This window comes from Lepus europaeus, chromosome 22 (genome assembly GCF_033115175.1).
Source record: "Lepus europaeus isolate LE1 chromosome 22, mLepTim1.pri, whole genome shotgun sequence".
Taxonomy (NCBI): Eukaryota; Metazoa; Chordata; class Mammalia; order Lagomorpha; family Leporidae; genus Lepus; species Lepus europaeus.
In genome coordinates, this window is record NC_084848.1 from 30,890,743 (window position 1) to 30,962,831 (window position 72,089).

Consider the following 72,089-nt stretch of genomic DNA (forward strand, 5'->3'; position numbering starts at 1 on the left):
GACATAATTTGCTTTGATTGTCTTGAGGAATGTTCCTTATATACTCAATTTGCTTAAGGTTTTCATCATGAAATGATGTTGTATTTTATCAAATGTTTTCTCTGCATCTATTGAGATAACCGTATAGTTTTTGTTCTTGAGTTTGTTAATGTGATGTATCATGTTTATAGATTTGCAAATGTTGAACCATCCCTGCATACCAGGGAGTTGTTGTATAAAGAAATTTTGGGATATGTACACCATAGAATATTACACAGTGGTTAAAAAAACAAAAAATGAAATCTGGTCATTTGCAACAAAATGGATAAAACCTAAAAACATTATACTTAGAGAAATAAGCCAGTCCAGGTTAACAATCTTTCTGACATGCTGTTGTATTTGCTTAGCTAATATTTTTTTTGAGGATTTTTGCATATATGTCCATTAAGGATATTGGTCCATAGTTCTCATTCTCTGTTGTATCTTTTTTGGGCTTAGGAATTAAGGTGATTCTTGTTCATAGAAGAAGTTTGGGAGGATTCTCTCCCTATCAGTTGTTTTGAATAGCTTGAGAAGAATTATAATTATTTATTCTCTAATATCTGGTAGAATTTAGCAGTTAAGCTATCTGATCCTGGGCCTTTATTTGTTGAGAGGGTCTTTATTACTGATTCAACTTCTGTCTTGCTTATTGGTCTGTTTAGGTTTTCTTGTCTTCCTGGCTCCATTTTGATATGTTGTATGTATCCAACAATCTATCCATTTCTTTTAGGGGAGTTATATTCAAAACAGCCTGGTACTGGCACAAAAACAGATGGATAGATCAATGGAACAAAATAGAAACTCCAGGAATCATCCACACATGTACAACCAATTTATTTTGAAAAAGGAGCTAAAATCCATTCCTGGAACAAGGAAGGTCTCTTCAGCAAATGGTCCTGGGGAACTGCAGAAGTTTGAAACAAGACCTCTTCCTAACACCTTACAGAAAAACCTATTCAAAGTGAATCAAGAACCTAAATCTATGACCCAATACCATCAAATTACTAGAGAGGATTAGGGAAACATTGAAAGATTTGGCATAGACAAAGACTTTCTGGAAAAGACCCCAGAAGCACAAACAATCAAAAGCAAAATTGACAAATGGGATTACATCAAGCTGAGAAGCTGTGCTCTGCTAAACAAAGACTCTGCAAAGTAATGAGGCAACTAACAAAATGGAAGAAAATTTTTGCAAACTATGCAACTGAAAAAGGATTAATATCCAAAATATCTAAAAAGCTCAAGAAATTCAACAACAGAACAAACAATCAAGTTAAGAAATGAACAAATGAGTAAAACATGCATTTTTGAAGAGAGGAAATTCAAATGGCCAACAGACACATGACAAACTTCTCAGGATCACTAACCATCAGGGAAGTGCAAATCAAAATCACAGTGAAGATTCACCTCACCTTAGTTAGAATGGCTTTCATAAAGAAATCAACAAACAACAAATGCTGGTGAGGATGTGAGGATACAGGTACCCTAATCCACTGTTGGTGGGAATGTGAACTAGTGCAGCCACTGTACAAGACAGTATGAGATACCTCAGAAATTTGAATAAAGACATACAATATTACCTAGCCATGCCACTCCTGGGATTTTATGCAAGGGAAATGAAATCAGTATATGAAAGAGTTATCTGCACCCCCATGTTTATTGCAGCTCAATTCACAATAGCTAGGAAATGGAATCAATTCAGATGTTGGCACTTCTCTTGTACACATTTTTGAATTTTTTCTTTATTTTTTACTGTGGAGAGTTTGACCATTATGTGTTGTGGTGAAGATCTTTTCTGGTCATATCTATTAGGAGTTCTATGTACTTCTTGTACTTCGATGTCCCTTTCTTTCCTCAAATTAGGGAAATTTTCTGTTATTTCACTCAAAAGGCCTTCTAACCTTTTTCTCTTTCCACACCTTTGGGAACTGCTAAGACCCATATGTTGGTTCATTTGATAGTATCCTGTAGATTCCCAACAGTGTTTTCTATATTTCTAATTTCTTCTTGTTTTTGGTCGACTATAAAATTTCCCACAGTTTGTCTTCTAAGTCAGATATTCTTTCTTCTGCGTCACCAATTCTGTTGTTAAGGCTTTCCACTGAATTATTATTTGTTCTTTTGCATTCTTTGTTCCCAAGATTTCATTTTGATTTCTCTTTAAGATCTCACTTTCATGGGAGAAATTTTCTTTCATGTCATGTACATATTTCATTAGTTCATGGATTTGCTTCTGATTGCTTCTAAGTAATCCTATGATCAATTTTTTTGAATTCCATTTCTGGCATTTCTTCAATCTTTTTGTCTTCACATTCTAGTATTGAAGTGTGTTCTTTAGGGGGTGTCATGTTGTGTTCTTTTTTCTTGTTTCTTGAATTGCTGCATGTATTATTTGTCATTTGAAGAGATACTTATTGGTTTCTTTGTTTTTTCTCTGTGATGGTTTTCATTTTTGGACTATTCCTCTGTGGATTAGTGGAGGGTCCACTTTTTCAGTGAATACCTAGAGGCATGTGGTAGCTGTGGCCAGGGGCTCTGTTCAGCGTTCTGGTAAAGTGTGTGTCCAAGGTGACACCCAGATTGGGTATGGTAAATCTCTCTCTTTTTTTTAATCAAGGGGGAGATTTGTTCTGTTCTGTTGGCGTAGCTCAGCTCACCTACTCTCCTCAAATGGGCGCTATCCCCTGTGAGTACAATATTCATCTGCACTGCCACGAGAACCACACAAAGCATCTGTGCAGTCCTCGGTGTAAGCACAGATTCTGCAGCAATGGCCCTCACCACCAGGGAATCAGGGAGCCTTGAGCATGTGGAGCCTTCCACAGTGACTGTCCAAAGTCCTAGCCACACCCTGAGCCCTCCCACACAGCCACAATGTTTTCACAGTCGTGGTCCACAGCCTTCCACAGTCATGAGACCCAGCTTCCTGTCAGTTCTCCCCGTCAGACTAGGTGTCTCCAACTGGCTGGTTGCTGGGTGTATGGACATGAGCTGATGCAGCTGTTATGTATGTTCAAAATGGCACTCACCCTCTATCAGCATGTTACAGGATGCCAGATGCAGAGTGGTCGGGGAGAGAGAAACGAGTCCCTCCTCCCCTATCCTCCTCTCATTTGGCAGGCACACTGTCCCCCACAGGGAGCCAAGCTAGATTTTTAAGTTCCTGTAGATTTATCACCAGTGGATTTGGCTACTTCAGACTGGTCTCGCCCCACTCCAGATGTGATACTGAAGTTCTCGGCTACTGGGGTCCTGAGTTGTATGTGTCTACACCTTCCACGTAGGTCCACAGTGTCCCTTTCTTTGCCATTTTTTTTACATAAATCTTCCCTGAGACTGCACTCTCTCCACTTTTTAAAAAACTATCTTCTCCTAGACTAGAGGACTAAGCTCCTTCCCTATTCCACCATTTTAATCCAATCCCCAATACTTGATTTAAAGACATACTACAGGTCAGTTATAATCAAAACATAATGCTACTAGAACAAAAATAGATGGATAGACCCATAGAAGAGAATAGAAACTCCAGATATCAATCCACAGATCTACACCCAACTTACCTTTGACAAAGGAGTTAAAATCAATCCTTAGAGCAAGGACAGTCTCTTCAACAAATGGTCCTGAGGAAACTGGATCTCTGTGCACAATTATGAAACTAGACCCCTACTTTAACCTTTACACAAAAATCTACTCAAAATTGTTTAAAGATCTAAATCTATAATCTGATACTATCAAATTAATAGAGAAGGTTGAGGGAATCTCTGCAAGTGATTGGCATAGACAATGACTTTCTGGAAAAGACCCCAGAAGCACAGGCAATCAAAGCCAAAACTGACAAGTGGAATTATATCAACCTGAGAAGCTTCTGAAAAAGCACTGAAAAGGAAATATTCGGCAAAGTGAAGAGGCTTTTGACAGAATAGGAGAAAATATTTATAAACTATGCAACTGATAAAGAGTTAACATCCAGAATCTATAAAGAGCTCAAGAAATTTAACAACAAAATAAACAATCCAGTTAAGAAATGTACAAAGGATTGAACAGGCATTTTTTAAGCAAGGAAATTCAAATGGCCAACAGACACATGAAAAACTGCTCAGGATCACTAACGATCAGGAAAATAAATGTCAAAACTACTGTGAGGATTCACCTCATTCTGGTTAGAATAGCTCTTGTATGGAAATCAACAAACAACAAATTCTGGCAAGGATGTGGGGAAACAAGTACCCTAATTTGCTCTTGGTGGGAATGTGAACTGATGCAAGCACAGTGGAAGACAGTAGGAAATACCTCAGAAATCTGAATATGGACCTACCGTATTACCCAGTCATCCCACTGCAGAGAATTTTCCCAAATGATGAAATCAGTGTATAAGAGGGTGATCTGTACTCCCTTGTCTTTTGCAACTCAACTCACAATAGCTAGGATATAGAATCAATCCAGATATCCATAAGCTGAAGACTGGATAGAGAAATTATGGTATATATATTCTAGATAATACTGCACACTGGTAAAAACAAAAAAAGAAATTCTGTCATTTGCTACAAAGTGATTGCAACTGGAAACCATTATACTTAATGACATAAGCCAGTCCCCAAAAGACAAACACTATATGTTCTCCCACATCTGTGGTAACTAATAGAGTACTTGGAAGATAATCAATCTATAGGAGTGTTATTGACACTTTGAGATGTGATGATTTTGAACAGCCCTTGTCTCAATTGTTGAGGGACGTTGATTTATTTTTAATACTGTTTGTTGAACTCTTTACTTAATGTAGGGTTAATATTATGAGTATAAAGTTAATTGAAAACATATCTTTGTAAAAAATAGGAATGGGAATAGGAGAGGGAGGAGGAAGAAGTGAAGGAGCATGGGTGGCAGGGAGTGTAGGGCAGAAAGTATCACTATGTTCCTGAATATCTATATAGGAAACACATGAAATTTTTATACTTGAATAAAATTTTTAAAATATTTATTTATTTGAAAGGCACAGTTACAACAGAGAGGCAGAGGCGGGGGGCAGGGGGAGAGAGATTTTCCATCTGTTGGTTCACTCCCCAGATGGCTGCAACATCAGCAGCTGCACCGATCTGAAGCCAGGAGCCAGGAGCTTTTTCTGGGTCTCCCACATGGGTGCAGGGGCCCAAGGACTTGGAACATCTTCTACTGCTTTGCCAGGCCATAGTATAGAGTTGGATCAGAAGTGAAGCAGCTGGGACTCAGTCTGGCACCCATATAGAATGCTGGCATTGCAGGCAGTACCCATTAAATAAAAATTTTAAAAGTCAAAAAATAATGTATCCATTTGACTTCTCTTCAAAATCTGTATCTCATGGTAAATTTTTCATCCGTATCATGTATGGATCTGTAATTTATGAATTTTCTTCTCATTGCTTCTGAATACACCTGTGATCATTCTTCTTTCATTCTTTTTCAGGCATTTCATCAATGCCTTAGTCTTCCCATTCTAATATTGAAGTGTTGTTGTGTTGCTTTGGGGGAGTCATATTATCTTCCTCGTTCTTGTTTCTTGTGTATCTGCATTTACTTTTAGGAATTTGTAGAAATACTTGTTGATTTTTTTCCCTCTGATATGTTTTATCTTTGAACTATACCTTTGAGGCTTGGTGTAATGTCAATTCCTTCAGTAACTACACAGAGGTGTGTGCTGGGTGGTGTCAGGGAGCCCTGGTCAATACTCCTGCGTGGAGCAAGAATCCAGAGTGACACCCAGATTGGGTGTGGTAGATATCCTCTTTTGTAAACAGGGCAAGAGAGTATGATCCTGCCTGTTGGTGAGATCACAATCTCACTTCCTGTCTTCCAAGGTGACCAATGACTGGGATTAGCCTACAGAGAGTACAACTCTCACCCATGCTGGCACATGAATTTTACAAAGTATCTGTATAGTCTTCAGTGTGAGCAAGAAACCTTGTGCAATGACCTGCCCCAGGCCATCAGGGGCTCTGAGTTAGACACAGTCACTCTAGACACACTGCTTGCCCAGAGACCCAGATACACCCCATGCCACGTGTCACAGAATTCTTAGTCACAGTGCTCAAGCCTCCCACACTCACAGGGTGCAGAGAATCTGGTTAGGCCCCCCAAGCCTGCCCCATCTATGGAGAAAACAGAGATGTACTAGAGCCAGTTGCCTGTGTGTGCTACAACTTGTTAGTTTGAGCCCCCTGAATATGTGATATGTTTAGAGAAGGAATGTGACATGACACCAGTTCATGTAATTAGTGGAGATGTGATGTAATTTCAGGATTGTCTCTGGAGTGATGCTTGGGTGACAAAGGCTAACCAGTCACAAAGATTTTTTGCAATGAAATTATGTGTTATAGCCTCTTCTTATGGGTGATAGTCGTTTTACAGTTCACCCATTCTCATCTTAACATGCTAAATGTCATGACAAACACAAAGTACATAATGAAGTAAGAATAGGAAAACCGGTGTTAGGATTTCACCTACTTTAGAGAGACTTTGCCTGAGGTTTCATCCATGATCCTGGTTTCATCTTGATACATCTGGTAGCCATCCATTAATTTTGGAATCCTACCCAGATTTGTCCCCGCATGCTATCATCATAATGCTAAACATTGCTCATACTCTGTACACAAAATGCAACAAAACTCAAGCCAACATTTTATGAAGTTACTCCAGGGATAAACTCCTTATTGCAGCTTTGGTTGAAAAACTGAAATGAAATGCATAGATCTGGGCAAACATAAGCCTTGTAAAAACTAGAAACTAATCTTTATTTATTAACCAAGATGACTGTATTAGTATTCAGTGCAATGCAGACTGTGTGGTGAGAAGTCAGCTGCTTCCATGATATGATTGGAGGCAGCCAGGCTCTGTACCTGGTCCCCAAACACATGTCTCACTCCCAGTTACCTTTCTAGTAGGCCTGCCTTCCACTATGATGAACTTCTGAGTAGAAAAAATTAGTTATAAAATACATATTTTATATGGCAAAATGTATTCTTATAAGCCCTCTAATTAAAGACTTTATGACTGTTAAATAGCATGGAACACAGTCTACCTAAGATTTCTATGGAATTGAAAGGAAGCTGAAGCTAACAGCATCAAGAAAGAAACAACAATGAGTTGTCCACATACACGCTGAGGTACAGCTTCCGCTCTGTAATGGCTCCAAATAACTACTCCATAATGGCAGAAATTTGAGTCACATACCTTAGGAAATATTTACTGCAATTTTATATCAAACACAGTGTGTGTTGAATCATCTCATATCCACCATCCACATTTGGGCATTTACCACCTAATTTCAATCTTTCTTTTTTTTTACCAAAGGAAACCCCCTTTCCTAGTACTTAGTTTAGACCAATTCCATGCAATTTACTGTTTCAGCCGTGATCCCAAATCAAGAATCTGTTAGTCTCACTGTCTTCTTTCTCTTTCCCACCCTTCCTACCCTCCCCAGCCCTTTCCTAGCTCCTCTTATTATTTTAACTTTCAGCCCAGCCACTCTGATGGTCTACCTCTGCCAGGATACGGATCCGAAAAGTTCATCCTGGACCCTGAACAGCTCAGAGGGAGGAACCAGACCAGCAGTTCCTCATACCCTGCTCTCTTTTTCTCTGCACAATGGCTCCATAACAACTGCTCCATAATGGCAGTGGGTGTGGCCCTGATGCACACCAGGATCACTCTTCTGCTGCTCTGCCTTGGGGTATCTCTGTCCATTCCCGACCTGTCCCAGGCCAGGCTCTCCCAGCATTTCAGCTCCCCAGAGGTGGTGATCCCCTCGAAGGTGACCAGCAGGGGTAGAGGTGCAAAGGCTCCAGGATGGCTCTCCTACCGCCTGCGGATTGGGGGCCAGAGGCACACTGTCCACCTGAGGGTCAAGAAGCTGTTGGTTTCCACACACCTCCCTGTGTTCACCTACACAGAGCAGCATGGCCTCCAGGAGGATCACCCCTTTGTCCCTGATGATTGTTACTATCATGGTTACGTGGAGGGGGCCCCCGAGTCTCTGGTTGCCCTCAGCACCTGTTCTGGAGGTTTTCGAGGAATGCTACAGATAAATGACCTCATGTATGAAATCGAACCCATCAGGCACTCTGCCACATTTGAGCACCTGGTGTATCAGGTAGGGGGTGATGAGACAGAATCTGCCCACCTGAGATGTGGGTTAACAGAAGAGTCAATAGCACATCAATTGGCATTTCAAGCATCATACAATTTCTCTCTGAAACCACGTACTGATCTGAATTGGTGGACCCACTGGCGATTTGTTGAACTAGCATTGGTTGTGGACTATTTTAGATTTGAATACTCTCAAAGTAATGAGACAGTAGTGGAGTTAGAAATATTTGATATAATTAATATGGTGGATGAACTTTACTATCACATAGAGGTTGATGTGATTTTGACAGGGGTTGAAATCTGGAGTGAGGGAAACCCAGTTGAAACAACTGGTGATTTATATACAGTTTCAGAGCAATTTGCTATTTGGAAAACATCAAGTTTTGATGATCGTCTTCACCATGATGTTGCACATCTTATCATAAAAGAATTTCATGACAGCATTGGTGTGTCCTATATTAAAGGAGTATGCCAACATCCTCATAATTGTGGAGTTGATGTATTTCAAGACAAGAGGTTGGGTGCTTTTTCGCTTACTTTGACCCACGAGCTTGGTCATAGTCTGGGTATGTTGCACGATGAGGAATGGTGTACTTGTGGAGAACAGTTTTGCATAATGAATCCCAACAGAGAGGCTTCACGGCGATTCAGCAACTGCAGTTATTCCCAATATATGGCGAATACCATGGATACTGGAACGTGTATACTGTCTCCTGCAAAACCACAGCATGCCGTAACGTTCAGCTTCTGTGGGAACCGAGTGGTTGAAGAAGGGGAGGAATGTGACTGTGGATCTTCACAGGAGTGTTCCCAAGATCCTTGTTGTCTGATGGACTGTGTTCTAAAGCCTGGGGTTGCTTGTGCTTTTGGAGGTTGTTGCAAAGACTGTGAACTCCTGCCACAAGGAACTGTATGTAGGGAGCAGACCAATGAATGTGACCTTCCAGAGTGGTGCAATGGGATGTCACACGTGTGCCCAGATGATGTATATAAACAGGACGGCATCCTCTGTAGTATAGACTCTTACTGCTATGAAAATGCATGTAATAACCACGATTCTCAGTGTAAGCAGATTTTTGGCACAGGGGCCCTGAGCGCATCTGAAAGTTGCTACAATGAAATGAACACCCAAGGAACTCGTTTTGGCCACTGTGGTATTGAAGGCACCACATACGTAAAGTGTATGGCTCCTGATGTCATGTGTGGGAGAGTTCAGTGTGAAAATGTCCTCACAATTCCCACACTGGTAGAACATTCTACGGTGCATCAGTTTCACTTCAATGGCACCACTTGCTGGGGCACTGACTATCACTTAGGAATGTCCATACCTGATATCGGTGAAGTGAAAGATGGCACGGTGTGTGCTCCAGGCAAGATGTGCCTCCGCAGGAAATGTGTCGATATGGTTAAACCACCAGAAACCTGTCAGACTCAGCATTGCAACATGAGTGGGGTCTGCAATAATAAACAGCACTGTCACTGTCACCCAGGATGGGCACCTCCCAACTGTACTGTCAGGGGCTCTGGAGGTAGTGTAGATAGTGGTCCTCCACCACCAGTACCATTTGATGGGAACCCACCAGTGCCAGTGTCAACTAGAAACAAAATAATGCTTTTTCCATCTGCGTTACTATTTATTCCTTTGATTCTTTCATGTTTGTATTGCTTCCTTGTGCTGTGTAAGAAAGAAAAGCACAAAGAGGAAGCAGAGAAGGAAGAGGAAGCAAAGGAAGAGGGAGAAGAGGGAGAAGAGGAATGAGAGAGATAAGGGAGCGGAAGATTAACACTATTGTTTCCTTCAAAAGTATCTCCTATTATTCTTTTAGTAATATAGAAATGGGACATGTTTAACTGTTTAGACAAAAATTTGGTGGTACCTTATGCTCAGGTCATAAGCATTAAATATTATATCTCGAGATTCCTACATACTCTTTCTTTGCAACATTTTCAGCAATATTAAACATGCATTTCTCCCTAATTTGTATCATTTTTCTCTTTTATAGCAATTTGTAGTCTCCAGCAGCAGACACTGAGTTGGATCTTAGGGTAAAAAATCACTTTAGACAGCAAAGGCTGTGAAAAAGAGGGTGAGCAAGTCAGAGGTGCAGATGAGACGTCCAGCTCCACTCCCTGCCTGGCCAGTCTCAGTCCAGTCTCAGTGAAGTATTATTTGAGTTGTCTGAGTGGGGCCATTGTGGCCTGAGCATCTTACCTTCTCGTTGCTCTTTCACCCTGGAAAACGTTAGTGCCTGTGAGATGCCTTTCCGAAGCTCCTGCTGAAGTGAAGTATTGACATCTGCAGGCCCCCCACAGGTCGTGGATAGCTGGTGAGCAGTGCCTTCCTCTCAGGCAGATCCCGGTGGCTTTTCCCAGTGTTAGAGTTGCACAACCTTGGCTCCCTTTTGTTTTTACATTCTGGCAACAACCCCTGGTGGAGACATTAACAAAGGGAAGTTAGTGGATGAACCATAGTCTCCACGCTGTGGTATGCATGTTGCCATTCTGAGTCTTTGTGTTCTTGTCACGTATGAACTAAAGTTCTCTGTAAATACAGTCCTCCCCTTGTTTTGGTTCTTCTCTGTTGCTAAGGTCAGTGCACGACCCCTCTACTGAGCCAATTGTGTTTCCTCCACACCTACCTGTTTAAATTTAAACAAACCTTTTCGATTTTGTCCTATAGATTTCTCTCTCCTCCATTGGCAGGAAATTGCTATTTTGTATAGAATCAGAGAGGGTGCTGGTGCGCATGTCTGTTGCTTGCCATCAGATAGTCTCTAGCTTTTTTGTAGTTCACGAAGGCATTTAAGAGGAATCCTTCAATGCTTTTGTTCTTATAGCTACTATTTTCTCCGTACCTCTTGTTGTAGGCTGAATTCTAAGATTCTTTTATTTTATTCCCTTGCCTTAGAATCTTTGTGTAACTCCTTTCCATGTGCCTGGGTGGGATGGGTGAAATCTCTAGCCTGCTTCTTACCTAGTATATTATAAATGTTCTGTGATTTTTTGTTATATTTTAATTTACTTTATAGTCATATGCTTAATGTTCCACTAAATAAAGTGATCAACAAATTAAAAATAATAAAACCATTGTTCAACACATATATAGACAATGGCTCTATATAATAACTCCGAAGATAGCAATAGCCTTCATATGTATTTAAATTTTATTTTTTTATCATGTGATGTTTTTGTTTTTGGGTCTGGATTATTTCACTCAGCATAATAGTTTCCATATGTATCCATTTTGTTGCAAAAACCATGATTTCATTATTTTTATGGCTGAGTAGTATTTCATCATGTTATGTACCACATTTTGTTTACCTAGTTATCTGTTGATGGACATCTGGATTGATTTCATATCTTAGCTATTGTGCATTTAGGTTCTGTAAACACGGGGGTACAAATAACTCTCCATATGGTGACTTCATTTCCTTTCGGTATATTCCCAAGAGTGATGGCTGGGTGTTATCATAGATCTAGTTTTAGGTCGTGAGTAATCTCCATACTGTCCCCAACAATAGTGGTATCAGTTTACATTCCCATGAATACTGTATTAGAGTATGTTTTCCTCAACATCCCCCTGCCCCAGTGTTTGTTGTCTTTATATTTAGATGATAGCTATTTTAACTGGGGTGAGGTGAAACCTCTTTGTGGTTTGTATTTGTATCTCCCTAATAACTAGTGATCCAGCACGATTTTTCATTAGTCTGTTGAGTCATTTGTATTTCATCCTTTGAAAAATGGCTATTCATTCCTTTGCCAGTTTCTTAATTAGACTGTTTGTTTTGTTGTTGTTGAGTTTCTTGAGCTCCTTATATATTCTGGATAATAATTCTTTATCAGATGCATAGTTTGAAAGCATTTTCTCCCATTCCGTTGGTTGCCTCTTTGCTTTGTCAACACTTTGTATTTCTTTTGCTGTGCAGTAGCTTCTTAGCTTGATGTCATCCCAGTTGTCTATTTTTGGTTTTATTACTTGTACTTCTATTGTGTCGTCCAGGAAATTTCATGTGATTAAGTTCCTTAACTGGGTTTTCTATTTTCCTTTCCTTCTCTTCTTTTCTCTACCCTTGTCTTTTTTATTCTTTTTTTTTCTGAGTGATAGCTGCATTTATTCTTAACTTAAGGAGGCCATAAATTTGTCCTTTAGTTTCAAAATTTTTTCACATCAATTATCATGTTAATGTGATATTAGTACAAAGAGAGCATATTCAGTGTAGTTGATAAATTGTTCCTTCCTTCCTTCCCCCTCTCCTCCCTCCATGCCTACTTCTGTGTCTCTTTCTTTTTAAGTTTTGAGATAGCGTGCTATTTAATTTACATTGCAGCCAAGGGCTTAATGCTCCAGTAAATAAAGAGTTTAAAAGCAAAATGTACAAAGACCCTTGTTTTGTGGGAATATAGGCAAGGGCTGTAAAAATAATCAAATGAAAGTATGACCATTTCCCTGCTATTCAGTGAATTTTTAAATAATCACAAATCATTAAAAGTATAAAAGTGTATCATTCTTAAACATTGGTTTGAGAAAGATATAAATCAATGTTTGACAAAACTGTATTTGCAGCAATAGTGATGTACACAGGCATTTCTTTTTCAGTTTTTTTTTTTGATTTTTAAAAAATTTAATCCCCATGCATAAGGTAAGGGAGAATATGCCGCATTTGTCTTTCTGTGTCTGGCTTGTGAACTACCTATGTTGAGTTTATAAAAGATCTGGAGGCGAGACTTGAAGCACATACTGTTTCTTTCTTCCTGGATCAAGCAAAAGCCAGTTGCCATGAGTTCTACAGATGGAAGGTAATGAAATCCACAACAACATGAGCCAGCTTGACATCCAGTCTGAATCCAATATGGTCTTTGATGCCAGTGAAGTTTAGCTGGCAAACTGCTTGTTGCCAAGAGCCTAGCACTGGAAGCTATGCCCATATTCTTCAACCATCGAACCTGTGAGATAATAAATAGCCATTATTTTAAGCTGAGTTTGTGATAATTTGGTACATTATATAGAAAACAAATTCACTTCAAACCCTTGGTACATCTCATTTGCTTATGACTACTCCATACAAAGGATATGATAAGAGAGACAAGAGGACTTCACCTGCATTGGAGATGCTTGGCCAGAGGTTTCATCTGTGATCCTGGTTTCCTCTCCTGGCATCTGGTAGCCACCTATTAGTTTTAGCATCCTGCCCAGATTTGTCACTGCTTCCTTGTCATCATAATGCAAAACATTGCTCATACTCTATACAGCCAATGTCGCATGTATCCAGATGGACAGTATTGAAGATAACAGTGTCTGTTAACAGTGTGTCTCCGAGCTTAACTTTTTATTTCAAATAATATATTATTACTGATATAGTAATGTGAAAGTCAGCCAATTGCCAAATTGATTTTGTCTGAACCAAAATTTATATTTTAAACATTAATGAGATTTAAAATGCTGAAAGTTTAGTCCTCTGTACATTTTAATGAACTTACTCTAAGGTTAAATCCTCCACTGAAGCTTTACTTGGAAAATTGAAATGAAATGGTTAGATCTGGGACACCTTGTGAAAACCAGAAAATAAGCTACATTGATTAACCTAACGGCCATGTTAGGATTCAGTAGCTGATGCAAGCTGTATGATGAGAAGGCTGCTGTCCCCATTATGTGGTTGGAGACACGTGGGCAGTGTTCCTGGTCCCAAACACATGTGCCACTCGCAATTACCCAACAAGTATGCCTACTTTCTTTCTTTTTTTTTTTGACAGGCAGAGTTAGACAGTGAGAGAGAGAGGCAGAGAGAAAAGTCTTCCTTCCATTGGTTCACCCCCACATGGCTGCTACGGCCGGCACGCTGCGCCGATCCGAAGCCAGGAGTCAGGTACTTCCTCCTGGTCTCCAATAAGTATGCCTACTTTCCTCTGAATGTGGTGGGCTTCTGTATGGAATATAATTCATTTTTTTGACAGGCAGAGTGGACAGTGAGAAAGACAGAGAGAAAGGTCTTCCTTTGCATTTGGTTCACCCTCCAATGGCCGCTACGTCTGGTGTGCTGTGTCCGGCGCACTGCGCTGATCCTAAGGCAGGAAGGCAGGAGGCAGGTGCTTCTCCTGGTCTCCCATGGGGTGCAGGGCCCAAAGACTTGGGCCATCCTCCACTGCACTCCCGGGCCACAGCAGAGAGCTGGCCTGGAAGAGGGGCAACCGGGACAGAATCTGGCGCCCCGACCGGGACTAGAACCCGGTGTGCTGGTGTCGCAAGGCAGAGGATTAGCCTATTGAGCCGCAGCGCCGGCCAGAATATAATTCATTTTAAAAGAAGAATTTTTTGATTTCAGGTCTTCCTATGAACCCTTTAAGTGGAGGATTTTATGACTGATAAATAGAACAGAGCAGAGCAGACTTAAGAGGTCTATGGAATTGAAATGGAGATGGAGATAATAGCAACAAGTAAGGAACAAAAAGTGAGTTGTTCACATACATGCTAAAGGTGCAGGAAGCCAGCACATTTTAGATGGAAGAGATATTTGGGTCTCATGCCATTTGAAAAATTTATTGCAATTTTATAAGTATCAAGATCAATATATGATGAATCCTTTGATATTCACCATCCACATTCAGCAATTGCTCACCTAGTTCCAATCTTTTTTTTTACCATTGGATACTCCCTTTCCCAGTACTTAGTTTAGACCGATTCCATGCAATTTACTGTTTCAGCCGTGATCCCAAATCAAGAATCTGTTAGTCTCACTGTCTTCTTTCTCTTTCCCACCCTTCCTACCCTCCCCAGCCCTTTCCTAGCTCCTCTTATTATTTTAACTTTCAGCCCAGCCACTCTGATGGTCCACCTCTGCCAGGATACGGATCCGAAAAGTTCATCCTGGACCCTGAACAGCTCAGAGGGAGGAACCAGACCAGCAGTTCCTCATACCCTGCTCTCTTTTTCTCTGCACAATGGCTCCATAACATCTGCTCCATAATGGCAGTGGGTGTGGCCCTGATGCACACCAGGATCACTCTTCTGCTGCTCTGCCTTGGGGTATCTCTGTCCATTCCCGACCTGTCCCAGGCCAGGCTCTCCCAGCATTTCAGCTCCCCAGAAGTGGTGATCCCCTCGAAGGTGACCAGCAGGGGTAGAGGTACAAAGGCTCCAGGATGGCTCTCCTACCGCCTGCGGATTGGGGGCCAGAGGCACACTGTCCACATGAGGGTCAAGAGGCTGTTGGTTTCCACACACCTCCCTGTGTTCACCTACACAGAGCAGCATGGCCTCCAGGAGGATCATCCCTTTGTCCCTAATGATTGTTACTATCATGGTTACGTGGAGGGGGCCCCCGAGTCTCTGGTTGCCCTCAGCACCTGTTCTGGAGGTTTTCGAGGAATGCTACAGATAAATGACCTCATGTATGAAATCGAACCCATCAGGCACTCTGCCACATTTGAGCACCTGGTGTATCAGGTAGGGGGTGATGAGACAGAGTCCCCACACATGAGATGTGGGTTGACAGAAGAGTCAATAGCACGCCAATTGGCATTTCAATCATCATACAGTTTCTCTCTGAAACCACGTACTGATCTGAATTGGTGGGCCCACTGGAGGTTTGTTGAACTGGGAGTGGTTGTGGACTATTTTAGATTTGAATACTCTCAAAGTAATGAGACAATAGTGATGCTTGAAATATTTGATATAATTAATATGGTCGATGAACTTTACTATCACATACAGATTGATGTGGTTTTGACAGGGATTGAAATTTGGAATAGTGGAAACCCAATAGAAACAAGTGGTAATATAGATCCAATTTTGGATAGATTTGCTCTTTGGAAATCTTTGAATTTTGATGGCCGTCTTCACCACGATGTTGCACATCTTATCATAAAAGAATTTAATGGTGCCCTTGGCGTTGCATATGTTAGTGGGGTATGCCGACATCGTATTAATTGTGGAGTTGACGTCTTTCAAGACCACAGGTTAGACATTATTGCACATACTTTGACCCATGAGCTTGGCCATAGTCTGGGTATGCTGCATGATGAAAAATGGTGTACTTGTGGAGAACAGTTTTGCATTATGTATCCCAGCAGAGAGGCCTCACGGCGATTCAGCAACTGCAGTTATTCCCAGTATTTGGCGAATACCATGCGTACTGGAGCGTGTATTCTCTCTCCTGCAAATCCAGAGCATGTTTTAAGGATGAACATTTGTGGGAACCGTGTGGTTGAAGACGGAGAGCAGTGTGACTGTGGATCATTCCTGGAGTGTATTGAAGATCCTTGTTGTCTGATGGACTGTGTTTTGAAGCCTGAGGCAGCTTGTGCATTTGGAGGTTGTTGCAAAGACTGTGAACTCCTGCCACAAGGAACTGTATGTAGACATCCAGTCAGTGATTGTGACCTTCCAGAGTGGTGCAACGGGACGTCACATGAGTGCCCAGATGACGTATATAAACAGGACGGCATCCTCTGTAGTATAGACTCTTACTGCTATGAAAATGCATGTAATAACCACGATTCTCAGTGTAAGCAGATTTTTGGCACAGGGGCCCTGAGCGCATCTGAAAGTTGCTACAATGAAATGAACACCCAAGGAACTCGTTTTGGCCACTGTGGTATTGAAGGCACCACATACGTAAAGTGTATGGCTCCTGATGTCATGTGTGGGAGAGTTCAGTGTGAAAATGTCCTCACAATTCCCACACTGGTAGAACATTCTACGGTGCATCAGTTTCACTTCAATGGCACCACTTGCTGGGGCACTGACTATCACTTAGGAATGTCCATACCTGATATCGGTGAAGTGAAAGATGGCACGGTGTGTGCTCCAGGCAAGATGTGCCTCCGCAGGAAATGTGTCGATATGGTTAAACCACCAGAAACCTGTCAGACTCAGCATTGCAACATGAGTGGGGTCTGCAATAATAAACAGCACTGTCACTGTCACCCAGGATGGGCACCTCCCAACTGTACTGTCAGGGGCCCTGGAGGTAGTGTAGATAGTGGTCCTCCACCACCACTGCCACCTGAGGAGAACCCACCAGTGCCAGTGTCAACTCAAAACAAAATAATGCTTTTTCCATCTGCGTTACTATTTATTCCTTTGATTCTTTCATGTTTGTATTGCTTCCTTGTGCTGTGTAAGAAAGAAAAGCACAAAGAGGAAGCAGAGAAGGAAGAGGAAGCAAAGGAAGAGGGAGAAGAGGGAGAAGAGGGAGAAGACGAAGGAGAGGAAGAAGAGGAAGAAGAGGAAGAAAAGTTAGAAGAGGGAGAGAACAACTAATCCCCGTATTTCCTTTAAAAGATTCTCTAATTTTTTTCTTTTAATAACACAGGCGGGACATGTTTAGCTGCTAGACAATAATTCCATGGCAGCTCATACCCTGGTGATAAGCCTTAAATATTACAGCACATAATCTTTAATTTTTCTTAATTTGCACTATATTCAGCAAATTAAACATCAATTTTCCCCTAATTTGTATCATTTTTCTCTTTTTATTTGGAAAATTGTATTCCCCAATAGCAGACACTGAATTTCAGCCTAGAGTGAAAAACCATATTAGACAGCAAAAGCTATAAAAAGAGGGCAAGGAAGTCAGAGGTACAGATGAAAAGTCTCCCACCCTGGCCAGTCTCAGTGAAATGTTATTTGATGAGTTTTCTGAGTTGGGCCATAGTGGCCTGAACTTCATTACCTTCTAACTGCTGTATTTATTTATTTATTTGACAGGTAGAGTCATAGACAGTGAGAGAGAGAAACAGAGAGAAAGGTCTTCCTTCCATTGGTTCACTCCCCAAATGGGTGCAATGGCTGGAGCTGCGTCAATCCGAAGCCAGGAGCTAGGTGCTTCTTCCTGGTCTCCCTTGAGGGTGCAGGGGCCCAAGGACTTGGGCCATCCTCTACTGCCCTCCTGGGCCACAGCATAGAGATGGATTGGAAGAGGAGCAACCAGGACTTGAACCCGGTGCCCATATGGGATGCCGGCGCCGCAGGCAGAGGATAACCAAGTGAGCCACGGCACCAGCCCCTCTCGCTGCTCTTTTTAAAAAAGATTTATTTATTTATTTGAAAGGCAGCATTACAGAGAGGCAGAGGCAGAGGCAGAGGTGGGGTGGGGTGAGGGGATTCTTCCACCTGCTGCTTCACTCCCAAGTTGGCCGCAACAGCTGGAACTGGGCCGATCCGAAGCCAGTAGCCAGGAGCTTCTTCCAGGTCTCCCACGCAGGTGCAGGGGCCCAAGGACTTGGGCTACCTTCTGCTTTCCCAGGCCATAGCAGAGAGCTGGATTGGAAGTGGAGCAGCCAAGACTTGAACCGCTGCCCATATGGGATTCCGGCTACTGCAGGTGGTGGCTTTTCCTGCTACACCACAGCACCGGCCCCCTCATTGCGTGTGCACCCTGGAAAAGGTGTGAATTTGGTGGGCTCCTCTCTGAAACTCAGGCTGAAGTGAAGAATTCACAGCTGCAGGCTGTCTACTGATCACTAGCTGGTCAGCAAGACCTTCCTCCAAGGCAGATCCCGGTGGTTTATTCCATTTGCAATAGTTGCACAACTGTGGCTCACTTTTCTTTATATGTCTGGCAACAACCCTTCATGGATTGCCAAGGTTACCTCTTCCTGTGTGGAACTTTAAAACAGGAATGTTAGTGGCATGTATAATCATCTCCATGCTGTGTTTAGTAGTGGGGATGAAAGCATGTTTATTGTTTCTTTTTGCCACTTTGTTTCCCTCATATTCTCTCTCTCTCTCTCTCTCTCTCTCTCTCTCTCTCTCTCTCTCTCTGTCTGTCTTTGACAGGCAGAGTGGACAACGAGAGAGAGAGAGACAGAGAGAAAGGTCTTCCTTTGCCATTGGTTCACCCTCCAACGGCCATGGCGGCCAGCGTGCTGCAGCTGGCGCACCGCGCTGATCTAAAGCCAGGAGCCAGGTGCTTATCCTGGTCTCCCTTGGAGTGCAGGGCCCAAGGAATTGGGCCATCCTCCACTGCACTCCCGGGCCACAGCAGAGAGCTGGACTGGAAGAGGACCGGGACAGAATCTGGCGCCCCGACCGGGACTAGAACCTAGGGTGCCGGCGCCGCAGGCGGAGGATTAGCCTATTGAGCCGTGGCACCAGCCATCTCTCTTTTTAAATTTATTTGACAGGTAGAGTTATAGACAGTGAGAATGAGAGAGACATAGGGAAAGTTCTTCCTTCCGATGGTTCATCCCCAAAATGGCTGCTATGGCTGGCGCTGCGCTTATCTGAAGCCAGGAGCAAGGTGCTTCTTCCTTGTCTCCCATGCAAGTGCAGGGGCCCAAGTACTTGGGCCATCCTCCACTGCCCTCCAGGGCCATAGCAGAGAGACTGGGAGAGAAGCAACCGGGACTAGAACCCAGCACCCATATGGGATGCCGGTGCTGCAGGCATAGGATTAACCAAGTGAACCATGGCACTGGCCCCTCCCTCATTCTCAAATGGTGAGTACTTTGATAGCCTTGAATGCATACCATGTGTCATCATGCATACTCTTATCAGTAGAATGAGAACTTTATCACTATGTCCAATTCATGTTTGGGTGTCTGAGTCTATTTATAGTCACCACTGGGCAATAGGAACACCTAGAGGCTGCTAAGGAAGTCACCTTGGATCTATACATATACCCCAGTATCTGCATGTTCTAACCAGAATCCCTGCCTCCTCTTGATGATTATGGTCAATAATCCCTATCAAGGATGTGACTTTCTTGCTCCTTGTGGAAAGACAGTGCGAGTTCAAAATCCCATGTGACAGTTTTAACTTATAATGCATTGATATTGTAGCTTCACCCCTGGCCAAAATATGACCCCTTTGGGGACCAGGTCCTCCAGCCTTATAGAGTCCAAGTTTATAGATGACAGGGAGCTCACACAGCTTCAGAAAATCATTGGGATTTATGGTATATGAAGCCCCTCATGCTTCTGGTCTTTGATTTTCAGACCCTTGCAACAGGCTCTGGTCCACTCATAGAATCTGTCCCAGGGAACTGAACACTGTCCTCATGGTATATTGCTTTACAACCAGTGTTTCGTCTTCAGCTCCAGCTGCACCTTCAGTACATGTTTCCAAAGCTTATCGGGCTGGTATCTCCTATGTTACTTTTTTCTGATCTACAACCCATATATCCCATGATTTGGCCCACTTCTCCAATTCCTTTCCTGTAAAATGTGTACCCTGTTCTGATATGGTATTATATAGGAGTACCAGACTAGTGGATCCAATATTCCAGATACCTTTGGCTATTAGTGGTACTTAGTGCTGCTCAGGGCCTTATCTGTAGTGAGATGAGGCAAATTCATGGCCAGAAATCGGGTCTACTACTGTCACAATGCATCACCAGCCCTTCCAGAATGCTTGGGGCCTAATGGAGTCAGTAACTTGTCAAGTGTTTTTTCAAGGAATGGTTGCTAACTGCATCAGGGAGCCAAGCTGGGCAATGCCCTTTCCCACCCTCAGCCCTGGCCTATGGCGACCACTACTACATGTTTCAGAAAGGCTGGCTTTCTTCTCCCCTGTACAGTTCTCATGGTAGCTTCCCTGGACCTTCTCGTGGAACTTTATTACCTACTGACCCCTTTGCTCAGGTATCCAATTCATCATTCCCATTTCCTTGCACCTTTCAGTCCACATAACAATTCTGGCATCTTAACTTTACTGTGTGGACCTTACTTTTTCCATGCTTCTTGAAGCTCTTCCAGCAGCAAACTTACAGTATGTCCTGAGGCCCTTGCTTGGTGCAAATCTCTTATCATGGGGCTGTTCTCCAAAGTCATTGGATTTTCCCTTCCCAGTTTTATATTTTACTGCTTGATCAAGTATCTTCAGATAGGTCTCCTTTTGCTTATCAGTTGCTCAGTTGTCTCCAGTTGATTATGCTGTAACTCAACCTAGTTTATACCTAGAACGAAAGAGGATGAGGGAAGACTCTGAAAAGGACACGTGTGGGCTTGTGGACGATGGCCTCTGCATCCTCTCCCAGCACACATGGAGTGAGTAGCTTCTAAATATAAGTATGCAGCATAGAAATATTCAGGTCAGGTATTCCTGTCCTGTGTGTCATGGTTCAGCTTTTCTGCACCAAGTCCTGAATACAGCACTGCCTTTGTCTAGAAATTTCACATTCTACATTTAAAAATGTTTTTTAATGCTCTCCTTTGGATTTCTCTCTCTTCCACTGAAAAGAGACTGCACTTTTGTATGTAATCAGCGAAGGTGCTAGCATTCATGCCCATTGCCTACCATCATCAGTTCTTCCTTAACTTTCTGTGGTCATCCATGGCACTTAGCATTAAACCTTCAATGCTTTTATTCTTACCATCTCCTCTGTACCTCTTGATTCTAAGATGTGTCTCCTTGATTCCCATGCCTCTTGATTCTGCCTTTGTATGACCCAATTTCCTAGATTTGAAGGCATCCTGTAACTTTCTTCTTCCCAAGAAGTTGGCAAATATGATGGGATTTTGCAACTTTAATAAAATCCTTATGTAGTAAATTATCAGTTAATCACATAGAGACCTGCCTAGGTGAGCTCTTTTAAAAGGAGTGTCCAGAAGTGAGACTTGAAGCAGATCCTCTTCTTTCTTGTTGGTCTGCAGAAACCAACTGCCTGAGTTCTCAGCTGCAACAATTGATACAAGCTTGGAAACAGATCTTCCTCCGGTCCAACCTTTGATTAAAGAAAGTAGCCTAGCTGCAACTTGCTTGTTGCTAAGCACTGATGAAAGCCCTGCCCGTACTCCTGGCCTGTGGAAAATGTGAGATAATAAACATATGTTGTGTGAAGCTGCTGAGTTTGTGGCAGTTTATTATATTGTATAGAAAACAAATCCACTTCAAAACCTGATATATCCCATTTGCTTTTGACTACTTTCTCAGTTTCACAGCATTCCAAGTCATGTCACCAGTCATAACAATTTTTTTTAACAAAACATTTATTTATTTTAGAGGTAGGAAAGAGAGAGAAGAGAGAAAGGGGAGAGAGAGAGAGAGAGAGAGAGAGAGAGAGAGAGAGATTATATTTGCTGGTTAATTCCCAAAATTCTCAGAGATATCATATATACCGGTAAATTCCCCAAATGCCCACAACATTTGGGACTTCACTGGGCTGAAACCAGGAGCCAGGAGCTAGTAATGCAGGTCTACCATGTGGATGGCAGTAACCCAATTAGCTGAATCATCACTGTTACCTCCCATGATCGATAGTATGATCTATATATATGATTAGATATAAAACCCAGGTTATCTAATAGGGGATGAGGGCATTTTAATCATCATCTTAATCCTTAGACTAAATGCCCATCTCCTCCTGACAGCTTTATGCTTTCAAAACCTTACCCACGCATGGCTGTCTGTCTCTACATTTCAGCAGTAATAAAGTTCCTGTAGTCAGTCCCTGGGGACAGGACACCTCACTTCAATTGCCTCAGACAATGGAGCTAGCTACAGATTAAAGCATGGCTGTTGACATTCCTGGGCACTATGGTTTTCTAAGAGGTAGGATCTGGGCTTTTTGTCTCCTGACTCTTTAAGTTTTGTTACCTCACTATTCCTTTTATCAATCTGTGTCCCTGACACAGCGCCAAAACACAAGCACAAGGACAAAGTTTGAGTAAAAGGAAAGAGAAAGTTTAATGTATCGATTGATGAGGACGTAGCAGATTACTATCTCAGGAATGACCATCCTACTTAATAAGGATGGTCTGAATTTTTAAGGGGGCTGCAAAGGAGGTTGGGCTTGCTGAGCCAGGAGCTGAAGCTTGTTGGAGGTGTGGTAACATGGTACGTTTCATGTCAGTGTAATTCACTGGGAAACCTGGGTGAAGGCTTGACTTTATCATGGGGAGGGCAAAGCAGGGTACCTAAGTGGGGCTACAAAAGATTCTTTGGATAAGACCTGAAAAGGCAAGCATTTTGTGCTAAGAGAGTTCTTGTTTTGTTAATCAAGGGAAGCCCACTCAGCCCATGCTAACCCTGTCCTTAGTTATTTGTACCCCTTTGCACTTTGTTAGCAGACCTGGGTCATGCTGACTGGGGAGGGCAAGAATCCTTTGCAGCTGAAGCTGGCTTTCTGAAGGCCAGTTTCTGGAATTCATCAGCAAGAATGATTTATCTGTTTCAACAGACATTTAGTCAGTCACGGACTCAGCAGTCTGCTTTTGTTCATCAGAATATGCAAAGGGTCAGAAAGATGTATTCAGTGTAGTCACATTTCATTCCCATGTCTCAGTCTTCAGGTAGTTATGTAACCACTTTTGTATTGTTTATTGTTTCCCTATCTGGATGGTGACTCCTACAGAATTTTCCGGATTCTTTTCTTTCTACATACATTACAAAGCAGTGCATGATTTTGATGTCTATGTTGGTATGAATAATATGTGTTATTTTTGCTGTTGTTGTTTTTCATGACACTCAGAATGTTCCATGGATATCATGCATGCTATTATACATTTCGATTATATTTACAAATACCATGTATCAACTTTGTCTATGGTGCCAGAAGTTAACATTTGTGAAATAGTCATATATATTTATTTCCTCTAGAAAGAGTTTCAAAAAAGATTCCTCTAGAAGAAACCCTTCCCTACCCTTAGATCAGAAGTATGTTCTATTTTTTTTCTAGTTGTTAAAAGTTTTCCTTTTCTTTCACATTTAGGTCTTTATTCTTTCTGAAATAGATATGTAATATCTCTATGATACATAGATAGAATTTTATTTTTCCATATGGAAAATCAACTTCTGTCAAACCCTGATTTTATCTATGTATATTAATTGGGCATATACTTGTAAGTACGTATTTCTAGGATTTTAAATCTTGATGTGTTTGTCCGTTCTTACATCAATTCCGCAGTTTTAATTACTTTGCACTAGAAAACAAATCTTGAAATATAATTCAAGTAGATGTCAATTTATAAATGTCCATTTATCTTTCTTCCTTTCACCATTTAAGAAATTTTTATTAAAGCAGTAACTTATAATCCAAATTATGCTTCCTTACTTAGTTATCAATTCTGTGCTTCAACACAGAGCTGACAGTCTTAGCTATTCCATAGTAGAGAACTACAAAATTCAAGAGAGGAATGTATTAATTTTTTGTACTTTGCTGAAAAGTTTATTTTCCATTGTCTATTAAACATTATTTTTTTTTATTTTACTATTTTTGTTTTTAAATCAATAAGTAATCTAAGACTAGCATTATGCTTGCTGGTCTTGGCATTAGCTCGGTACACAGGGTTCAAAGTTTCCTTTCCTTTTTAAAATCTATGTATATTTTGTAATGCTTTTTCCATAGTGTTTAAGTTTTTCAATGTTTAGAAATGTTTCTTCAGTGATGCACAAGTTTCTTTTCATGGTCCTTGATCAATTCTAACTAGCTGGAACACCTGTGGCACTGTTCATGGCTTTCTGGGCAGCCTCTTCAGTTTGGTGGGCTTGTCGTCCAGTATAGCTTCATCAGCTTTAGAGTGGAGAGACTCTGTGCAGAAGTTCAGAATTATCCATCTGTAACAACATACCAATGATTTTACCTGCAAGAGTAGGGTGTATATAATTGGATGAAGAGGAACTAGCCGTTCATCCAACATCTGGCTTTGCTCTTGACTTGGGGGCAGATGTCAACATGGAAGCAGTCAAAGCTTCCTGAGTGTACATAAAGAGCAGGTTGTGTGCTAACTTGTGGCTGTGCATTAAGATGTTGTTGAGGATTGAGAATGGAATGGTGTAGACAGCAAGAGTGGCTGCAACAGCAGTGGGGGTAGGACATGGGCCCATTGTCTGTGTTGATGTGTTAGCTACCCTCTGTGTGGGCATGACTCATGGATTCTGTGAAAAGGCCAGTCTCATAAAACTATATAAATTGTGGCCAGCGCCGTGGCTCAACAGGCTAATCCTCCGCCTAGCGGCACCGGCACACCAGATTCTATTCCCCGTCAGGGCACCGGATTCTGTCCTGGTTGCTCCTCTTCCAGGCCAGCTCTCTGCTGTGGCCCGGGAGTGCAGTGGAGGATGGCCCAAGTGCTTGGGCCCTGCGCCCCATGGGTGACCAGGAGAAGCACCTGGCTCCTGGCTTCGGATTAGCATGGTGCGCCAGCCGCGGCGGCCATTGGTGGGTGAACCAACGGCAAAGGAAGACCTTTCTGTCTCTCTCTCTCACTGTCCACTCTGCCTGTCAAAAATTTTAAAAAAACTATATAAATTGCCTTTTACTGATCTTTTTAATAGTTTAATTTCTCTTTGGTGTTTTGCTTTCCCAAATATATTTTTACCTCATTTAAAAATTTATCTCTAGTTTTATTTGCACCATGAGTTGCAAGTAAAAACTTGATATATTTAGAGTATACAATGTGATATCTTGATATATAAAGATACTTTTTTTTTTTTACAGGCTGAGTGGATAGTGAGAGAGAGAGACAGAGAGAAAGGTCTTCCTTTTTGCCGTTGGTTCACCCTCCAATGGCCGCTGTGGCTGGTGCATCTCGCTGATCCGAAGCCAGGAGCCAGGTGCTTCTCCTGGTCTCCCATGCGGGTGCAGGGCCCAAGCACTTGGGCCATCCTCCTCTGCCTTCCCGGGCCATAGCAGAGAGTTGGCCTGGAAGAGGGGCAACCGGGATAGAATCCAGCACCCCAACCGGGACTAGAACCCGGTGTGCCGGCGCCGCAAGGCGGAGGATTAGCCTGTTAACCCATGGCGCCGGCCTAAAGATACTTTTTTTGAAAGCAGGGATATTAATATAACATAACATGAAATTCATAGTAAGAACCATAAAATAGGGAAATGTTATATTATTATATAAGGATTCAAATTCATTGAAGATGACATTTATAAATATCTATATACCAAATAATACTGCTCCCACAATGTAAGATAGACGTTGTTTTATATATATATATATATATATATATATAAATTATATAGTGATAAATACAAATCATGCTAATTAACATATTTATTACCTTACATAGTTTGAGTGAACGTATACATTTATGAAATATCCTCTTGAGGTAGACTGCAATTGCACTGAATTAATTATTATTTAAGTTGAGAATCTGCATCACTATCTTAATGACTTGTCTTGCCAATCTATTACTTACCTCATTTTCCTTTGTTCTTTTCTGTGCTCTCATAATTTTGAAAATGTGCTTCTATGGCACTGCATAGCCTATTAAAAAGTTTTCCTCAGTAACTTAAAATTTAGGGGGAGGGAGTAATGTGAACACCATCTTTTAAAATAGTGTATTTTATGACTATTTCTTGTACATACGAATAGCATTTGGTTTTGCATGTTGATCTTGTATTTAGGAACTCTTTTTGAACTCATAATAGTTTTGTAGGCTTTTCATTTTTCTTTTGAACTGCTACAAATAATGTAGCAGGACACGGTGTTGTGGTGCAGTAGGTTAATCCTCTGCCTGTGGTGCCAGTATCACATACGTGTTCTGGTTTGAGTTCCGGCTGTTCCTCTTCTGATTTTGCTCTCTGCTATGGCATTGGAAAGCAGTAGAAGGTGGCCCAAGTGCTTGGGCCCCTGCACCTGCGTGGGAGATCCAGAAGAGGCTCCTGGATCCTGGCTTCGAATCAGCACAGCTCTGGTTGTTGTGGCTATTTGGGAGTGAACCAGCGGATTAAAGACCTTTCCCTCTGTCTCTCTACCTCTCTCTGTCTATAACTCTGCCTCTCAAATAAATAAAATCTTTAAAAATAATCCAATAAAGAACAGATATAATTTTAAGAATTTAATATTTTGCCATTTTAAATGTGTATTTAAGTATTTTATACATACACATAAATTCTGTTTTTATTGAAAGCTGGGATATTAATATTACATGAACATGGACTCATGATAAAAATCATAAAGGAAAGAAGGATATATTATTATAAAAGGGTTATAATTCACTTGAAACAATATTTATAAATACCTAATACCAAATAATATTGCATCTACAGTTTAATGTGGAAATGTATAAATATATATATATGCACATACATTATATATATATTTATAAAGCAGAAAACATGTGGAATTTTTCTTCTCTGTATTATGTCACTTAGCATAATGATTTTCAGTTCCACCACTTTTGTTGCAAATGTTGGGATTTCTTTTACCTGAATAACATTCAATTGTGTACATATACCACAACTAGGTTGATTCCTTATCTTCACTATTGTGAACTGAGCTCTTATAAACATAGGAGTGTAGGTGTTTCTTTCATATTCCAACTTCATTTCCTTTGAAGGTATTCTCAGAAGTGGCATAGCTGGGTCATATGACAGATACAGTTTTAGTTTTTTGAGGAATCTCCATATTGTTTCCCATAAAGACTATACCAATTTGTATCACCACCAACAGTGTTTTATGGTTCCCTTTTCTCCACTTCTTCGCCAGCATTTATTATTTTTTGCCTTTTTGGGTAATAGCCATTGTAACTGAGTGAGAAGATATCTCAGTGTAGTTTTTATTTGTATGTCCCTGGTGGCTAGAGACACTCATAATTTTTTTCATGTGTCTATTAGACATTTTTTCCTCTCTCTTCTTGAAAAATACGTGTTCAGATCCTGTTCCAATTTCTTAAGACTGTTGGTTTCATTATTGAACTGTTTTTACATTACAAACTTTAACCTTTTTCAGAAGTGTAGTTTACAAATATTTTCTCCCATTCTGTTGGTTGTCTCTTTGCTCTTTTCTTTGCTGTGCAGAAGCTTCTTAGATTGAATCCCTTTTTTTATTATTTTTGTTTTTAATGTGTGTGCTTTTGGGGTCTTCTCCAAATGTCATTGACTATGTGGATGACTTGGGGTACTGCCTCTGTCATCCTGTAGTAATTTCAATTTCAGGTCTTACATTTAGATCTTTGATCTATTTTGAGTTGATTTTTATACGGAGTGTAAGGTGAGGTAGGTGGTCTTGATTCAAACTTCTGCATGTGGAAATCCAGCTTTCCCAGCACCATTTATCAAAAATACTATCATTTCTCCAGGGTACATTTTAAGCACATATTTAAAAGGTGGTTGTAGATTGATTTATATGTGTGGATTTATATGAATGGATTTCTTTCTGGGGTATCTACCTGTTCCACTGGTTTACATGTCTCTTTTATACCAGTACTGGGCTGCTTTAGGTATAATGGCCCTGAAATATGTCTTGAAATCTGATATTGTGGTGCCTATGGCTTTATTTTCATTGTTCAAGTTTAGTCAGGGTCTTTTGTGTTGCTATATGTATTTTAAAACATTTTTTTTTCTAATTCTGTGAAGAATGTCACTTGGTATTTTGATGGGGATTGCATTGAAAATGTAAATTGCTTTGGGTAGTATGGGCATTTTGATAATATTAATTATTCTAATCCATGAATATGGGAAGTCTTCTCATATTTTTGTGGCTTCTGTTTCTTTCATTAGTGTTTTATAATTTTCACTGTAAAGGTGCTTCACATTCTTGGTTAAGTTCATTCCATGGTATTTAATATTTGATAGATATTGTAAATAGGGTTATATTTATAAATTTTAAAAAAGATTTACCATCCAGTGCAGCAGCTCACTTGCTTAATCCTCTGACTGTGGCACCGGCACCCCATTTCTAGTCCCGGTTGGGCGCAGGATTCTGTCCCAGTTGCTCCTATTCTAGTCCAGCTCTCTGCTGTGGCATGGGAGTGTAGTGGAGAATGGGAGAAAATGCTTGCAAACTATGCAACTGATAAAGGATTAATATTCAGAATCAAAAAGAGCACAAGAAGCTAAAAAGAAAAAACTAGTTAGAAATGGGCAAATAACTGAAGCAGGCATTTTTCAAGAAAGGAAATTCAAATGGTCAACAGACACATGAAAAAATTATCAGGATCACTAGCCATCAGGGAAATGCAAATCAAAACCACAATGAGGTTTCACCTCACCCTAGTTAGAATGGCTCTCATATTGATTACAACATACAACAAATGTTCACAAGGATGTATAAAAAAGGTACCCTGATCCCCTATTGGTGGGAATATAAACTGGTAAAGCCACTGTAGTAGGCTTTATATATATATTAAGATATATATTAATATAATATAATACAATATTATCATTATATTAATAATTATATTTATATTCATGCATATATAAATTCATATTTTAAAATTTATAAATATATATTTTATATTTATAATAATATAATTAGATTATTATATTCTAATTATATTGATATAATATCATAATTGATATTATATTAATATTATTATATACTATTATATAAAGCAATATTATATAATTGTATTAATATATATCATATAATATATTAACTTTATATATAAATATACATATTATATTATTATATTACTATATTATACCAATTTAATATTATATAATATTGGTACTAATATTATTATGTAATATTATATTATATAATCTTTAAACTTTTATTTAGTAAATATAAATTTCCAAAGTACAGTTTATGGATTACAATGGCTTTGCCCCCCCCCATGACTTCCCTCCCACTTGCACCCCTCCTATTTCCCGCTCCCTCCCCCATTCCATTCACATCAAGATTCATTTTCAATTATCTTTATATACAGAAGATCAATTTAGTATATATTAAGTAAAGATTGCATCAGTTTGCACCCACACAGAACATAAAGTGTAAAATAATGTTTCAGTACTAGTTGTAGCATTACTTCACATTGGACAACACATTAAGGACAGAGATCCTATATGAGGAGTAACTGCACAGTAACTTCTGTTGTTGACTTAAAGAATTGTCACTCTTGTTTATTGTGTCAGTAATCTTCCTAGGCTCTAGTCATGAGTTGCCAAGGCTATGGAAGCATTTTGAGTTCGCGAACTTCAAACTTATTTAGACAAGGTCCTAGACAAAGTGGAAGTTCTCTCCTCCCTTCAGAGAAAGGTACCTCCTACCTTGATGGCCCCGTTCTTTCCACTGGGATCTCACTCACAGAGATCTTTCATTTAGGTCATTTTTTTTTTTGCCAGAGTGTCTTGGCTTTCCATGCCTACAATACTCTCATGGGCTCTTCAGCCAGATCCGAATGCCTTAAGGGCTGATTCTCAGGCCAGAGTGCTATTTAGGACATCTGCCATTCTATGAGTCTGCTGTGTATCCCGCTTCCCATATTGGATCGTTCTCTCCCTTTTTGATTCTATCAGTTAGTATTAGCAGACACTAGTCTTGTTTATGTGATCCCTTTGACTCTTAGACCTATCAGTGTGATCAATTGTGAACTGAAATTGATCACTTGGACTAGTGAGATGGCATTGGTACATGCCACCTTGATGGGATTGTATTGGAATCTCCTGGCACATTTCTAACTCCACCATTTGGGGGAAGTCCGATTGAGCATGTCCCAAATTGTACATCTCCTCCCTTATTCCCACTATTATATTTAACAGATATCACTTTTCAGTTAAATTTAAACACCTAAGAATAATTGTGTGTTAATTACAGAGTTCAACCAATGGTATTAAGTAGAACAAAAAAAGGGATAAAGTATTAAGTTGTTTATCAACAATCAGGACAAGGGCTGTTTCTTATAGTGTCCATTTCACTTAAACAGGTTTCCTTTCTGGTGCTTGGTTAGTTGTCACTGATCAGGGAGAACAAATGATATTTGTCCCTTTGGGACTGGCTTAATTCACTCAGCATGATGTTTTTCAGATTCCTCCACTTTGTTGCAAATGACCAGATTTCATTGTTTTTGACTGCTGTATAGTATTCTATAGAGTACATGTCCCATAGTTTCTTTATCCAGTCTACTGTTGATGGGCATTTAGGTGTATTCCGGGTCTTAGCTATTGTGAATTGAGCTGCAATAAACATTAAGGTGCAGACAGCTTTTTTGTTTGCCAATTTAATTTCCTTTGGGTAAATTCCAAGGAGTGGGATGGCTGGGTTGTATGGTGGGGTTATATTCAGGTTTCTGAGGAATCTCCAGACTGACTTCCATAGTGGCTTAACCAGTTTGCATTCCCACCAACAGTGGGTTAGTGTCCCTTTTTCCCCACATCCTCTCCAGCATCTATTGTTGGTAGATTTCTGAATGTGAGCCATTCTAACCGGGGTGAGGTTAAACCTCATTGTGGTTTTGATTCGCATTTCCTTATTTGCCAGTGATTCTGAACATTTTTTCATGTGTCTGTTGGCCATTTGGATTTCCTCCTTTGAAAAATGTCTATTGAGGTCCTTGGCCCATCTCTTAAGTGGGTTGTTTGTTTTGATGTTGTGGAGTTTCTTGATCTCTTTGTATATTCTGGTTATCAGCCATTTATCTGTTGCATAGTTTCCAAATATTTTTTCCCATTCTTTCAGTTGCCTCTTCACTTTCCTGACTGTTTCTTTTGCGGTACAAACTTCTCAATTTGATGCATTCCCAAATGTTAATTTTGGGTTTGACTGCTTGTGCTTCCGGGGTCTTGCCGGTACCTATATCTTGCAGGGTTTCACCAATGTTCTCTAATAATTTGATGGTGTTGGGTCATATATTTAGGTCTTTAATCCATGTGGAGTGGATTTTTGTGTAAGGTGAAAGGTAGGGGTCTTGCTTCAAGCTTCTGCATGTGGAAATCCAGTTTTCCCAGCACCATTCATTGAATAGACTGTCCTTACTCCAGGGATTGGTTTTGGATCCTTGATCAAATATGAGTTGGCTGTAGATGTTTGGGATGACTTCTGGTGTTTCCATTCTGTTCCATTGGTCTATCCATCTTTTTCTGTACCAGTACCATGCTTTTTTGATTACAATTGCCCTGTAGTATGTCCTGAAATCTGGTATTGTGATGCCTCCAGCTTTGTTTTTGTTGTACAAGATTGCTTTAGCTATTCGAGGTCTCCTCTGCCTCCCTATGAATTTCAGCATCATTTTTTCCAGATCTGAGAAGAATGCCTTTGGTATTTTGATTGGCATTGCATTGAATCTATAAATTGCTTTTGGGAGAATGGACATTTTGATGATATTGATTCTTCCAATCCATGAGCATGGAAGATTTTTCCATTTTTTGGTATCTTCTTCTATTTCTTTCTTTAAGATTTTGTAATTCTCATCGTAGAGATCTTTAACATCCTTGGTTATGTTTATTCCAAGGTATTTGATTGTTTTTTTGGCTATCATGAATGGGATTGATCTTAGAAGTTCTTCCTCAGCCATGGTATTGCCTGTGTATACAAAGGTTGTTGATTTTTGTGCATTGATTTTATATCCTGCTACTTTGCCAAACTCTTCTATGAGTTCAATAGTCTCTTAGTGGAGTTACTTGGATTTCCTAAATAAAGAATCATATCATCTGCAAAGAGGGATAGTTTGAGTTCTTCCTTCCCAATTTGTATCCCTTTAATTTCTTTTTCTTGCCTAATGGCTCTGGCTAAAAATTCCAGAACTATATTGAATAGCAGTGGTGAGAGAGGGCATCCCTGTCTGGTACCAGATCTCAGCGGAAATGCTTCCAACTTTTCCCCATTCAATAGGATGCTGGCCGTGGGTTTTTCATAAATTGCTTTGATTGAATTGAGGAATGTTCCTTCTATACCCAGTTTGCTTAGAGTTTTCATCATGAAAGGGTGTTGTATTTTATCAAATGCTTTCTCTGCGTCTGTTGAGATAATCATATGGTTTTCCTTCTGCAGCCTGTTAATGTGGTGCATAACATTGATTGATTTGTGAACATTGAACCATCCCTGTATACCAGGGATAAATCCCACTGGACCTGGGTGGATGATCTTTCTGATGTGTTGTTGCATTCTATTGGCCAGAATTTTATTGAGGATTTTTTTATCTATGCTCATCAGGGATATTGGTCTGCAATTGTCTTTCTATGCTGTATCTTTTTCCAGCTTAGGGATTAAGGTGATGCTGGCTTCATAGAAAGAATTTGGGAGGATTCCCTCTTTTGGGATTGTTCTGAATATTTTGAGAAGAATTGGAGTTAGTTCTTCTTTAAATGTCTGGTAGAATTCAGCAGTGAATCCATCTGGTCCTGGGCTTTTCTTTGTTGGGAGGCCCTTTATTACTGTTTCAATTTCTGTCTCAGTTATGGGTCTGTTTAGGTTTTCTATGTCTTCCTGGTTCAATTTAGGTAGGTTGCGTTCCTATAGATTTCCCTGTTTGCTGGCATACAAGTCCTGATAGTAATTTCTGATGATTCTTTTTATTTCTGTGGTGTCTGTTGTTACGTTTCCATTTTCATCTCTGATCCTATTGATTTGGGTCTTTTCTCTTCTTTTTTTAGTTAGTTGGGCCAATGGTGTGTCAATTTTGTTTATTTTTTCAAAAAACCACTCCTCTTTTGGCTGATTTTTTGTAATTTTTTTTTTAGTTCAATCCTATTGATTTAATCTCTGATTTTAATTATTTCTCTTCTCCTACTAGATTTGGGTCTGGTTTGCTGCAGATTTTCTAGATCCTTGAGATGAACTGAAAGCTCATCTATTTGGTGCCTCTCCATTTCTTGATGTAGGCACCTATTAATATAAACTTTCCTCTTAACACTGCTTTTGTTGTATCCCATAGGTTTTGGTATGATGTGCTGTTATCCTCATTTACTTCCAGAAAATTTTTGATTTCTTTTTTAATTTCTTCTATGACCCATTGTTCATTCAGGAGCATGTTGTTCAATCTCCATGTGTTTGCACGTGCTCTAGGGATTCCCGAGTTGCTAATTTCCAATTTCTTTCCTTTGTGGTCTGAGAAGCTGCATGGTATGATTCTAATTCTTTTGAATTTGCTGAGACTTGCTTTATGGCCTAGTATGTGGTCAGTCCTAGAGTAGGTTCCATGTACTGCTGAGAAGAATGTAAATTCTTTATGTGTAGGATGAGAAGTTCTGTAGATATCTGTTAGATCCATTTGTGCTAGAGTGTCATTTAAATCTACTGTCTCCTTGTTGATCTTCTGTCCTGTTGATCTGTCTATTTCTGAGAGTGGAGTATTGAAATCCCCCAGTACTATTGTATTGGAATCTAAGTCTCCCTTTAATTCCTTTAACAAGTCTTTTAAATAAACCGGTGCCCTGCAATTAGGTGCATATACATTGATAATCGTCATATCTTTCTGTTGAATTGATCCCTTAATCATTATATAGTGCCCCTCTTTGTCTTTCTTAACAGTTTTTGTGTTAAAATTTATTTTGTCTGATGAGTACGCCCACTTTTTTTTCATTTCTGTTGGGAAGGAATGTCTTTTTCCAACCTTTCACTTTCAGTCTGTATGCATCTTTGTTGGAAAGATGTGTTTCTTGTAAGCAGCAAATAGATGGGTTTTGTTCCTTAACCCATTCAGCCAATCTGTGTCTTTTAACTAGAGAGTTGAGGCCATTAATGTTCAATGTGAATATCGATAAGTAGTAACTTTACCTTGCCATTTTCCCAAAGATATTTTCTAATATACTCTTTGAACTTCTTGTGATCTTTTGCTGTGAGGTTTCCTTCCTTTACCTTCTTTCATATTGATGGCCGTGTTTCTGTGTTTCTGTGTGTATCACATCTTTAAGCATCTTTTGCATGGCTGGACGAGTGGCGACAAATTCTTTCAATTTCTGTTTGCTATGAAAGATCTTTATTTCACCTTCATTCAGAAATGAGAGCTTTGCAGGATATAATATTCTGGGCTGGCAGTTTTTCTCTCTTAGTACCTGGGCTATATCTCGCCATTCCCTCCTAGCCTGTAGGGTTTCTGATGAGAAGTCTGCTGTGAGTCTAATTGGAGATCCTCTGAGAGTAATCTGACATTTCTCTCTTGCACATTTTAGAATCTTTTCTTTATGTTTCACTATGGTGAGTTAAATAGGCATATGAAAGAGTTACCTGCACTCCCATGTTTACAGCAGCTCAATTCACAATAGATAAGATATAGAAATAACCTAGATTTCCATCAACTGATGGTTGGATTATAAATAATATATATGTATATGTATGTACATATTAAATAATATGAAATATTGTTTGGCTATAAAAATAATGAAATCTTGATATTTGCAACAAAAAGTATGAACTGGAGAACATTATGCTAAATGAAATAAGCCAGACTCAAAAAGGCAAATGTCACATGTTTTCTCTTATTTGTTGTCATTAATATACAGAGTGTATAAAAATTGTATTCTTTCTTTTCACATCATCAGGTATATAGTGATAAATAGTGCTTCATGGAATCATGCCATGTAAATGACAACATGCTCTTATTTGTGATGTTAAGAAAAGAAATGGTGGGGGAATAATGAGGACTCGTGGGGTGTAGTAACATGTTGTACTTAATTTGATTATTGTTTATGAATGTGCTCAGAGAACCAAAAATTCATTTATGTATACATTTATGTGCAGCTCTTAGAATGTACACTATATGTTAATAAAATGTTTAAAAATCATTTGGCTTTAAGTATATGGGGTTATCTATTCTGAGTTCCTTGTTCTGTTCCTTGGTCTATGTGTCTGTTTTTATGTCAATGCCATGCTTTTAGTGTATTTTAAATTCAGATGGTACAGTGCCTCCAGGTTTTTTCATTTGTTTTAGAATTTCCTTAGACATTTAGAGTCTTAAAGTTCTATATGAATTTTAGGATGTTTTTCCTATTTGAGTGAAATTTAACATTGGTATTTTGAAATAGAGTGTTCAGATTACTTTGGGTATAATGGATAATTTAAACATCAATTCTTCATATCCATGAATACCTAATGTCTTTCCATTTATTTGTGTCCTCTTCAGTCTCCCTCATCAGTCTTTTATAGTTATCAATGTAGAGTCCATTCAGTTCCTTGGTTAAATTTATTACTAAGTATTCTGGTTTTTTGGTAGCTCTTGTAAATGGTATTTCTTTCTTGTTTCTTTGTAAGGGAATTCATTTTTGACATATAGAAATGTTTCCTCCTTCCCCATTCAGAAGACATTTACATTTTCATAAATTGCTCTGGCTGGACTTCTTGTGCTATGTTGAGTAGAGTGGTGGAAGTGGGCACTCATGTTTTGTTCTATATAATAAAGAAAAAGCTTTCATTTTTTCAGTTTTATCCTTTCAAGAAGGCAAATCTTTCATTATGTTGATCTTTTGTATTTTTAAACTACAGTTCATTAGTTACTTCAATGATCTTTAGCATTAATTTCATTCTATTAATAATATGTTTTGTTTGTTTTTATTTTTCTAGTTATTTGATGTGCAAAGTTAGTTTAAGATTTATATTTTTTGATGTAGGCATTTACTGCTAAGATATGAAATCAACCCAGATGTCCATCAACAGATGACTAGATAAAGAAAATTTCATATACATACACTATGGAGTACTACTGAACCATAAAAAAGAATGAGATCCTGTCTTACAACAAAATGCATGCAACTGGCTTAGTGACATAACCTGGTCTCAGAAAGACAAATATGTATTTTCTCTGATATGTGGCAGTTAATGTAGACTGTCAAATGATATGTATAAATGAAATGGACATTTTGAGATATGATTATCACTTTTAGTCCTTATTTGTACTCCTGTGGAACTGTGGTCTTCCTACTTTTTTACTTGTTGAATATCATGATTAGTGGTGAATTAAGACTGTAAATATAGAGTGGATTAAAATTATATCTTGGTGGCCGGTGCTGCAGCTCAATAGGCTAATCCTCTGCCTGCAGTGCCGGCACCCTGGGTTCTAGTCCCAGTCGGGGCGCTGGATTCTGTCCCAGTTGCACCTCTTCCAGGCCAGCTCTATGCTGTGGCCCGGGAGTGCAGTGGAGGATGGCCCAAGTGCTTGGGCCCTGCACCCGCATGGGAGACCAGGAGAAGCACCTGGCTCCTGGCTTCGGATCAGCATGGTGCGCCGGCCGCAGTGAGCCGGCTGCAGGGACCATTGGTGGGTGAACCAACGGCAAAGGAAGACCTTTCTCTCTGTCTCTCTCTCTCACTGTCCACTCTGCCTGTCAAAAAAAAAAAAAAAAACCATGAAAAAAAATTATGTCTTGGTGGAGTCTGTGGTCATAAAAGACCTCTATAGCCATGGCAGCTCATGGCAAGAGCCTTGAGTGATCACTGACTTCATAAAGAAGAGTATTAATTGTTAAATGAACAACAAAAGTCATTGTGCACTTACGCTCCATGTAGGACCTCTTTGCTTAATGAGTTGTTGGGTTTTTTTTATTTATTAAACTTTTATTTAATGAATACAAATTTCCAAAGTACAGCTTATGGGTTACAATGGCTTTCCCCCTCCCATAACTTCCCTCCCACTCGCAACCCTCCCCTTTCCCGCTCCCTCTCCCCTTCCATTCGCATCAAGATTCATTTTCAATTCTCTTTATATACAGAAGATCAGTTTAGTATATATTAGGTAAAGATTTCAACAGGCGGGGCTTCCACGCGGTGGGCTCCCTGTAGGTCCTCTGTGTCGCATCCACTAGATCCGGAAGCGTTTCCTCTGCAGGTTTTTTCTTGAGTCTTTTCCTGAGGCTACAGTAATTCCACTTTTATGAAACCGAATTTTCTCAGACTATCGGCGCATGTCCTCACTATCCGCCATCTTGGCTCCGCCCCTTGCTTAATGAATTGTATTATGAGAATTACCTGCACAAGTTGGCCGGCGCCGTGGCTTAACAGGCTAATCCTCTGCCTTGTGGTGCTGGCACACCAGGTTCTAGTCCCAGTTGGGGCACTGGATTCTGTCCTGGTTGCCCCTCTTCCAGGCCAGCTCTCTGCTATGGCCTGGGAAGGCAGTGGAGGATGGCCCAAGTCCTTGGGCCCTGCACCCGCATGGGAGACCAGGAGAAGCACCTGGCTCCTGGCTTTGGATCAGCGCCAGCCACAGCGGCCATTGGAGGGTGAACCAACTGCAAAGAAGACCTTTCTCTTTGTGTCTCTCTCTCTCTCTCTCACTATCCACTCTGCCTGTCAAGAAGAAAAAAAAGAAAAAGAGAATTAACTGCAAAAGTTGTTCTCAAACTGTACTTTATACATTGTATGTGTGGAGGTGCAAACTGTTCAAATCTTTACTTAGCACAGAGTTGGTCCTCTATATATAAAGTTAAACTAAAAATGAACCTTAATGAAGAATGGTGTGGGAGAGGGTATAGGGGGTAGGATGAGTTTGGGGGTGGGATGGTGGATAGGGGGTAAAGAACCACTATATTCCTAAAGTTGTACCTATGAAATTTACATTTATTAAATATAAGTTTTTAGAAAATGTCTTGGCAAAAACTAATAAAGAAAGGGGAGGGAGGAGGATTGGTGGGATCTGGGGAGGGAAGGAATTATGGTTGTCTTCTTGGAACTGTACCTATGGAACACATGAAATTTGTTCTCTTTATATTAATATAAAATTTAAATAACAAAATATATAAATATTTTTTTAAATTGTAAAAGAAAAGGAAATACTGAGCATTAGGAAGTTACAAAAACCTTCCTTAGATCATAAATTATCATTGTGTGGAATATACTACTAAAGAAAACAATAAAATCCTTATATCTATGAACACACTCACACACACACATGCACACACAAAGAAAAATCACTTAACAATATTTTGTTTTTTAAATTGTTGAGACTTGTTTTGTGGCCCAATATATGATATATCTTGGATAATGATCTGTGTGCTGTTGGGAATTATGTGTATTCTGTACTGTTGTATAGAATGTTCTGTAAATGTTTGTTAGGTCCATTATGTCTAGGGCACAGTTTGAATCAGAATATTTTTCTTGGCTTTCTGTCTACATGATCTGTCCATCACTGAAAGTGAGGTGTTGAAGTCCCCTACTGAATTATACAGCAGTCTATCTTTCCCTTTGAGTTTACTAGTATTTGCTCTCTATATGAATATATTTAGAGGCTTGATGTTGGGTGTATATATAATTGTCATATCCTCTTGATGAGTTGACCCCTTTATCATTATATAATGTACTTCTTTGAATCAGTTTTAAAGTTAATATGTATTTTGTCTGGTATAAATGTCGCAATTCCTGATTTATTTTGGATTCAATTTACATGGAATTTTTTCTTATCTTTTCACCTCCATTCTTAAAATGTCCTCATAAGTTGAGTTTTGTGTTATAAGTAGTTGGGTCTTGCTGGCACCGTGGCTCAATAGGCTAATCCTCTGCCTGCGGCGCCGGCACACTGGGTTCTAGTCCCGGTCAGGGCACTGGATTCTGTCCCGGTTGCACCTCATCCAGGCCAGCTCTCTGCTGTGGCCCGGGAGTGCAGTGGAGGATGGCCCAGGTCCTTGGGCCCTGCACCCGCATGGGAGACCAGGAGAAGCACCTGGCTCCTGGTTTCAGATCAGCGCGATGTGCCAGCCGCAGCATGCCAGCCACAGTGGCCATTGGAGGGTGAACCAACTGCAAAGGAAGACCTTTCTCTCTGTCTCTCTCTCTCACTGTCCACTCTGCCTGTCAAAAAAATAAAATAAAATAAATAAGTAGTTGGGTCCTTTAGAAAAAAATCCATTCAGCCACTCTATGACTTTTAATAGGGAAATTCAATGCATTTACATTCAAAGTGATGAGTGATAAATGCTATGGTTTGGATGTGAAGTTAGCTCTCAAGAGTTCATGGTTTGGAGGCTTGTTCCTCAATGTGGCTGTGTTGAGATGTTGGGACCTATATTTGTGAGGTCTAGTGGGAGGTTCTTAGGTCACTGAAGGTACTACACTTGGAAGGCCTTAGGGTAGTTCTTGTGGGATCCCAAGTTCTTATGAGTGCAAGTGATTACAAGAGCAAAATCAGCTCCTCAGTATCTATCTAGCTTCTTCTCTTGAGAGCTGATGTATCCCTTTCATACATAGTCCCACCATTGTGGTGTCATCTTCCATGATCTGGTGACTGGAAGGGGAGCCTCACTGGAGCTGGCACTATGCTGTCTGGACTTTTAGTCTTCAGAATTGAAGGTAAAAACTTTAAAAATTACCTAAATAATTTTAAAGGATGACACATACACACACATACACACACAGAGAGAGAGAGAGAGAGAGAGAGACAGAGACAGAGACACAGAGAGAGAGACAGAGAGAGAGAGAGACAGAGAGAGAGACTCCTATCTACCTGTTCAGTTACAAATGCCCATGAGAATTAGGATTAGTACAGGCCAAAGTTAGGAGGCAAGAACTCAGTCTTGGTCTCCCACATGGATGGTAGAGACCAAATTACTTGGGTCAGGGTCACATTAGCTGCTAACTAGAATCAGGAGTAAATCTGGGATTGAACCCAGGTATTCTGATAGAGAATGCAAGCATCCCAACTCTTATGCTGAATGCCTGGCCTAAATAATTTCTTTTCTGTATAAAAAATATACAGTTACCCAGCCTCAGGTAATTGCTATAGTGATAAAAATGATCTAATGCTATAAAGATTGACTACTGCCATTTTGTTACTTAGTTATCTTCTAATTGTTTTTTAAGATCATTTCTTTCTTCTACTCTTACTGTCTTCTTTTGTGGATAAATGGTTTTTACCAGTAGTATATTTTAATTCTTTGCCTTTTATTATTAGTAATTCTATTACAAGTTGTTTCATGGTTACAAAAAATTTACTTTTTAGTTTTAGCATATCTGCTGCCAAAGTGAGTACAACTTTTTAGTATTAGTAACTCTATTACAAGTTCTTTTGTAGTTACAAAAATATCTTCTAGTTCTCACATTTTTATGATAACTATAGTATTAAAATTGATAATTTTGGACATTTGAAGCCACTGTTTATATATTTTATATTGCCCATCCCTTTATAAATTTTGTGGTTATGGACTTTTAAAATAAATTTTATATCTTGCTCTAAATTTTAAGATTATAAGTATATTCTACATCACGATGCTTGTATTAGGGTGTTCTGACCTTGTATACCTATTTTTTATTAGTGAGTTTTATGCCTCAAGATGTTTTCTTGTTACATGTTAGCATCCTTTTCTTTCAGTTTGGAGAACTCTTTTTGATATTTTTGATATGGCTAGTCTTGTGGTGATGAATTCCTTCAGCTTTTGTTCGTGTGGGAAGTTATTTTTCTCTCCTTCATTTCTGAAGAATTGTTTTTCCTAGTATGGTATTCTGTTTTTTTAAAAAAAGATTTTATTTTATTTTATTTTTAAAGAGATTTATTTATTTATTTGAAAGAGTTACACACAGAGAGAGGAAAAGGCAGAGAGAGAGAGAGAGAGAGAGAGAGAGAGAGAGAGAGAGAAAGATTCCCCATCCACTGGTGCACTCCCCAAATGACCACAATGGCCAGAGCTGAGCTGATCTGAATCCAGGAGCTAGGAGCTTCTTCCAGTTCTCCCATGTGGGTGTAGGGGCCCAAGGACTTGGGCCATCTTCTACTGCTTTCTCAGTCCATAGCAGAGAGCTGGATTGGAAGTGGAGCAGTCAGGACTCGAACTGGTGCCCATATGGGATATGGCACTGCAGGCGGTGTCTTTACCCACTACACCAAAGCGCCAGCCCCTATTTATTTTATTTTAAAGTCAGATTTATACACACACACACACACACACAGAGAGAGAGAGAGAGAGAGAGAGAGAGAGAGAGAGAGAGAGAAGGGATGAGGGAGAGAATCTTATCTTCCATCCAGTAGTTCACTACCAGATGACTGCAATGGCTAGGACTGGGTCAGGCTGAAGCCAGCAACCAGGAGCTATCTATCTTAAAAACATGTATATAAAACTGAAAACAGTAAGGTTATACATTTTAACTTAAAATTTATAAATTTGATCATTATAGGATATAAATGTTATCTAGTTTATATAGAAAAATATTTGATAATAAAAGTGGAATTTGTTCTTACTACAAAAAGCTACTACAATTCAGTCCAATAGTGAAAAGTCATGAGACGATCTAGGCGAGTGCAATAGCACGAGCAAAATGATGAAGCAAAAGAGAATCTACATTGTAGAGCAACATACGCTGGAGCTGAAGAGGCTATTCATTCCAATTATATTGAGTTTGGAAGTAAAGTTGTACATACATGGTGGAGCCAGAGCAAAATATCCTCAAGAATAAGTTGCTCTTTCTCTATACATGAGAGATCCTTGTTGCTAAGCAGTCAAATCTAGAACTTAGTAACCTGAGAGACAGCAGGGGAAGAGCTTTTGTTTTCCTTTGTTCTATGTGGTCTCAGCTATACATCTTTGATCATTGATAAGAGTGATAGAAACCATCTTGACAGAAAGAGCTATGGAAACTACTATTTTTTCTGCAGGTAAGTCATTCATCAAGTTTGACTCTATGCATAAGTTGGTATCCAGAATAGTCTACTGGAAAGGGTGAAAATTCTTGAATATTGTTTTACTTTTAAAAAATGTAGGTGACTTGAGGATAAGTAAGGGATAGGATGAACAACTATAAATGTTTGGCTAAGACAGAGAGTTTCTGGGATGCAGAGCTTTCAGTTTTAAATCTAGAAATGTCATAAGCAAACCAGAATGATTTAGTTGATGATGTTAATTGCCAGTAAAATACATATAAACTATGGGAGGGAAAGATATAATTGGAAATTGTAAAAAATGGATAAAAACCAGTCCACAAGTAGATGGGAGGTATGATCTGGAACAGAAGGTGAGGGACTACTGCCTGAATCTGGGAGAGCATCATTTTTCTATTGATGCTGGGGTGCAGAGTGGAGTAGAGAAGAAGATATTGGTGTGTATTCAGATAGAGCTGTAATAGTGAAAATCTTGGAGACAATTTTGTCTTTGAACTTTGTTTCACTATATATATTTTTTACTGTTTCCCAGGGGCAGAAATCCATTTTGAATTGTGACCCAGTAACCTAACACACACATACCCTTCTCCCTTCTCCTGATTTTTAGATCCATGTGGGTAGAAATTGGTAAGGATCATTTAGGGATGCCCTCTAATATTTCTATTCTGTTTCCTTAAAGAAAAAGAATAGAAGGGAAGACAAAGGTATGAGATTGAGAAAAATGGGGAGCCGAAGCCGTGGCTCACTTGGTTAATCTTCCACCTGCGGCGTCGGCATCCCATATGGGCTAGTCCCGGTTCTAGTCCTGGTTGCTCCTCTTGCAGTCCAGCTCTGTGGCCTGGGAGGACAGTGGAAGATGGCCCAAATTCTTGGGCCCCTGCACTCACATGGGAGACCAGGAGGAAGCACCTGGCTCCTGGTTTCGGATCGGTACAGTTCCGGCCATAGCGGGCATTTGGGGGGTGAACCAACGGAAGGAAGACCTTTCTCTCTCTCTCTCTCTCTCTCTCTCTCTCTCTCTCTGTCTCTCTCTCTCTAACTCTATCTGTCAAATAAGAAATATGGGACTCAATGAAAAACAAAATTTGGAATCCCTTTGAGTTAAATAAAGAAGTATAGCAAAAGTAAAGTAGAACTGAAAGAATTGAATTTGTTAGTTGCTTAGGATAATTTTTGTGATAACAAAGTACAGATTATGACTCTGAGTGGGTAAGGTGAATTACACTGAAGATAAATTAAAGAGGCTTAAAGACCTTAACTACCACTTCTGATTTTCAGATGGATTGTCTATATACTTGATAATATTAGCTAGGATGTGGGTAGGATATTTGGTGGATAAAGATTTTATCAGTTGTGCAAGAGTTGAAGTTTGTGAAAGAGTGAGAGGAGTGGTTGATGAGAAATATAAAAATTAGTGTATTCAGATGTTGTAGGATGAGTGACTTGGTACTGACTACATGATTATGGAGAAAAGAAACCAAGACTGTGGAACCTGTGCTACGTGGTGTTTCAGAGAATTGGCTGTCTTTAGAGTAAACCTTAGGATAAGCAGTAAATTCTGCTGACACTAAGGTTTAATGAAGTTAGCAGAGGAAGGGAGTTTTGTGTGAAGAGACTGCATATGGAGTATCTCATCATCATCATCATCAAGGAAGACTACAGAAGGCACAGGCACAGAGGACGTTGTATGCAAGGAATGATGGAGGGGAATTTGAATCATGGTAAAGGAAGCGTTGACTAGATGGATTCGGAGTCCAGAAGACGATTGGTTCTTGATCAAGCTTCCTCATTTTCCTATCGTCTGTGCATAGTTTCTCAGATCCACATTCTTAGATTAGATTTAGATGTCCTTTTCCTTAGTGTTCTTATAAGAAACTGTACTTATCACCTCTTAACACATTTATCACATAAGGGGTAGAATCAGATTTTTGGACCTGATACATTTATAATATGAAGGGCCTACTTTAGGAAAAAGCATACAAAATTACAGATGAAAAAATAAGTATGAAATAAATATAGAATGAACACTTAGATAGCATAAGAAAGAAATTGCAATAGATTATAAATTTTAAAGGTTGAAAACACCATAAACATCAGAAACTCTGAACCTCTCCAATAGTTATTGTAATTTTGTTGCTGCTACATTTCTATAACACCTTTTCTCTATAGTTTTAAAATTGCCTCTTCTTTAATGGCTTCCTTTATGAGAATTATTTTTTTAAGATTTTATTTATTTTATTTGAGAGGTAGAGTTACAGACAGTGAGAGAGAGAGACAGAGAGAAAGGTCTTCCTTCCATTGGTTCACTCCCCAAATGGCTGCAACAGCTGGAGTTGCGCCAATCCAAAGCCAGGAGCCAGGTGCTTCTTCCTGGTCTCTCACGTGGGTGCAGGGGCCCAAGGACTTGGACCATCTTCTAGTGCTTTCCCAGGCCATAGCAGAGAGCTGGAATGGAAGTGGAGCAGCCAAGACTAGAACCGGCACCCCTATGGGATGCCAGCACCACAGGTGGAGGATTAACCTACTGTGCCACGGCGCCAGCCCCATGAGAATTATTTATTTAAGTTTTCTATTTCAAGTACTAAAACACATTGTCTTTTCTCTAGCGTGTTTGATAAAAATTTATTTTTTTATTTTTATTTTTTTTTGACAGGCAGAGTGGACAATGAGAGAGAGAGACAGAGAGAAAGGTCTTCCTTTTTCCGCTGGTTCACCCCCCATTGGCTGCTGCAGCCGGCGCACTGCAGCTGGCACACCATGCTGATCCGAAGCCAGGAGCCAGGTGCTTCTCCTGGTCTCCCATGTGGGTGCAGGGCCCAAGCACTTGGGCCATCCTCCACTGCACTCCCGGGCCACAGCAGAGAGCTGGACAGGAAGAGGAGTGACCGGGACAGAATCCGGCACCCCAACCGGGGCTAGAACCTGGTGTGCCAGCACCGCAGGCAGAGGATTAGCCTATTGAGCCACGGCACAGGCCTAAAAATTTATTTTTATTATCGATAGTTTAGAAAAAATTCAATTTGGTATTGGGAGTAGATAATTATATTTACTAATTTCAGAAAACTGTTATAAAGTCTTTTTATTTATAAGTTGTAATATTTTAGGACACTTCAACTCTTTTTATAGTGGCTAATTTTAAAAACTATTAATTTGATGACTTTCATAACACGAGTTGCTGGCCCATCCCAGCATCTTGGAGGCCTGTACAGTGAGGATCCCCAAAAAACAGACTTTGTCTTAGATAACCTGGTTTGGAACACATTATAATATAATTGTCTGGTTTTACACAGTTTCCGTGCTTCTTAGCCTCATTTTTGTTAGTCAGTTGAGACTATGATGAAATATGGATCCTCTATTCAGCCCACAAAAAAGGCCATACAATATAAAATATTAAGTACAACTTCATAGCTCCCTTACAGGTAATTGTTGCTGCCAAGGATTTTTTCACTAAATGGATGGTTTATTGAAGGCTTTCTGTTTTGGTTTCCCTTCCCTGGTGTATAGGACAAGGCCTTACACTTTGTATGTTCGAAACACATGAGTGTTTGCTTAATGAATAAGGACAGAAATGGATGAATGTTGCCTGCCATACAATCCACCAGGTGTAGGAATTCTCTTGTGTTCAAAGATGGTTGGTAACTATATTTGAGCAAACATAGGACTCTTCCCTGGCAATCCTAAAATACCAGGCACTTTGATGTCTTTTCCCTAACAAAGCAGAGTTCCTTTTCTCAAAGTCTTTAAACTGCATGGTTCTCATTTTCTTTTCTGAAGGCATTTCTTTTTGTCTTTGGGATTCTACTGGACCCCATGTTGGAGGACATCAGCTTTTAATGGCTTATTTTTCCTTCAGCATTTATGACCAGGGACTGAATGTTTGACCTCGGGGTTAAGATGCCCATAGCCTACATTGGAATACCTGGGTTCATTTCCTAGCTTCACTCCTGAAACTAGTTTCCTGCTAATGTACACCTTAGGAGGCAGCAGGTGAGAGCTCCAGTAATTGGGTCCCTGCCATTTATATGGGAATTGGATTGAGTTCCTGGCTTCTGATTTTTGCCTTGGCCTAGTTCTTGGATATTGGGGAATGAATCTTGAATTGGATCTTTGGGGAATGAATTAACAGAGACTACACTCTTTTTCTCTGTCTCTCACTCTATGCCTCTCAAATAAATAAGCATACTGCAATTAATTTTTGCTCATTATTTTTATTTTTTAAAAATGTTTAGGTAGGCCGGCGCCGCGGCTCACTAGGCTAATCTTCCGCCTTGCGGCGCCGGCACACCGGGTTCTAGTCCCGGTCGGGGCACCGATCCTGTCCCGGTTGCCCCTCTTCCAGGCCAGCTCTCTGCTGTGGCCAGGGAGTGCAGTGGAGGATGGCCCAAGTCCTTGGGCCCTGCACCCCATGGGAGTCCAGGAGAAGCACCTGGCTCCTGCCATCGGATCAGCGCGGTGCGCCGGCCACAGCGCGCTACCGCGGCGGCCATTGGAGGGTGAACCAACGGCAAAAGGAAGACCTTTCTCTCTGTCTCTCTCTCACTGTCCACTCTGCCTGTCAAAAATAAAAAAAAATGTTTAGGTAAACGAATTTTATATATAAAGATTTAGGAATATAGTGATACTTTCTACCCTACCCTCCATTCTGTCCATGCTACCACCCTTCCTCCTCCTTACTCTCTTATCCCCACTCTTAAGGTTTACAATGATCTACTTTTAGTTTACTTTATATTCATAAGATTAACACTACACTAAATAAAGAGTTCAACAGATAGGAAGAAAAAAAAAACTCACTGTTCCTCAGCAGCAGAGACAAGGCCTGTAAACAGTCACTGAGTCTCAAAATGTCAATTTCACTCCTATACATTACATTTCTGGTGCTCTATTAGTTACCACAGATCAGGGAAAACATATGGTATTTGTATTTGAGACTGGCTTATTTCACTAAGTATAATGGTTTCTAATTATTTAAAAATATATAATCAGTGGCCAGTGTTGTGGCATAGCAAATTAAGTCACTGCCTGAAGCATCAGAATCCCGTATGGGCTCCAGTTCGAGTTCTGGCTGCTCCACTTCCAATCCAGATGCCTACTAATGCACCTGGGAAACAGTGGAAGATGGTCCAAGTACTTGGGCTCCTGCACTCACATGGGAGATGCAGATGAAGCTCTTGACTCTTTGCTTTGGCCTGACCCAGCCCTGGCCATTGTAGACATTTGGGGAGTGAACCAGTGGATGGAAGATCTTTCTTCCTCTACCTCTCTCAATCTGTAATTCTGCCTTTTAAATAAATAAAACGAATCTGTAAAAATATGTCAATATATACAAATATGAACACTTTAAGAGTATTTTTCATTTGTAATCCAAGGTTCTTCAATACTTCCTTCCCCCTTCCTACATTTTCATTGTATAGTGCTATAGTAGGTATTATAGAAGAAATAAGATGAAGGACAACCACAGACCTTGTAGTCAAGGATCTTCTGCTTAATAGAATTATGGATGAAGAATATAATAAAGAAGCAGTAATTAACTTTGAAATAAAGAAAAACTAAAGTAAATCATAAGAATAGTGGGCTGGTAGTAATTGACATAAGCGTTTTGATTATTTTTAATGTTTCTAGGTTTCACAGTTAAAGGAGACATTATCAATAGTTATGCAAAAAAAATAACAGGCATAAACCAATACTATTTTTTGAAAGAACTGAGATAGTGTCACGCTATTCTTAAGAGTCTTCATTTTTCAAAATAGATTTATTTATTTATTTGAAGCACACAGGGAGAGAGAGGTCTTCTATCTGCTGGTTCACTCCCAAAATGGCTGTAAGGGCTAGGGCTTAGCCAGGCTGAAACCAGGAGCCCGGAACTCCATCCAGGTCTCCTACACTGGGGGCAGGGCCCAGGTACTTGACCCATCTTTGGCTGCCTCCCAGGCTCATTAGCAAGCAGCAGCTGGAACTCCAACTGTACCCTGTTATGGAGTGCTGGCATCAGAGGTGGCAGCTTAACTTACTGAGCCCAGAAAGTGATTACTTCAGATGAGGCCAGAGGGTTGGATGGGAGTTAACTGAGAAGACTCCTCTTGGAAAAGGTCCATTTTGGCCACAGTGACAGAACATGGGAGCTTCCAAACCTGATCCTAGTATAACCTAAGCAAACAAGGCCTAGATCTGGAGTCTTGCAGCCACTGAGGATCAGCTCTCTCTGCTTGCCTTGGCTGGATTGGAAGTAGAGCAGCTTAGACACAAACTTGCCCCTATATGAGATACTGGCATTGCAGGCTGCAGCTTAACCTGCTACACCTCAATTGCAAGCCCCTCTTCATTTTTATTTAACAGTTTTTTAATGGGTGTTTTCATATTGCCTATAAGATTCAGATAATTTTCTCAGTACCCATATTTCAACCTCAACAATGCTCAACATGGCCAATATTGTCATATATACCTCCCTAACTATTCACTTCATTTATAGAAAGCAAATAAAACCCATTTTCTTTCCTTTTTTTTTTGGATAGGCAGAGTGGACAGTGAAAGAGAGACAGAGAGAAAGGTCTTCCTTTGCCGTTGGTTCACCCACCAATGGCCGCCGTGGCCGTCATGCTGTGGCCAGCGCACTGCGCTGATCCGATGGCAGGAGCCAGGTGCTTCTCCTGGTCTCCCATGCGGGTGCAGGGCCCAAGCACTTGTGCCATTCTCCACTGCACTCCCGGGCCATAGCAGAGAGCTGGCCTGGAAGAGGGGCAACCGGGACAGAACCCGGCGCCCCGACCGGGACTAGAACCCGGTGTGCCGGTGCCACAAGGCGGAGGATTAGCCTATTGAGCCACAGCGCCGGCCCCATTTTCTTGATTCATCAGTGAATTTATTGCTATACCATTCTTTCTTTTTCCCAACTTCCTTACCCAATCCTGCCACCATCCTACCCTTTTTATTTTCACTTTCAGCACTGCAACGCTGATGGCCCACCTCTGCCAGGACACATTTCTGTAGAAGTCAGCCCTGCACCGTGCACAGCTCAGAGGGAGGAGCTGGACCAGCAGTGGCTCATACTCTGACCTCTTCTGCTTGACAGATGGTTCCGTCATGGTGGTGGTGGAGGTTGGAGCATTCATAAGAGTCCCTTTCCTGCTGTTCTGGCTTGGGGTACCTCTGTCCTCTTTTAGCTTCTCCCAGGCCAGGCCCTCCCAGCATTTCAGCTCCCCAGAGGTGGTGATCCCCTCGAAGGTGACCAGCAGGGGTAGAGGTGCAAAGGCTCCAGGATGGCTCTCCTACCGCCTGCGGATTGGGGGCCAGAGGCACACTGTCCACCTGAGGGTCAAGAGGCTGTTGGTTTCCACACACCTCCCTGTGTTCACCTACACAGAGCAGCATGGCCTCCAGGAGGATCATCCCTTTGTCCCTGATGATTGTTACTATCATGGTTACGTGGAGGGGGCCCCCGAGTCTCTGGTTGCCCTCAGCACCTGTTCTGGGGGATTTCGAGGAATGCTACAGATAAATGACCTCATGTATGAAATCGAACCCATCAGGCACTCTGCCACATTTGAGCACCTGGTGTATCAGGTAGGCAGTGATGAGATACAATCCCAATACATGAAATGTGGGCTAACAGAAGAGCACACAGCATACCAGCGCTTGGAATTTGAAAAGGCTAAAAACTCACCTCTGAAACAAAATTCTGCTGGTGACTGGTGGACTCACACATTGTTTCTGGAGCTATTTGTGGTGGCAGATCATGATTTCTTCACCTACTCCCAAAGCAACATCTCCAAGGTGCAAGAGGATATATTTCTTGTTGTCAATGTAGTGGATTTCATGTATCAAAAACTGAATACTTGTGTGATATTGATTGGAATTGAAGTTTGGAATCAAAGAAATGCCTTCCCAATGAGAAGCATAAACCAAATTCTAGAAGATTTCTCTCAGTGGAAACAAATCAGACTTTCTAAGACACAGCATGATGCTGCACATATTTTCATAAAAAATTCACTTATAAGCGTGCTTGGTCTAGCCTATGTTGCAGGAATATGTCGTCCTCCTCTTGATTGTGGAGTCTGTAATTTTCAAGGCGACACCTTGTCTTATTTTGCAAACACTGTGGCCCATGAGCTAGGGCATATTTTGGGTATGCGGCATGATGAGGAATTCTGTTTTTGTGGGGAAAGTGGTTGTGTCATGAGTACTTTCAAAGTGCCAGCAGATAGATTCACGAATTGCAGCTATGCTGATTTTATGAATACCACTTCACAACAGGGATCTTGTCTACACGGTATTCCAAGACCAGAGAAAGTCTTTATACTAAAGCGTTGTGGGAATGGTGTGGTTGAAGGAGAAGAGGATTGTGATTGTGGATCCATACAACAGTGTGAACAAGATCCCTGTTGTCTGTTGAACTGTACCCTGAGGCCTGGGGCTGCTTGTGCTTTTGGGCTTTGTTGTAAAGACTGCAAGTTCATGCCATCAGGGAAAGTGTGTAGGCAACAGGTCAATGAATGTGATCTTCCAGAGTGGTGCAATGGTACGTCACATCAGTGCCCAGAAGATGGATATGTGCAAAATGGGATCCCCTGTGGTGATAGCGCTTACTGCTATGAAAAGAGATGCAATAACCATGACCAACAATGCAGGGAGATTTTTGGTAAAGGTGCAAAGAGTGCCTCTCAGAATTGCTATAAAGAAATCAACACCCAAGGAAACCGTTTTGGACACTGTGGTACAAATGGCACAGCATACCTAAAATGTGATACTTCTGACATCTTTTGTGGGAGAGTTCATTGTGAAAATGTGGACGGCATCCCTCATCTGCAAGATACTTCTGCTCTGCAGCTCATTCACATCAATGGTGTCGCCTGCTGGAGTCTCCAGCATCGTTTTGAACTGGGCATACCTGACATTGGTGAAGTGAAAGATGGCACTGTCTGTGGAACTGGCAAGATCTGCATCCACAGGAAGTGTGTCAATCTGTCTGTCTTGTCACAAACCTGCCTCCCTGAGGCCTGCAATAGGAAGGGGGTCTGCAATAACAAACATCACTGCCACTGTGGCCGTGGGTGGTCTCCTCCCAACTGCCTGCACAGAGGCTATGGAGGTAGTGTTGACAGTGGCCCAGCAGCCTCAGAAAGAAGAGCTTTCCTGCCACTAGTAGTGATTATTTCTCTGTCTGTTTCGGTTGTTTTTCTGGCTGCTGGACTTTTTCTGTTTTTTCAGAAACCTTTTTGACTCAAGATGGCTTGCTCATCAGGCTGAGAAAATGTCTCTAATTTAAGATTCCACACATGATTTTTAGCCTCTTGGTAGTAGAAATGTTATCACATACACAAAACTGAGTATATTTCTGACAATTTTACAGAGAGATGCAGGGTTCTTTCCTTCTGTCAGTGTCAGTAAGTATAGATAATTCCTAACATGTCTGTGCCTACTGTTCATTGTTTTAAGCAACAAATAAAACTCTATAAATTAAGGCACCAAATTTTGTCCTTTTGTTGTTTTTAAACTAAGTTGTTTTAAATTTATTTGAAAGGAGGAGACATGCACACACACACACACACACAGAGAAACACACCAAGAGCTCAGAACCCCAACTGGCTCACCCACATGAGTAAGAGGGACCCAATCATTTGAGCCATTATCTACTGCTTCCTAGGGTGTGCATTAGCTGAAGGGGAGCTGTGACTCCAACCAAGACATTCTGATATGGGGTGCAAGTATCCCAAGAGACATTTTAACTGAAGCATCAAATGCCCACCCTGTTTTTGTGTTTCTTGAGTGTATGACTCACAGAAAATCAGTAGACAGACATCAGAGTGTCCAGGAATAAGTCTTATGTTTCTACTGCCATTTAATACTTTAGGAAAGTTAAGTAAAATGTTTTGACATTTTGCTTCAAAATCTGGAAAGGGTTATGATAATAATGATGACCCCACCCAACTCTTGTCAACAGAATGAAATGAATTATTGTTAATTGTAAGCCAGTTGCGGCCTCAGAATCAGCCCTTAAGGCATTCGGATCTGGCTAAAAAGCCCATGAGAGTTTTGCAGGCGTGGAAAGCCAAGACAGTCTGGCAAAAAAAAAAATGACCTAAATGAAAGATCTCTGTGAGTGAGATCCCAGTGGAAAGAATGGGCCATCAGAGAAGGAGGTACCTTTCTCTGAAGGGAGGAGAGAACTTCCACTTTGACTATGGCCTTGTCTAAATAAGATTGGAGTTGGCAAACTCAAAAGGCTTCCATAGCCTTGGCAGCTCATGACAAGAGTCTCGAGTGATTACTCGAGACTTATTTATGATGTCATATATATATATATATATATATATATATGATGTCTTATTTATGATGTCATAAATAAGAGTGTCAATTGTTAAATCAACAACAGGAGTCACTGTGCACTTACTCCCCATGTAGGATCTCCTTCCTTAATGTGGTGTACCATGCCAATTAATGGTAAAACTACCACTCAAACAGTACTCTATACTTTGTGTGTCTGTGTGGGTGCAGTCTGTTGAAATATTTACTTAGAATATACTAAGTTGATCTTCTGTATATATGCAGATAATTGAAAATGAATCTTGATGTGAATGGGATTGGAGAGGGAGTGGGAGATGGGATGGTTGTGGGTGGGAGAAGGTTATGGGGGAAAAGCTGCTATAATTCAAAAGTTGTACTTTGGAAATTTATATTTATTAAATAAAAGTTGAAAAAAATATATAAGCCAGTTGCTTCTTGTTTGATAAAAATAAAACTCCTGACCTTGTTTTCCTATGTGCTTCCTAACCAAGTCTATTTTCTTTCTTTTTAAAGATTTATTTATTTATTTGAAAGCAGAGTTACAGAGAGGCAGAGGCAAAGACAGAGAGAGAGAGAGAAATCTTCCAACCCCTGGTTCACTCCCCAAATGGCCACAATGGCCAGAGCTGGGCCAATCCAAAGCCAGGAGCCAGGAGCCAGGAGCTTCTTCCGGATCCCCCACATGGGTACAAGACCCAAGGAATTGGGCCACCTCCACTGCTCTCCCAGGCCATGGCAGAGTGCTGGATCAGAAGTGGAGCAGCTGGGACTCGAACTGGCATCCATATGAGATTCCAGCATTGCAGGCAGCTTCACCCACTATATCTCAGCAACAGCCCCCCGCTCCAGTTTATTTTCTAACTTTTGCCTTAACCTGGTAGTTTGAACATCCTTTTGGAGTATTTGCTTTGATTACCTAAATATGGACTCCATGAGGGAAAGATACTGTTGTATCCTCAATACATGCAGTGGTGTTTAATATGTAGACAAAAAATATTGGAATGAAGTTGAATGGAGTACTAAATTAGGAAAAATACAAATAATACTTTCCCATTTTGGGGACATCATTAAAACTCTTTGAGTTCTTAAAATGTATCTCTGAATATCTAAAATGTTTATCTAAAATGATACTATTCGTACTTGGTACACTTTGCTGATATTTTTGTTCCCAATTTGTTTTCTCCTCTGTCTAGTCTCAGTGTTCTTAGAAAGCCCTTCTCTTGAAAACACAGATCTATTCAGGTTCTCTTTGTATTATTCAGATTACTTTGGAATGCAATTCTGTTAAATGAGCCAAATGACTTTTTGTTTGTTTGTTTGTTTGTTTTGGACAGGCAGAGTGGACAGTGAGAGAGAGAGACAGAGAGAAAGGTCTTCCTTTGCCGTTGGTTCACCCTCCAATGGCCACCGCGGTTGGTGCGCTGCAGCCAGCGCACCGTGCTTATCTAAAGCCAGGAGCCAGGTGCTTCTCCCGGTCTCCCATGCGGGTGCAGGGCCCAAGCACCTGGGCCATTCTCCACTGCACTCCCTGGCCACAGCAGAGAGCTGGCCTGGAAGAGGGGCAACCAGGACAGAATCCGGCGCCCCGACCGGGACTAGAACCCGGTGTGCTGGTGCCGCAAGGCGGAGGATTAGCCTATTGAGCCACGGCGCCGGCCAAATGACTTTTTTAAACAAAATTATTTGAGAGAGTGAGAGAGAGAGAGAGCGAGCAAGAGAACTCTCATCTGCTGGTGGAAGGGACCTTAAGCTATCATCATCTGCTGCCTCCCAGCATGCACAGTAGCAGGAAACTGGAATTTGGAATACAGGCATGACTCAAACCCAGGTACTTGGATATGGCATGCAGGTTTCCCAAGCAATGTTTTAACTGCTAAGCCAAACACTTGCCCCTCAAGTGACATTTTTGATATCATTTTCCATTATGCTTTGCCAACATGCATCCTTTAGCTCCTGGATTATGTACATGCCATTGCATCTTTGGAAAGAAAAGGGTCTGGAGGCACTGCAGCATTATCAGTTGGGAAAAACTGCATGGGAAAGGAAGCTCTGCCCATCATTTCTTCATTTCTGTAGCTATGTGAATCGATCTTAATACAGTTCCTGGGTGTTTAAAGCAGACAAATCCAGAAGACTTTGGCTTTCCTTCTCTGTCTTTGCATAGAGTCACTTTGATTAGTGGTACAGCCTATAAGAAACTGAGGAAACAGCGTGTAAGGAATCTCTGCCAACACACTGGCCCATACAGTGCCCACAGATACCATTTTGCCTCCTCCTGAGCAGGGCACATCCCTAAAACCTGGGCCCTAGGGTGGAGGAGGCTTCCAGACCTCAGTAACAGTTCTTAAAAGTCCAAGTAGTCTTTCCCCTATCAAGTTAAACAGAAGACAAAACAAGTAAAACAAAATTTCTCTAGTGTATGAGAGTTTGAGGAATTTCTTTTCTTGATACTTTGATGTACACGTTCATGTCTACACTATAAACTTCTTAATGGTTATCATAACTTTTGACTTTTAAAAACAACCATTACAATGGATTTTCTTGAATTATAGATCACAGTAGCTTTACAATCAAGTTGAATATACAAACATAATTTCAGATGCTCTTGGAAACACATCTTAATATATAGCATGTGGGATGAATATGATTTCTTTTTGAGTTCGTTCATCCTTTTGGATAATGAAGAATACTCAACTTACCACTGAAAAGTTAGCCTTTGAAAACCATGGGAAAAATAATTGTTTTTAACTTTCAAAGTTTTCTCAACAGGCTTTCAGTCCAAATAATCTTGGAGGCACATTTTTCTTATATAATTATTATCAGTGGGCTCTTATAATGGCAGTTTGTGTTGGTTGTGGATTACTCTTGCAAAACCATCTTTTCAGCCAAACAAATATGAAAAACATCTTTTCCAATGCAAGGAAAATCATCTTCATAGTACACAAAGTCACAAGCCATGGGTACTTCAGGGCATTCTTGAAAGTGGACTTCAACAGTCCTAGCTCCTTTTTCTTTTATGATTCTTTTCCTTTTTCATAACTGTGCAGTGTCCCATGGTTTTCTGTTCTGAAAAACAAAACTTCTTTTCCTGAAGATCAAGGTTTTCACTGGCACAGAACCTATTTGTAACAAACCCCAAAGCAGGTGGAATGTTGGGCCCCACCTCAAGTAGTTTCCTCCTCTTCCATCAGCATTCAGCTACTCTCTATCAATAATCTCGTCGCAACCGAGTTTTTCGGTCAGATGATTGACAACCACAAGTGAAAAAAGCTCTTCAATAAAGGCTAACTGATCAAACGGGGTCTTCTCATAATGCATCTGAAATCCGCCATCCAGGGCTGCTTCTCTGGCACCGGAAGTTCTCAGAAACATCTTGTTGGTTTCTTCCAGGGCCACTGATACTATATAGCATACCACACTACTCAGCTGCTCCTCTTCTGTATAGCTGTCATCCTCCGGTCGTCCAATTCCCCCCTTGTCCTAACTTTCAAAGTGTGGGCCCGCAGCATGGGCAGGCTGCTTCCCATGGCTGCACCAGTTAGCAAGGCTGCCTTTCCTGGCTAGCGATGCCTTGGCTAGGCCATGCCTCCTCCTCCATCAGGCCTTCCTTTGGAGCTGGGTGAGGCCCTGTGGCGGGAGGGACTCAGGAATGGCTCCGGATCCCACTTCCAACCTCAACATGCAGAAAGTCACCCTCTCCGGGCATTACATCCATCTTCAAGTCACTGCACTCTTCATATAGTTCCTATAGCCATGCCATTTCTGACATCATAGAAACTGCTCAGGTTCTGGCAAAGCACTTTTAGCAAGATCAAAGATTCATAAACTTTAAGTGTATCTGTGCATATTGAGATTTCCAATTTATTCCAATTTATTCATTTCTGAAATTACTTACTGTAAAAAATATTTGAGGGCTATGTGCTTGGCTTAGCTGTTAAGCCAGTGAAGATGCCTATGTCTCACATTGTAATGCCTGGATTCAGTATGTGGCTCTGGCTCCTGATTCCAGCTCTCTGCTAATGTAAATCCTGGGAGTCAGCAGTGATGGCTCAAGTAGTTGGGTTCTTGACACTCACCTACGAGGTCTGGATTGAGTTCTCCACTCCTGGCTTCAGCCACCCTGGCCATTGTGAGCATCTGGGAATGGGAGCTCTCCTCTGTCTCTCAAGTAAACAAATTTTCAAGAATCTGAAATTGATAATGGTTAAATTCATTAGCTCAATATTCTTTTATATTTTTTAAGTTTTGTATTTCTACTTGAGATTACTTTGAAATAATATGTTCTACCACCTTAGGATTATGTTGGTTTCAGCTTTCATACTTAAATATGGAATTTACTTTGCTATAAAGAAAGAATTGGAATGGAAACAAGAGAGAATTAACACATCTGGAAGGAACTCTCAACCAGAGAAGTTTCTTGAATAAATATCACAGCTTCTCCAATCCTCATGGAATAATTCTAACGTGTTTGATTGACACTGTCTGATTTCCACAGACTTGCATCCTAGTAGCTCACGTGGTCACTGACTGACTAACGCACACTTGACTTTTATCCCTTTATTGTTTCAGTTTCCCACTCCTTCACCATGCACTCAAACCTTGGGATTATGTCCCAAATAAATTACCCACACTCAAATCTCTGGCTCACTATCTGTTTCTGTTAGTAGCAGAAGAGCTCCTTAAAATGCAACCATTGGGGCCAGCTTCATGGAGCAGTGGGTTAAGCTGCTACCTGCAATGGCGGCTTCCAGTTTCAGAGTGCATGTTTGAGTCTTGGCTGCTTTGATTCTGATAGAGCTCCCTGATAATGCCCCTGAAAAAGCAGTGGAATATGACCCAAGCATTTATGCCCTGCCATTCAAGTGGGAGACCTGGATGGAGTTCCAGGCTCCTGGCTTCATTGTGGCCCAACCTTGGCCATTACAGGCATTTGAGGAGTAAACCTGTGGATGGAAAATCAATCTCTCTGTCTCTGTATCTCTGTACCTCTGTCTCTCTGTCTCTGTCTCTCTTCCTTTTACATGCTCTCTGTAACTCTGCTTTTCAAGTAAGTAGATAAATGTTTTTAAAAAGCAAGCCCTGGGGCCAGCATTGTGGCATAGTGGATTAAGCTACTGCCTGCGACTCCAGCATCCCATGTGGGCACTAGTTTGTGTCCTGGTTGCTACACTTCTGATCCAGCTCCTTGCTAATGGCCTGGGAAAAGCAGTTGATGATATTTTGGGTCCCTGCTACCTATGTGGGAAACCCAGAAGAAACTCCTGCCTTCTGACTTCAGCCTGGCCCAGCCACAGTCATTATAGCCATTTGTGGAGTGAACTAGCAGATGGAAGATCTTTCTCTCTCTCTTTCTCTCTCTCTTTCAAATAAATAAATATGTAAAAAAATAAGGGGCCAGCGCTGTGGCATAGCAGGTGAAAGCCACCGCCTCCAGTGCCAGCATCCCATATGGGCACCGGTTCAAGTCCCAGCTGCTCCACTTCCAATCCAGCTCTCTGATATGGCCTGGGAAATCAGTAGAAGATGGCCCAAGTCCTTGAGCCCCTGCACCTGCGTGGGAGACCTGGAAGAAGCTCCTGGATCCTGGCTTCAGCTTGGCATAGCTCCAGCCATTGCAGTCAAATAGGGAGTGAACCAGTAGATGGGAGACCTCTCTCTCTCTACCTCTCCTCCTTTGTGTAACTCTGACTTTGAAATAAATAAATAAAATCTTTAAAAAGTAAATAAAAAGAGCAAACCCACAGAGGCAGGGTTCTATTATTAGATCAGTTACTTGTCAGACAGCAATAAAGACTGATAGTTCCAACAAGTAGATTTTGTTGTACTGTAGCATTATAAAAATAAGATTCTCTTTTGTGGTATATTAAAATAAGATACAGATAGAAGTGGTACCCTGGCTGGTATAAGGACTTTAGTACTTGAATTGGAAATATGAGAATTACAAAATTAGCTAACCAGAAAAGAAAAAGGTAACTGATAAATAGGTTCAAGATCAAATAGATGTCTGTCTGGGGCATGGTGTGGAAGTCATAAGAACTCTATGGAAGTAGTTAAAGAGAACCTCACCCTAGAGCTGGAGGGAAGACTATGCTGAAGTTAATATTCAATATTTGCAAAAAAATGTGAAGAATTATAAAGATTGCTAAATTTAGAGTGCTTGTATGTCTCTTGTAAGAGGCCCTGTTAGGGATGATGTGTTACCTTGAGAATTTTGAGAGGGACACTTGAGTGGATGAGATCAGAAACTTGAATTTAAAGATTCTCATGAATGCTGTATGCAAGAAGAATTCACTCCTTACTCCTTTCTAGAAGAGAACAGACATTCCTCTTCTGGAGACCATACTTCATCAAGGATATGCTTATCCTATCAAAAATATCTTCTTATTTTTTTACTTTGAAAGTCAGAGTTACATAGAGAGAGAAGGAGAGAGAGAGAGAGCGAGTGAGAGAGAGAGAGAGAGAGGTCTTCCATCCGCTGGTTCACTCCCCAATTGACTGCAATGGCTGGAGCTGTGCCGATCCAAAGATAGGAGCCAGGAGCTTCCTCCAGGTCCCCCATGCGGGTGCAGGGGCCCAAGGGCTTGGGACATCTTCTGCTTTCCAAAGCCATAGCAGAGAACTGGATCGGAAATGGAGCAGTTGGGTCTCCAACTGGTGCCCTATATGGGATGCTGCCACTGCAGGTGGCAGCTTTACCTGTTATGCTACAGCGCCAGCCCCCAAAGATCTCTTCTAACTTCTCCTCATTGCATGTGGACAAATAACTTGCATCAATTCTCAGAATGGGTAGGCTGAACTGTAGTTATTATGAGAAGAATTGGATTAATGATCCAGATCTTTGGATCACTGGTCAAAAGAGCCTTGGGAACTGGCTAATATATCAGCAGGATCCAGAAGAACAATACAGGAATGAGTTCTGTGGATACTGGATCAGGAGAAATGGCATGTAACATTACATAGAGGAAATCATTTTAATAAAGGGTTGTTCAGGACTTAACATTCTTACGAAGATGCTTCCTAATCAAAACTGTGTAATATTGGCATAGGAAGAAACATACTGATCAGTGGAATAGAACAGAAAGTCTAGAAAGAGATCCATGCTCTGTTGATTTTATAACATAATTATAATTTGCCAAGGTCATTCAATAGTAGTTGGGTTCCTGCAAGTAAGTGGGAGACTGAGTTCCTGGCTCCCAGTATTAGTTGATTTCATTCGTGGCTGTTGCATGCATAGTTGGTAATGAGGAGTGGATTTCTCTGTTTCTGTCTCTCTGCCTCTGAAGTAAATTTAAAAAATTAAAAACATGATAATATTAATAGCCTGGAGATATACAGCAACCAGAATTCTCATACATTGCTGATGGGAATGTATCATAACCATTTTGGGACACATTTTAACAGTGCCTATATAAAATTAATTATAGGTTTATTCTATGCCCAATACTTTTTAAAAATATATTATTATAGTACTTAAAGATGTACTTATGTATTTGAAAGTCACAGTGGTGGCTTGGGGGAAAGGGAGAAGGGGATGGAGAAAGGGAAAGACAAAGTGCTTCCATCAGTTGGTTCACTCCCCAAATGACCACAAGAGTCAGGACTTGGCTACGTTGAAGCCAGGAGCCAGGAACTCCATCTGTTTCTACCACATGGTTGTTAGGAGCCCCAGTACTTTAGTCACCTTTGGCTCATTTCCTAGGTGCATTAGCGTGGAGTTGGTTTGGAAGCAGAGCAGCCAGGACTCAAACCAGCATTCTGATACTGGATGCTGGCTGTGGTTTAACCTGCTATACCATAACACCAGCCTCAATGCCCAACAATTCTAGTATTACATGTTCATCTAGTAGAAGTTAAACATTTTCCCCAAAAGACATAATCATATTAATATCTACTACAGTTTTATTCATAAACAGCCAAAATATTGGAAACAATTCAAAGATTCATCAACAGGTGATCAAACCAAAACATTTGATTAGAATAGTATAGTAGAATACTGCTCAAGAATAAAAAGGAATGAGCTCTTCATACAAGAACAGAATAGATAAATGTCAAAAAATGCTGAGTGAACAAAGCAAGACTAAAAAATAATACTGACTTATTTTGTATGAAATTCTCAAATAGGTAATAATCTATAGTGGTAGAAAGTTTTTTGACATTCCTCTTTTTGAGATCTTGAATCTGTGTTATATTACTTTGAATCTGTGCGGGACTATGGTTTCATTGTTGAAAAACAGTTTGGCAATCATAGACCCAGACCCAAGCTTTAAGAGTGACATTTTTTGCTTTTTGCATCTTGGCGAGCATCCAAACAAGTTCATTATTCCCAAACCCAAATTGTGTGAGAATCTCAGGACATGTGGAGAGACTCTGGAGAATAATACATCTTCTGTGTATTTTTTTTTAATTTTAAAAATTTGTATAAGGTGAACAAATTTCCTGGAGGATAGGTGACAGATGGCCAGGTTATATCCTTCTCATAGCCTATCACTTCTAGCTATTAATTGTCATATCTAGTTTCTGTTTCCCCTGGAATTCAGTGGGAAATGAATGAATACACTAGCAGCTAACAGAATGCTCACCCTTTTTCTTTCACATATGGAGCAAGAGTCATTACAGCATCAAATGCTGATGGAAGTCCCGGAAAGCAACTCCTTCACAGACAGTGCATCAGGAGAAATGTATAACTAAGAGTTGTACAGAGAATCCTGCCACAGGGATTAAAAATGGTGGTCCTCATTATTATTATTATAGGGGTTTCAGGCCCTGAAAAATTACATTGATTGTTGCAATAATTTGCTATATGCGTTATGGAGGTACCCTCCTCAGAACATGTTTCATGGAAATCTACTCTGGGACTTAGATGATCAACAATGTAGCTTACTTTGAAACCGCAATTGAAGCCACTGATTCATATTCCCACTGTGAAGTTCTTTGAATATGAAGCATGTGCTAGAACAGGACCATTGCCACCTTACATTATATTTCTGTTATAAGAAACTTTGGTTTCTGGGATTCTGGTGACCTGAACAATCCTCTCAGACCTACTCTGTGGTCTGAGGCTCTTTCATTCTAAGCCATTATACTCTCCCGCTTTTCACAGGAATCACATCTGCACTGGCATCTGAGGGATCTCTGCTTCCTCTGCCATAATTATTATTCAAAGGTGTTTCATTCTCTTTTTTTAAAGATTTATTTATTTATTTGAATTTCGGATTTACAGAGAGAGAGAAGGAGAGGCAGAGAGAGAGAGAGGTCTTCCAACTACTGGTTCACTCACCAGAGGGCTGCAATGGCAGGACCTGAAGCCAAGAGCCAGGAGCTTCTTCTGGGTCACCTACATGAGTGCAGGGGCCCAAGGACTTGGGCCATGTTCTAATGCTTTCCCAGGCCATAGCAGAGAGCTGGATCAGAAATAGAGCAGCCGGGACTAGAACCAGCACCCATATGGGATGCCAGAAACACAGGCAGCAGCTTTACCCACTACGCCACAGCGCCGGCCCCTCAAAGGTGTTTCTTTCATATCTATCTGCTTCTCAAAAGTTCAGAACTGATAGGCAGTGCTGAGAGTCATTTGAGGAAATAGCAAGTTCTAATGTTGGCAAAAGGTAATAAGCAGGTACTGGCTCAAATGTGGAGTACCTAGGAAAAGGATATTGTGAGGGGCAGTTTTTCATGTGCAATGAGTTAGGCATTTGAAACATATGGAGGCAGCAGCCTATAAGGACAGCAGTGTTTACTGATTATCACTTAAATTATATTGATCCCTGGAGAGAGTAAAGATCCATTGGGTAATTAACAGTTAAAGGCTCAGTGTCAGGATTGGGGTAGGGGTTTGGTTGCTTACCAAGAGGATTTTATCTTCTGCAGTAAAAGATCATTGCAGCTGAGGAGCAGTCAAAAGATGTGAGAGAGCCCAAGAACTTCAGAGAGGTTTACATCCTTATTCAAGGCGAATCAGTTATGCCAAAGACAAGGCTAGTTTGGGGACTCTAGGAGACTAAAACATGGGATCGTAAGATCTGAGGAAGATTTGAAGATCTTCCTGAACCCTCAGGGCTGGTCCTCTGTGACCATCATATATAGCTAACCCTATGTTTTTGGCACTGTGGAGATATCAGTGGTTCCCACCACTGATGCAGGGTAGACTCTGTGGCAAGCCCTAGAACAAGAATGAAAGTGCAGTTCACGTGTTTTTGAAGCATGGCTGTGCCATCAGCTTTGAATTCACATCTATTGAAAATGGCTGTAAGTGTGTTACTGGGCTCCAGGAAAAGTGGAATTTTTTTTTAAATCACAGGGCTCCAAATGAACATGTATCCTGAACTGTCCAGTATGAGCTGAGTTCTTTATGATCTTTCATTTAGGTTTTTTTTTTTTTTGCCAGAGTGTCTTGGCTTTCCATGCCTACAATACTCTCATGGGCTCTTAAGCCAGATCTGAATGCCGTAAGGGCTGATTCTGAGGCCAGAGTGCTGTTTAGGACATCTGCCATTCTATGAGTCTGCTGTGTATCCCGCTTCCTATGTGTTATTTCCCTTGAAAAATGTGAGGCTGCAGTTGATACAGGTGACAGCTCAAATGCCCTGGATTGAGTTACTGGCTCCCAACCTTAGCCTGATCCATCCCCGTTCATTGGGGACACCTGGGGAGTGAGTCAGAAGATGGGAGCTCCCTGTCCCTCTCTGTGTCTGTTTCTATCTGCCCTTCAAATAAATTCAATAAATTAAAATTTTAAACATTATTAATGAAAAAGTAAAGGTGCATTCATACACAATATTACTCAAATCTAAATTCATTTTGGGGTCCATTATTGTGTCTGCAAACAGTCCTCCTGACAGCATTTAGATGCTACACGAGTTTATGTAATATTTTCTCTGGAGACTTCCCTGGCTTCACTTTTAAATGTACCCTTATTCTTAGCATAAGTTAAAATACCAAAATTTGAGGATAGAGGTTGGTGAATCTTGATTTTAAACCAGCATCCCAAAGCTGGCACAGTGGTGCAGCAGGTTAATGCTCCAGCCCGAAGTGCCAGCATCCCATATGGGCACCAGTTCCAGTCCCAGCTGCTCCTCTTCAAATCCAGCTCTCTGCTATGGCCTGGGAAAGCAGTAGAAGATGGCCCAAGTCCTTGGGCCCCTGCACCCACCTGAGAGACCCAGAAGAAGCTCCTGGCTCCTGGCTTTGGATCTGCACAGTTCTGGCCATTGCGGCAATCTGGGGAGTGTACAAGCAGATGGAAGACCTCTCTCTCTGTCTCTACCTCTCTCTGTAACTCTGTCTTTCAAATAAATAAAATAAATCTTAAAAAAGAAGATGGCCTGTGTCCTTGGGCCCCTGCACCCGTGTGGAAGACCCAGAAGAAGCTCCTGGCTCCTGGGTTCGGATCGGCGCAGCTCTGGCCATTGTGGCCAACTGGGGAGTGAAACAGCGGTTGGAAGACTCTCTCTCTCTCTCTCTCTCTCTCTCTCTCTCTCTCTCTTTCTCTCTTTCTCTTTCTCTCTCTGTGTAACTCTGACTTTAAATAAATAAATAAATCTTTAAAAAAGCATCCAGAGGGACCCAAGATGGCTGTATTGCAACAGGACAATCCAAGTCATGCAGGGAAAAATAGATAGATAAATGGGAAAAGATACACTCTGTAGATAGAGCCATAGGAAATTTGCAATGGGAAGCCCAGGAGAGCAACAGAGCCTGGGCAGGTCCATGCTGAAAGAGTATAAGAAAGGGAAGCAGCAAAGAATTGGATTGGGGAGATCACTGCTAGCCCCCAGCAGACCTGGTGAGATAGGAAATCATGGGCTCATGGAGCTGCAAATAGCAGCGGGAGTGAGAGCTTGGCAAATTGCTTTTCAGTTTCCACACAGGAAAAAAGAGAAGGTATAGAGGAATGAATAGAGAGGTTGGAGCCCCACTGCTCACATCTCTCCCCCGACTCGCCCCACCCAGACCTGCAGCCAGCTGGGAGAAGCCATTATGATTGTTTACTTTTTTGAACATAAGCAAGGGATTGCTGCCTTAGCCTCCCATACACACACTCCCATAAATTGCAGGGGCCACCTCCCCACATCCCCCATCCAGGAACGTGGACCAAAATATTTCAGAAGAATTTCTCCCCCACCATTCAAGCTGCACAACAAGAAAAAGTCCTTTCTATCGAAAACTGAGCCCACTCCATCCACCATTAAGAAGTGAGCTGGGCTTCTGCAGGTGGGGCTTTGCGCACCAGAGGAACAGTTTTTCCTTTCTTCTTCATACTATTTGTTGAACTCTTTACTTAACATAGACTTAATCATTTGTGTATAAAGTCAATTGTGCTGGGCCCAGCAGCTGTTGTGACACCCATGTAGCAAAATGTTACATTGGAAGTCCACGCTGCAGGGACGAGGTGAGAGCTTTTTTACGGAGCGTGGCCTCAAAGCTGTTCCTGTGCAGCCCAAGGTTGTAAAAAACTTTCGGTGCACGTAATGAGAAGTGAAAGGCCTAATTACTGCTGGTTAATAAAGCAATGTGTCTCAACATTAATAGTGATTTTGTATTTAGTAGTTATGCCACGTAGTGCGTTAGGACAAGTGCACCATGATTAGAAACAAAGGAGTCAAGTAGTGCCAATAAGCATTTCACAAAAATCAACAAAAAGCACTTTAGACTTTGGCCCACCAGTCATTAGGGCAATTTACGAGGAGGCATTAAACAATGACAAGAAACAGCACACCCTAGACAAGATAAAACAAAAGGAGCTGAGGTGTTAGCTTTAGAGAGCTGAGGTGTGATTTAGGTTCTGGGTTATCAGGTTTAAGCAGCATGGGGATGAGAAAGCTACATTCAATCTTACATAGGTGATATATGGACTTGGGCTAACAAGCACCACCATCTGATAACTCCCCTGTCCCAGGTTCTCCTAATGAGAGGTTAACTAGTAACCTGACCTTTACCTTTTCTTAAAAGTAGGACTGCGAATCATCACCACAGTGTCTCCCTGTGTCCCTTGTAAAGTTAATCATGTAACCCCATTAGCCTTAACAAGTTTTTGTAATCTTGGAATTTCTTTTGTCTTCAGCAATGTAAGCTTCCCTATATAAACTCTGGTTTTCCCGCCAATAAACTGCAGGCAGACAACTGCAGCAGCAGCATACTCAAAAAAGTGTGTGTGTCTGTCTGTCATTCCCCTCGCCGATTTCTGTTCCTCCTGTGCTTTCGCCCCTCGTTCTCCCTCGGGTCTGGTGACTCCGCGAGAGCCGGTCCGCGGCACAATTGAAAATAGATCTCAGTAAAAAAAAAGAGAATATGGTATAGATGTGGAAGTTTGTAACTGTAAAGCTGTATAGCTCTGCATACATTCCTACAGATTCACTTCTAAGTGTACAGTTTACATACTTGCCATGGGACCCCAAATCCTATTAGGCTGATGTTCAAAATGCCATCCTAAGTGTTAAAGTGACCATATTAAGCGCTAAAGTGATCATATAGATAAGACTAAGTGCTAAAGAGATCATATAAATAAGACCAAGTGTCTGGTAATAATAATAGATAGAATTAAAAAGAAGAGAATGTTCCAACATGGGAAGAAGCCCACACGGTAGACTCATAGAGTCACAATCCCTTTAAGTAGCACTTGACCCCAGAATCAACCTTTAAGGCTTCCTGTTCTGGCTGAAAATCCCATTAGAGCATTTCAGGCATGGAAAGCCAAGACACTGTGGCAAAAGTGTTCTACATGTAGGATCTTTTTAGTGAGACCCCAGTAGAAATATGTGGCATCAAAGAAGGATGTACTTTTCTCTTAAGGGAGAAGAGAACTTCCAATTTGCTATGGCCTAGTCTAAATTCTGTTGGAAACTTTGGATTCAAAAGGCTTGGCAGCTCATGTCAAGAGCCTCGGGTGATCACTGACATCATAAATAAAAGTGTTAATTGTTAAATTGACAACAGGAGTCACTGTGCACTTACTTCCCATGCAGGACCTTTGCCTCAATGAGTTGTATTATGAGAATTAACTGTAAGACTTGTTCTCAAACAGTTTTTTGTCTCTGTGTGTGTATGTGCAAATTGTTGAAATCTTTTAGTATACAGTTGGTCTTCAGTGTATAAAGTTAGTTGAAAATGCATCTTAATGGGGAATGGGGCTGGGAATGGGAGAGGGAGAAGGTGGATGGTGGGCTGGAAGTTGGGGGCGGGAGGGTGGAAATAGTGAAAAGTATCACTATATTCCTAAAGTTGTATTAAGTCTTTTAAAAACTAAAATTAATAACTGTCTTATAATGACATCAACCCATTTATTTTTCTTCCACTGATGACTTGTTTTGAACCTTTATTTTCAGCCCAGAATGCCCCACTTTTTATTTCTTCCATAGGACCTATGCCCTAAGAGTCCCCAGCTCACAGAGGACAGAATCTTCTGAGTGTCAGACAAAGATTGTTGTGTAATAGACCAACATTTCCCCTTCAGCTCTCACCTGCAGCCATGCTCTTATATCCGAATCACTGCCCTGTGTGAAAGCTGATGTTCAAGGGATGGTCTTCCCTGCTCCCACTTCACTGCATTTGTATTGGCCCTTGATTTCCTCCCTCATGAGGCCCTGCCTGAATACGTGCAGACAAGATGAGATCACAAGTGAGCCAGGATCAAGGTTACTTCAAGACCAAAAGGGTTAGAGTGACTCTCCTTGTTCTTTCAATGTGAGGAGCAGTTTTAACCTTAACCGACACTTGAGGGAGAGAGTAAGTTCTGTTTTCCTGCCTCTGCCTTGGAGACCCAATGAGAAGAATACAGTATCTCCAGGGACTCATATTCAGACTTTTTCAGTTTTCTGGATAGTCATGGAATTTGTGTGATCTACAGCAAATGAAAGAAATGGAGACAAATAGAAGAGAATGAGAAACAGGATTTTTATGCTGGTTCAAAAAAAAAAAAACCCACAACACCTATATCCCTGAGAGTTCTGAGACCTTTCTTGGGTCAACTTGGAAGGGAATGTCTGCAGGGTCTGTTGCACAAGGATAATTCTGTGTCACTCCCAGATAAATTCAGATTCCACATACGGTTTTCATGCACCTTCTCTACTGAGGACCATCTGCCACACCGCCCCCTACCACTCACATTTCTTTCTCCACATTCTCCCACAGGGGTTTCTGGCAACTGGTGGGGAAAGGTGTCTTTTCAATTCCAGTAGAAGCAGTAGTGACTCTAGTGTGTGTGTGTGTGACCTGAGGATTTTGCCAGAGGGAAAAATGCCGTGCTATCCACTGACTTTGAGCCTGGCTGGGAGGGTTGACAGTGGGATGGGCACCTGCATAGGATTCTAAGTTACCCCCATCCTCTGAGCATATCACGGGCTCCAGGGCTCAAACTGCAAGCGTGGAGTGCACACAGGCAGACGGCCCTGGGAATGTCTCTGCTCTCCTTAGATGGGGCAGGCCTGTGGGGCCGAGTAGATACTCTGCACTCCCTAATTATGGGGACCTAGTGTGCTGTGACAGTGAGAATTCTGTGACTGCACAAAAGGGTGCACAGTGTAGCTGGCTATCTGGACAATCAATGTGTCTGGTGCTAGAGGCTCAGAGCTCTCCGGCTGACTGCTGTGGCTCCTTGCAGAGGGTTCCCGGCTCACACTGAGTTCCACACAGATCCTTCATATGGTTTTCTGACAGATCCTTCAAATCGTCTTGGATGGGAGTTATACCCACTGTGTGCTAATCATGGTCACTGATAACCTTGGAGTTGTATCCATTTTGATGCAAATGGTGTAACCCCACTCTTTTTATAGCTGAATAACATTGTATTTATACATAAATGTATACATATCATGATATCTGTCAGATTAATTCATGTTCTCAAATCTAACAGCAGTTCAAGTTATTACAGAGGACTGGTCCACCGGATAAAGATAGCAGTTCATTTATCCATCTGCCTATTACATACCGATTTTTGGTCTCCAGCTTGTGGAATTAACTTCAAAATAATTCCAGAACAATCATCAACTTACATCTTTAAATCCCTAGACCTGAATTGCTGAATCACAGAATCACATAGGTGTAGCTTATGGGAAATGATAGTAATCCTAATTTTATTCAAACATGACATCTGTACATTGATTCATTACATCTATCACCCTCAGCCTTTTTAAATTTATATAGGTTTTAAGTAATTTCCCAGAATTTCTATAAGAGATTTTACTCTGCTCTCTACTCCTTGTATTTATATATCTTTAAAGATTTTATTTATTTATTTGAGCGGTAGCGGTACAGACAGTGAGAGGGAGAGACAGAGAGAAAGGTCTTCCTTCCACTGGTTCACTCCCAGAATGGCCGCCTAGCTGGAGCTACACCAATCCGAAGCCAGGAACCAGCAGCCTCTTCCAGTCTTGCACACGGGTGCAGGGGCCCAAGGACTTGAGCCAGCTTCCACTGCTTTGCCAGGCCATAGCAGAGAGCTCGAATGCAAGAGGAACACCTGGGATGAGAACCGGTGCCCATATGGGATGCCAGCACTGCAGGCAGAGGATTAACCTACTGTGCCACAGCGCCAACCCCCTCACTACTACTTTTTTTTTTAATTTTTTTAATTAAACTTTTATTTAAAGAATATAAATTTCCAAAGTATAGCTTATGGGTTACAATGGCTTCCCCCCTCCCATAACTTCCCTCCCGCCCGCAACCCTCCCCCCTCCCGCTCCCTTTCCCCTTCCATTCATGTAAAGATTCATTTTCAATTCTCTTTGTATACAGAAGATCAGTTTAGTATATATTAAGTAAAGATTTCAACTTTTTGCCCATATAGCAACATCAAGTGAAAAAACTACCATTGGATTACTAATTATAGCATTAAATAGCAATGTACAGCACATTAAAGACAGAGATCCTACATAATTTTTTTTTCAAAATAATTAATTTTCTATGCCATTTCCATTTTAACACCAGGTTGTTTTTTCATTTCCAATTCTCTTTATATACAGAAGATCACTTCAGTATATAATTAGCAAAGACCTCATCAGTCTGCGCCCACACAGAAACGCAAAGTATAAAAATACTGTTTCAGTACCAGTCATAGCATCACATGGCTTTAGACGACACATTAGGGACTGATCCCCCATGGGGTGTAAGTACACAGTGACTCCTGTTGCTGACTTAACAATTTGACACTCCTGTTCATGGCGTCAGTAATCTCCCTGGGCTCTAGTCATGGGTTGCCAGGGCTATGGAAGCCTTTAGAGTTCGCTGACTTTGATCTTATTCCGATAGGGTCATAGTCAAAGTGGAGGTTCTCTCCTCCCTTCGGAGAAGGGTACCTCCTTCTTTGATGGCCCCGTTCTTTCCACTGGGATCTCACTCACAGAGATCATTCATTTAGGTCTTTTTTTTTTTCCATGATATCTTGGCTTTCCATGCCTGCTATACTCTCATGGGCTCTTCAGCCAGATCTGAATGCCTTGAGGGCTGATTCTGAGGCCGGAGTGTTGTTTAGGACATCTGCCATCCTATGAGTCTGCTGTGTATCCCACTTCCCATGTTGGATCTTTCTCTCCCTTTTTGATTCTATCAGTTAGTATTAGCAGATACTTGTCTTGTTTGTGTGATCTCTTTGACTCTTAGACCTATCAGAGCTATCAATTGTGAGCTGAAATTGATCACTTGGACTAGTGCGATGGCATTGGTACATGCCATCTTGATGGAATTGTGTTGGAGTCCCCTGCACATTTCTAGCTCCACCATTTGCGGCCAGTCCGATTGAGCATGTTCCTAATTGTTCATCTCCTCCCTCTCTTTTTCCACTCTTAGATTTAACAGGGATCACTTTTCAGTTAAAATTTAAACACCTGAGAATAATTGTGTGTTAATTACTGAGTTCAACCACTAGTACTAGAACAACAACAACAACAACAAATACTAAAAAGGATAAAGTATTACATTGTACATCTAAAGTCAGGACAGGAGCTGATCAGTTCATTGTTGCTTATAGTGTCCATTTCACTTAACAGGTTTCCTCTTTGGCGCTCAGTTGTCACCGATCAGGGAAAACAAATGATATTTTTCTCCTTGGGACTGGCTTAATTCACTCAGCATGATGTTTTCCAGATTGCTCCATCTTGTTGCAAATGACTGGGTTTCATTGTTTCTTACTGCTGTATAGTATTCTATGGAGTACATGTCCCATAATTTCTTTATCCAGTCTACTGTTGATGGGCATTTGGGTTGGTTCCAGGTCTTAGCTATTGTGAATTGAGCTGCAATAAACATTAAGGTGCAGATGGCTTTTTTATTTGCCAAATTAAATTCCTTTGGGTAAATTCCACGGAGTGGGATGGCTGTGTTGTATGGCAGGGTTATGTTCAGGTTTCTGAGGAATCTCCAGACAGACTTCCATAGTGGCCTAACCAGTTTGCATTCCCACCAACAGTGGGTTAGTGTCCCTTTTTCCCCACATCCTCTCCAGCATCTGTTGTTGGTAGATTTCTGAATGTGAGCTATTCTCACCGGGGTGAGATGGAACCTCATTGTGGTTTTGATTTGCATTTCTCTGATTGCTAGTGATCTTGAACATTTTTTCATGTGTCTGTTGGCCATTTGGATTTCCTCTTTCGAAAAATGTCTATTGAGGTCCTTGGCCCATCTCTTAAGTGGGTTGTTTGTTTTGTTGTTGTGGATTTTCTTGATTTCTTTGTAGATTCTGGTTATCAATCCTTTATCTGTAGTATAGTTTGCGAATATTTTTTCCCATTCTGTTGGTTGCCTCTTCACTTTCCTGACTGTTTCTTTCGAAGTACAGAAACTTCTCAATTTGATGCAATCCCAAATGTTAATTTTGGTTTTGACTGCCTGTGCTGTTGGAGTATTTTCCAGGAAGTCTTTGCCTGTGCCTATATCTTGCAGGGTTTCTCCAATGCTCTCTAATAATTTGATGGTTTCGGGTCGTAGATTTAAGTCTTTAATCCATGTTGAGTGAATTTTTGTGTAAGGTGATAGGTATGGGTCTTGCTTCAAGCTTCTGCATGTGGAAATCCAATTTTTCCAGCACCATTTATTGAATAGACTGTCCTTATTCCAGGGATTAGATTTGGATCTTTGGTCAAATATAAGTTGGCTGTAGATGTTTGGATTGATTTCTGGTGTTTCTATTCTGTTCCATTGGTCTATCCATCTGTTTCTGTACCAGTACCATGCTGTTTTGATAACAACTGCCCTGTAGTATGTCCTAAAATCAGGTATTGTGATGCCTCCGGCTTTGTTTTTGTTGTACAGGATTGCTTTGGCTATTCGAGGTCTTCTGTGTCTCCATATGAATTTCAGCATCATTTTTTCTAGATCTGAGAAGAAGGTCTTCGGGATCTTGATGGGTATTGCATTGAATGTATAAATTGCTTTTGGGAGGATAGACATTTTGATGATATTGATTCTTCCAATCCATGAGCATGGAAGATTTCTCCATTTTTTGGTATCCTCTTCTATTTCTTTCTGTAAGGTTTTGTAGTTTTCATCGTAGAGATCTTTAACGTCTTTGGTTAAGTTTATTCCAAGGTATTTGATTGTTTTTGTAGCTATTGTGAATGGG

General features: G+C 40.9%; 1 protein-coding gene and 3 pseudogenes across 1 annotated transcript; 3 read left to right on the top strand and 1 right to left on the bottom strand.

The window, feature by feature from the left end:
• Window positions 1-7,523: 7,523 nt before the first annotated feature.
• LOC133751437 (disintegrin and metalloproteinase domain-containing protein 20-like) lies at window positions 7,524-11,011 on the top strand (annotated as a pseudogene).
• A 3,949-nt stretch (window positions 11,012-14,960) lies between these two features.
• LOC133751438 (disintegrin and metalloproteinase domain-containing protein 20-like) lies at window positions 14,961-20,044 on the top strand (annotated as a pseudogene).
• A 618-nt stretch (window positions 20,045-20,662) lies between these two features.
• On the top strand, window positions 20,663-51,475 carry LOC133751439 (disintegrin and metalloproteinase domain-containing protein 21-like). Its single transcript, XM_062181485.1, is given in 4 exon segments — window positions 20,663-20,721; window positions 21,733-21,891; window positions 49,232-49,320; window positions 49,323-51,475. Coding segments are annotated over 4 exon segments (2,460 nt in total).
• Window positions 51,476-55,738: 4,263 nt separating this feature from the next.
• Window positions 55,739-56,309, bottom strand: LOC133751440 (EP300-interacting inhibitor of differentiation 1-like; annotated as a pseudogene).
• Window positions 56,310-72,089: the final 15,780 nt, after the last annotated feature.